Here is a 70,594-nt window from a genome sequence, read left to right as displayed (position 1 = left end):
TCCACCTTTGAATTTAGGATACTTGACTGTGAATTTTGCCTGTCCATTGACATCTACTTTGCTGTCCCTATTGGTGTTATAATTAAAGTGAAGAGCAGATAGAATAGTCCTGGGAATAGAATGTAAAAATGCCATTACATATAATTACTTAGTACATAAACATGCTAACTGTACTTTTAGCACAAACATTTAAATTAAATTGTCCTGTTTCTAACCTGCTAAGCATGCCCAAATATGAAAATGCCAGCATTTTGGGTGCAAACTGGTTAATTACTGAGTGGTATCCTTCCAAAGAACTGGTCTGTGCAACTGGTGAGGCTTGTTTGATGGCTTTTACAAGTGAGGTTTTACTCAGAGCATCACATAGTTTCCAGTATGCTTCAGAACCTGACATAAAGATAATTATTTAATTTTTGCTGTTGGTAATTACTTTAAGCCATTAAGGCAGTGTATTAAAGACAAGTAATACCTTTAGTTAGCCATAAGCGTGGAGTATTGATCACACCATGTGCACACTTGTTGAATACCTTATTCGGAATGTCCTTATGAACATTTATGATATGATACAGAAAGGAATTAAATTTGGCAATAATAACATCACCATGCTTAGGTGTTGTTGATGTCACTGCCCAGTAAAAATGGCGTACACAGGCTTTTCTCCATCTCCCAATGGTTTCACAGCCTTTTTCCTTACTCAGTCGTATCAAAATCTTTTGTATTTCTAGTACAACAAGAAAAAATTATATGTATTAGAAATATATTTAAATATTGATATAATAAGTTAATATGTATCAATTTGCATGACCCTTACAAAATCTTGGATGTAGTGGTCCATATCCTCAAGATGTCCTTTTGTTTTATAATTAGTATACCAATTGTTGTTCTATTCTCTTGAGAAACATATGTAAGCTTTGTCAGACTTACTTTTGCCAATGTGCCACAGATCATAAAAATGGTCTATTATTGGTTTTCCAAGGGCTTTGCATTTCTTTGGGCATTCAACCCTCATCCACTTAGCAATTGACTTATGCCTATCAGATATGAAGGTCTTAATTATCATATCAGTGGCCAGCAAGAATGTTAATGCCTTTTGATGTCCTTGAAACTCTATTTTGGAGGAGCTTCCACATTGGTTTGCCTAATAAAAAGCAAAAGACGTAGTACAAATCATTGTTATTGATAAAGTATATATGTAATTTCTTTAAATGTGTTCTGTTATATGCACCTGCAAAAGTACAATGTGAACAATAAGGCCAATGGTGCAGCAAAATATGGTATATGTGCCATATTTTGCTGAATGGCCCATGCTGTCGTGCCTTCCGTCTCCAGCAATAACTACTTCCTTGTCTTTCAGTGTTGATAGAATTTTGGCTTGATAAGTCCTCCAAAACTTGACTATGGCAGGAACTAGGAGATGCCTCTGGTGGTAGTAGTAGGAAGGGTAGTGATATGTTAGAAGTCCCATGTGCTGAAATACCAGCAAAACTTTGTTGATTGATGCTCCAGCACACAGAATGGCGAAACGTAACAAAATATTTCCTGCTGGAAATTTTCCAAGGAGGGTTGGTTGACTGTTCCAGATGTGGTCATTCTTGCACTTTGAGCAGCTAGACGTAATCGAAATCATAGTACCAATCTGTGAAACAGTAACTTTTGGATTGGGAAAGAAGCACATGTGGCAGGTCTGGAACAAAAGTAAGAGTCTTGAAAGAAAAACTATCCCCTTTGGTTCATCTCTTATGTTTTTTCCTTCATGATCTATCCTGCATAGTTTAAAAAAAGCCAGAGTTAGACAATGTTCGTAATAACTGTTTTGATTGTTTTCTGTGTTCAAATACCTTTTTTTGCTGTGTACTCCCTATATGACAGTCATCAGTGGATGATGCTTCAAGCTCTTCTGCTTCTGTGGGATGCCAGAGGGGATCTTCATACTGCGTATCAGGGGTTTCCGGTTTTTCCTCTTCATCATCTTCATCTTCATCTTCATCATCATCATCATCATCATCATAGCTGGTGTACTCTGAAACAAGATCAACTGGACTGGAATCTTGAAAGTCTAGTTTCTCAGTTTGGATTGATTTGTCTTGCTTATTTTCTATAAATTATGAGAGAATAAAATAAAGGAGATTAAGTTTATGATTCACTTGCTGAAATGCAGAAATGAGAATGTGCATAAGAATAGATACCAGTAAGATTGCTGAAAGTCTTCACCCATTCCTCTTGATTACTTGACAGTTTGGCTTTTAATGTGCGTATTTGTCTCTGAAGTTGCTTTTTTTTCTTTTCTTAACCATTCACATCCTTGACATGGGTTTGTTGGTAACCTGTTTGATGAGATCTATAAGAAATGACACCAACAAATTAAAGCACCTAGATAAACTGATAGACATTTAATGTAGCAGTTTTTACTTTTAAAATATACTTTTAAAATAACAGAGACAATTAAACCCTGAGTCACTTTACTCACACATGTTTCAAGTTCAGGCTGATAAGTATTTCCTTTTTCTGATGATCCTTCAAGGGGAATTGACATGGGTGTTTCCTATAAGTCCATAAAAAGCCAAATTATAAATTTAATTTTAATCTTGCAATACCAGGTCAATACTCAGGAGCTGAGAAACACGGAGTGACTTTACTCACACAACTTGTATCCTGTTCAGGCTGACAATCTTCCCTTTCTTTTGGAACTTCAATGCCCAGTGACATAGCTGATGTTTCCTTTAAGTCCAAACATTACCACAAAAATGGAGGAAAGAAAAAAGAAAGAAAAGAAAAAAATAGAAATAATTTTAGTTTTGCTTGTATTCTATCAGGTCAGTACTCAGGAGCTGAGAAACACTGAAATAAAATACAGTACTCACACAAAATGTTGCAAAAAGTGATGCAAAATATATATATATATATATATATATATATATATATATATATATATATATATATATATATATATAGAATGATTGATTATGAAGGAATGGACAAATTTTTCTTGTGTTTTAATTCATGAAATACTTCTCATAGAAGTTCAAAAATATACTAACACATGATGGAAAGCCACAGTCAGCTGTTGAAGTGTCAATGGACAATGTTGCCATTTCATGATCAGACCTAGCACCAGGATCAACATCAACATCAGTGTCATCTGAAACTTGACTTGAGCTCTAAAAACAATCCTGCATTACATTTTTGGTTTTCAAAATTAGTTATGGAGGAGCACTGTGAGCTCTATGAAAATAATATTTGTATAACTTGCTTACCAAGCTGTCTCTTGACATCGATTGCTCCTTGTTCTCCTCCATTATTTCTTTCAAAATCTTAAGGCCAAAACAATTTTATTATTCTTTGTGAATTTTAAATTAAATAATTATACATTCTTTAAATATATACATATTTTTAGAATTCTTTGTAGACAGCACATGTACTCAGAACATTTACTATCTTTTAAAGAGCGCGAATCATGTTCGTAAATTTGCGGGAAAATCGAAACTCTCACCTTGCGTCGTGAACGAGGGTCCATCGGTTTTTCCCCTCTTTTCCAAATGCTAGGAACAGATCCCGGTAATAACCAACGCCGATAACCTTCAAGATGCATTTTTCTTTCAAAACAATTCGTTTCGAAATGATCTGAGCAAATATTAAACCTTCCTGTTGGGTTGAAATTCGCGCGATGGATCCTGACGAAGCGCAGCCATTGATCACGCAGAGACCTCACTAATGGACTTGAATGCAAAGAAATTCCTTTGGGTTGCTTAGCGGTGTTGCTGCAATGTTGCACCACACACCGACTTCCCGTGATTATATTCTAAACGATAAAAATTGAATAAAAACTCGGATATAAACTTTGACATTCGCTGTGTTTATATACGATGAAGTAGCCATGTGAAGATTTGTGTTGAGTAACTGACGTCATATCCGCTGATACATTAGTTACCATGCCTCTCTCTGCCAGGAACATTCTAAATTAATGGCGGCGAAAGAAGAAGTACTTATTTTGTCGCATTAATCAACTTTATTGCTCAAATATGACAAAAAACAGTAACTTTATGTATTCAATACATCTTAAAGTTTCAGAAAATGTAAAAATATCAAAGTTCGTAAATTCCATCGTAATGGCACTTTAAATAAGTCTTCCATGAGCAATGAAGTGGAATATTCATCATGTAGCATACACCGAGGACCTGCTTCCATACTTCTTCTATTTTTACAGTATCTTTGGTATCGTCATAGAACAGATTCCAGGATTCTTCTTCGGTCAACATCAAGCAATCGTGATGTCTTTGGCTCGGATGGTTTACTTCACAGCAATAACACTGTCTCTTCCCCTCGACATAGATAGGTTCCACGCATTCATCGGCATAGACCAAATGGAATATGTTGGAAATCAAAAAGTACAGTTGATCCCTCTCAAAGATATCGACTTCATCCACGCGAATACTTGCCATCATGCTTGCTTACTTGTTTGGTTGAGTTAAAAATTCAAATTCCCCGCGCTCTATAAATCGAATCCCCAAACAAAAGACTTGTTCAAACGGGTCTAACAATAGGCCTATGACGTCAATTGGTCGTCATGGTAACCTAAGACAATACCTGCCCACCATTTTATGCTAATGTTTTGATGAATAATTAATGTGCTCACCCTTGCTCACCCAAAAAATCCGGCCCGTGCGGTGCGGCCTATACTACTCTTACAGTAGTCAGTTCTAGGTTTAGGAATATTAACCTTGTTGTCGGATTCTCTAAATTGATAAGGAGTATTTTTCATGGTGAATAAATCTCGTAAGTAGCTGGGCGTGAGACCATTCAAGAGACTTGTACATCATGACAGCTTTTTGTTTGCTCCTTCTAATATGTAATTTATTTAATTCGAGTCTTTGGAGCAATAATTCTGAACTAGTATCATAGCCCGAGCAAGTGATAGCTCTGACTGCACGATTTTGTAGTTTTTGCAAATTATCACTAAATTGCTGAGATAGTCCATCCCAAACAGAACTACAACAATCAAAGTGTGGCTCAATTAAAGCCTTGTATATTGTTAATGCAGTGTGTTGACTAATAAACAGTCTGACTCGCTTGAGTGCGCCAAATCCCGAGGAAATCTTTTTTGAGATTTCACTAATATGGATTTTCCATGACAAGGTGTCGTCTATGTACACCCCAGGAGATTTAGTTTTATCAACCTTTTTTATTTGTTTATTATCTACTCGTAAGGTGATGGTACTATCTCTTTGATTTTGTAGCTTTTGGAGTGAGCCAATAATCATGAATTCGGTTTTAGCAATATTTAAGCTTAACTTATTAGCTCTAAGCCAGATACTGATATTTTAAAGTTCTAAATTAATTTGAGTTTGAAGATTATTCATTGTTGAGGCTGCATAGCTAATATTTGTGTCATCAGCGTACATTCTAGGTACACCTTGTGTTAGACAATTCGGTAAATCATTTATGTATATCAAAAAAAGCAGAGGACCAAGTATTGATCCTTGAGGAATTCCGCAAGTTAAAGGTCGAGGACCAGACAGCTGATGATTTGTGTAGCAATGCTGTGTTCTATCACTTAGATACGATTTAAACCAACATAATCCTCTTTCTTCAACTCCATAGCATTCCAGCTTCCGGATGACAATTTCGTGATTGATAGTATAGCTTTCTTGAGATCAATAAATACCACGCCATTTAGAAAGCCTTTGTCTATGTTGACACACCAGCTATTAGCAGCCTCAAGTAGAGCTGTTAATGTGCTATGTAATGAACATAAACCGGATTGACATTTTGTTAACAAGTTATTGATATTAAGATATGCATACAATAGATCATATAAATTTTTTTCAAATATCTTAGCAACTACGGGGATGACAGATATTAGGCGATAATTATTCCTCGGGTTGGCCGTATGGAGCAACATTAGGGTATACTGAGATTCACTCGTTGGTTCTTTTATTGAATCACGTAAAGCTACAAATCAGTTATTAAAACTAATTATTAAAGAATCATACGAGCTATAGTTCGCTAAAATATAGGGCTATTACATAATGTACTGCGAATCATGCGTTAGGATAGTGCAAACAACGATCACAAGTTCGTACAAAGTACAATCAAGTCTCGAGGACAATTTGAATCATAGTTACATAATGCTTAAGGTATTACTAGTTTAGAATCCATCTAAAGGAAATCAAGCTTAACGTACCTACTTTCTCCAGATCATTGCCAGTAGCCGATGTTACATGTTTGGGCGTATTTAAGAAAGAGGTCAGAGTACAAGAGTCATTCGGGCTATATGAACTACTAATTATGCTGACAGCTAATCATCGTTTTATCAAACGTTACTATTTGGTTACACTTAACAATCCATCAATGTTTTGAACGTCTTGCAATTGTTTGATAGTATTCTCACTTCAAAACATTATATAAAGTTTATTTCATCATTGCGCATATTACGCATGTTATAAAAAAGTTTATTTCATCGTAAAGATTAGTTTATATTTTTTTAGCCTTGTAAATTTAGTCACGTTTTTTTGTCATTCTGGCCCGCCACATTCTACCAATTAATGCTGAAGAACAACTTTTGAATCCCTGTTGAACATTGATTATATGTGATTTGCAGGAAATGGAATAAGTGCCAAAAGAAGAGATCTATCTGAAAAAACAGTATATTTGCGCTCTTTCCGAAGATATGTTTGGGCGATGCCATGCCTATGGCTTTTTACTGGGCACAAGACGATAGCAGTAAATACAATGCCACTGCTTTGGGTTCGAGCATGAACTTGGTGTCCAAATTTGTTAGAGTCCTGCAAGACGTCTGTACCAATGAGATCGAAAAATACGCCCCATTCCTTCCGTTTGGTGGACCAGGCTGTGTGGTTCAGTGCGACGAGAGTAAATTCAACCATAAGCGAAAGGTAAGCTCTAAAACAGTGAAAGCATCTGGATGGGCTCCGGTATGTTTTTAGTATTTTCCACGTACTTATGTGTAAAAGATCCAAGTAGCTAATCGTAAATTGTCTATATATATTACAAACTATTAAATTATTAGATTCGCTCGTGAATAAAAACGATATCAAACTTTACGCTCCGCCTAAAAGGTGGTGGAAATAGATATAACAAATATTCTTTTCACTAATGTTTCAAATAATGTTATTTCCATATCACACTGCCCTGCTCCATTTTTATGTATAGGTGTTTTTCGTTTTCATGTTAACTCTCTATATTACAGTAATTTCTTAACCCGTATCATATTCATTTCTTTTCTTTTTTTAGTATAACAGGGGTCGTCTCACAAAGGATTCGTGGGTCTTTGGTGTGATAACCACCGAATACCAACCAGTCGGAGGCTACTACCAGGTGGTTGAACGACGAAACCGCGAATGCTTGTTGCCCATATTACAGAGGTGTTTAAAGCCTGGAAGCGTGGTACTTACCGAAGTAAAGTAAACATTCAATAGAGTGTATATCGCAGTTTCACATGTGCAAAGCGTAGTTGCTGTTCTAGTGGTACTTGTTTCCAAGAATAAAAAGTATAGATACCAGCTAGCAACATAAATGTTTTGAAGGATCCTGCGAGGATAATTAAGTTTTTCCACTCACGCTTAAAATAATTATCGCTTAAATTCTCAGATGTTTTTGCAATTTCTAAACTAGCAGTATTTCTACTTAGTCCGGCCGCTTCATACAGCTCGTAAGATATACGATTCACTTCAATAATTATGCATAATGTAAGAGTTAAAAACCGAATAGCTTTAACTCAATGAATATTTTTACTTTGTAGAAAGTGAGCCATGTTCTGGAAAAATAATTAATTGTAACACAATGGTATCTTTACTTAAATTGATGAATAAAGAAAAAGTAATACTCAAAAATACTGTCGCGAATTAATGGTACCGTTTTACCATGGATAAACTTAATTCCATAACGTGCAACGCCTGGACATTTCAATTTACAAAAAAACTTATAATACAAAATTACTCGAATCTGAGTGGACATGAGGAGTACATTAAGAGAGAATTTTTTTCAATAATGAGCAATAATGGCAAAAAGCGCCAATAACTAGACTTTCGTATGAATTTTGGTCCCAATTTTCGTTTTGGGTTAACACTCAAAACCTTTTTTTACAGTTAGAAACTGATGTACTATGATAAAATGCTTGTTTGAAGCGGTACAATAATACAATACAATACAACCTCTATTTACTCATAGGGAAAAGAATAATACATAAAAACATTTAGTACTAGAAATCTATTTACAATCATGCAGGATATATATATACATTTACAAAGAAAAAAATAGATGCTAGAATTAGTGTTTGAGCCTGATGGTTAAATTAACCATAAGTTTTCTAGTTAACCCCCAGCCATTCTATGTCATTTAAAATCAGGTATAAGGAAAGAATGATAAATAAAGGAAAGAATATATATCACATCTAACATTAATTTCATAATAACGGTATTTTCAATTGTACAAAGATGTTTTGTTGCATTTGTGTTGGAATGTTGCTTTGTCAGGCTTTTTTTTATAGAAAATATATGGGAAATAAGCAAATTGAGAAACGTTCACTTAATCAACAATTTAGATGCCACACGTTAATACTACACGTGTTTTATAATAAATCTATAAAGTTATATTATTTTCACTCATTAATTTAATGATAGAACCACTAATATAAGAGCTCTTATTTCCATACAATCTGAGGTTCAAGCCTGTATCGTTTGAATCATTAGCTAAGCTATACAGATTATCTGGATGTGTTCTGTCATGTGTCATGAAACTTTTGATGACAATATCGTCAACTAAGTCGGCGAGTGTCTGGTGCTTGAATACGTGCTTCAAACACCTCTCTTATTGACACATTGAGGCCCTTCAGACTTGCCATCCCAATATTCCCTCCCCTACCAAAAGTTTTTGGCAATTTCCTCGCCACTGCTTCTGCCTCTTTTAAAATTCTATCGATTTCCCCCTCCTTCACTAAGGAATCGATAAATTCTTTTATCCTTCCAGTTCCAGTCTCGTTTTCTCGTCTGTGAATAAAGCACAAGACATATTATCCATGGAATTCCAAATGATAGCAGTTCAAAGGGGGTGGAATCTGGATTTGATTGAACTTCACCTACTTTTTATTTACAGCACTCGTCTTGTTGCTCTCATTCTAAGAATATGATAAATTTATGCTAGTTAACTTTGGAACTTATTACCGCCTTATTACTTATGTATTATTTATAGCTTGACAATAATAACAATAACAACAATAATAATAATAATAATAAAATAATAATAATAGTAATAATTTGTTTTATAAAGCGCATTTCCAGTACTGCTATAGGCGCAAAAATTATGTGACGGCTGCGGAGGAGCTTACATGCCATTTAACTACGTACCTTCATTTTCTGGTATTTTACAACCGTAGCCACCACATGAATGTCGACACTTTTCAAATTGTTTATATCGATTGTCCTTCCCATTGTCTCTCCCTCTTCGATGACGTCACGTATGTTATCGTAGACATTACTTTCTACAGAAAAACTGAAGAAAGTAATGAAAGTTAGAAACAAGGTTTATTTCTTGGTTGTTTCATAAGTTATTAGTGCATGATATATTTTATTGACCCCAGGAAAAATTATTAAACCAATGTAACAACCGCACTTTTACTGATTTGTTTTTCATTGGCTTGGTTGTAATTGCTGAGAAAACTTACGTCAATAATACATCCATGGGTTGCTTGGATGAAAAAAGCTCGAGGTGGACCTCTAAATTTGAATTTAGGAGGAGCATCAACCTCCAGACTTGGCCCATCTTCTCAAATAATGGACTCCGCAGTGAAACGCATTGAGAGCGTCCCACATGCAGAGCCAAGTTGTCAATGGTCCGCTGACTAAAAGACCGAAAAAAATGTATTTTTAGATGAATAATTCTGAATATCAATTATTATGAGGCCAGTTATTTAGAGGCAGGGGAAAGCGTTCATTTTGAAAAGTCTATATAACTCGCTCAATCCTTGACCAATTCGCTTCTATCAGATAGAAAATGGTTGAAAATGATATAGACGACTGCATTGCATCTTTATTATGTTTCCGATTTAATCTACGTGTATCGATATCCCCATACGTTCTCTTATACTATGTTACAGATACAGAGCCTTGGGCGACCTGTGCTGAATTATGAAAATTTACTCGCGTTGAAGCCGTAACCTCAGTGGTGTGAAGAAAATAGTAAACGAAATTACAAATTAATTACCTTAAACTTCATTTGGTACAATAACTCTTCGTGCGCCTTGACCAGCAAGAGGTTGTGGTGGGCCAAAGAAATTTTAGTGTGCACCTCCATTTCCTTGGAGTTACCATGGAGGGTGCACAGTGGTACGTTACAAGGACGAATTCGTTCCTCTCAACACATTAAATGTTCCATAGCCGCACTCCTAAAATAGTAGTTAAGTTAAAAGAAGAACTTCTCAGTGATTTTAGATTCCATAAAATTTCACTCTCAATCACGCATTTCTCCATCCTGCAGAGTAAACTGCCAAAATTTCTAGCTAGTAGAGTCTCCCTCGTTGGTTCACATATAATGTTCCGGGGAAGTTCAACGATAATAATTTTAATAAATAAACATGTATAGTATTGACCTTTATATTCGATACTTTGTACCAAGATGTTTTAAAATACATAATTTTTCCTTGGACTTACGCCGTGCTCACATGTATGTCAATCGCCGCAGCTAAGACTTTAAACAGTTCTAACTGAACTGATCATGATTACTGGTTCAGAGTAAAGGGAGATCTACTCACATTTTTATTCTATGTTTGTCTTGTGCTTTTCTGAAATATGGACAAATATTTTCCATATTGAAGAATTATGCGGTTTCTCTACTGTGAGGACTTGCAGCTACAAAAGACTATTTTCAGCTTTCCCACGGGTAAAGGTTTGACGCAAGACCATCAGAACAAAGGGTTTTTGTTAGAAGTATTTCGACACTTCCCTCTCTTGGTGTGAAGTCACTTTAATTTCGGTTATTTAGTTGTTTTTGTAAATGATACATCGGTCCAGCGATAAGTACATCTCCTCATTTCCCAAATTAAAGCACTGGCTAATTTTTTTTTCTCGGCCGTGTTCTATGTCACTGACGGATGGCTTTTCAATATTTCATTTGGAAATTTGATGATCATAAGTTCCCGGATGTCATAAGTTTTTTCTCAACGCCTTCATGAAAGCTACTCCCAACGAAAATAAACAGGAAGTTCTGGAATGTGTCAATGTATTAAAGCAGAGGTGTACCGCCTAGTTCACTATCGTATAGCCACCAACAAGCATCGACGGTTTTAGCTCAGATGACAATGATGCAGGGGATTTTTCGCCGCCTAAAAAGCCATAGGAAAAACGGTAATGAAATGGATAGTTGTAACGAAAAAGAAATTTGTCTATGTGGGAGGAAATGAAGTTGAGCGGAGAAGCAAGGTACATAGGCATTAACATATTATGGACAGCCGAGATGTTGATGGACCAGCTTCGAGCTGTTTTTCCTTACCTTCAAAGCAAAGAACGTAAGTCACTGTGAATTCAATTCTTCATTTCCAAAACTACTTTTAGTTGATAGTAAAAACTTCGTGAATATTAATACTTATTTTTTCCTCTTCCATTAGAATCAGAGTTTTCAGAACAACCTTGCGCGGGAATATTTTTACAAGGCTATCAGAATATCTCCCAAACGCCAAGGAGCTGCTACAATTGTTTAAAGGGAAAAAATCGCCAAGGATTTAACTTTACATGAAAAATAGCAAAGGTATGATCAATATATTTATGAATATTTGTGATGTAAAGAAAACCTTGAAAACCGCACTATTACATATCATTCTAGACTGATATCTAACACCGCAATCAGTTAAGGTTAATTTGTAATTCCAGTTCCAAAACAAGGAATGGAAGTAGGTTATCAAGGTGAGCAGGCTGAATTATTCGTCACACTCAGTTTGTTATAGGGGATTCTTAACGTTTGGCACGGTTACAGCTCTTTTATAGTTCATTTGTGCTTTCAGTAATTAGATGTTACATACTCCACTGTATACTACCATTAAAGTAGGATTATATTTTTTAAATTACTTTACAATTTTATATATCTAGAAACTATATATAACTACTGTAGCTATAACTAGAATTTTTTAAATATTTGAACAATAATGAAATCCGGTTAAAAAATCTTGCGCGTTCATCATTTAAAGAAAATAACGAAAGATTTTACATTTCTTGAAATAGTATGAACATGGATAACTTTAATTTTATATATGGTGCCTTGAATTCCATCTTTTAACTGTTTTTATTAGAAACTGAAGTGGGGCTCCTGTGGAAACGAAAACGAGGTTCAATTTCAAGTGATAATTTCTTCTTCAGTAGTGATGAAAACCGTCTTATATGCAAAGGAACCATGATCACTCATACTTGTCTTTATTTATTTGCTAAAGCATTTTATTTCAATTTTTATTGCCCTCCACTTTCATTTATATATATATATATTCTTGTTTATATACATTTATGATAAGTGTTGATATTAAGTATTTCATTTTTTAGTTATTTCTGAATCGTTTCTCTTAATGACAAGCTGATATATACATAGATGTTTATAATAAATGCAGGGTTAGCCCCTTCAGATATAAGCTGGTACCAGAGGGGCCCTGTTTTACATAACGCATAATCATAACAAATGATAATCACAAAATAATAAAATGACAATAGAAATTAAAAAATTATAAAATTATGGTCATATACATAAGAATATTTAACAATTATTTAGAGGTCGAGGTTATTATTATCGATGGAGGTGATTATCATGTAATAATCTGAGTTTCTCGACCAATCAGTGTGAAAGATTTTTTTAAATAATCACCTGATAATTATTATAATGTATTTATTTGCAGCAGGTTCATCATCAAACTCTATGAGTTCCCAAAGCCAGACATCAAGGAACAAAAATAAAACATCATCCTGTATGTATACATTTTAATTTTTTTATTAATATTTTTTTATATACATATTTTTTTAATATCAAGGCTTTTTTGCTCCCTCTTTCTGAATGAAATGAGAAAAAATGAGCCTTTGTTATAGCTAATTATACTATCTATTTTCAACTTTGCAGCTGGAAAAAGTACCAAAAAAGTTGCAAAAGAAACTAATAGCACCGCATCTGTAAGGAGTGCTATCTTTAAAGAGATAAACAGACAGTATTAAAATTATAATGAACCAGTTATACATGTATCTCTCTTGTTTGTCTTTCTCTTGTTTGTCTTAATTTTTGGTTTACGAGACTACATTTGCGTTCTTTTGCAGGCACACCATTAAAGTCTTTTCCTGGCCTAGGAAAATTAGCAGCCAAAACAACTTTAACATGTATGTACTAGGTGTTTTCCAAAACAAAACAAAAACTTTTACTGGGGCTCTTTTTCCGTTTTGGATCCATTAGAAAGATAATGATTTATACATATATCATAGTTTAATAACTATTGTATTGTAATAATGTAGATGACAGTGATTTGGAAGAATTAGATGATGGAGATAATGATAACATTGGTATGCGAGTCCAATACTCTAAGAACTTAATTTTTTTAGTTGTACCAGCTATATATTTTTGAAATCATTTGTTATTCAGATAACAAGTGCATCTCAAGGATTAATTTCTTTTATCCTTTTTATAGGTTTATCAGACAGTAGTGAAGAAGGCCCCGAACTTGGTGGTATGGTTTATCTTCTTATCTCTTCATTGTGTGCTTTCTAGTTTGGACCAAATCATTGGTCATAGGATGAGCATTACCAACACTGCAGGCCCAATAAAGAAATAAAAATTTGCAAAAAAATAAAAAAGTTTGTAACATTTACATTTGTACAGTACATCATTGATTTTAATGATATATTATATTTTGTGTACCATTTTCAGGTTCATCTTCACCATCAAGAAGCTAGATGAATCAACTTCATGTAAGTTAAATAAAGTTACATCTTTTTTGCTAACAGACTTCTAATCAACTATGCAGAGTATATGTTATATTACTTTTTTCTTATTTTTATTTCTCTTTAATTAGCAGCTGCAAACAGTCCCGCAGCACAATTACCATCGCCATCATGTAAGTAATGGTATAAGGCTTAGTTACATTAGACTTGCAATAACAAGTTCCATGGTTACTTTAAGATGGATATTTCAAATTGTTGTGGGATTGATAGACTTCAGTTACAAGAAAGGAAATTAATATCGGCCATAAAACTAGCAAAATATCATTCTAAACATAGCAACAACAGTGATATCTAGATCAGAAGGTCACCAGCTTAGTAGAGACCAGCTACATACCTGTGCAGGGTTCCCACGGTCAGGGAAAAGTCAGGGAATTCTGAATTTTTTTCAAGCTCAGGGAATTGTCAGGGAATTTGGAATTTATCAAAAAGTCAGGGAAAAGTCAGGGAATTTTTGTCATCATTCTCAAATTCTTCTTGGCGATAATATTGTAATTTCACTCCCAAACGAAACTTCCCAAATGTTCCCGGTTTTCCGATGTATATTTTTATTTATTTGGATTTCCTGTGGTAAAAAATGAAGAGGTGAGTTAGATACCAGTTGTGGATTTCCTGTGGTGAAACTGGGTACGAGTTTTAGTCGGCCATCGTGGAATGCTAGCGAAGGTAGTGTTGGAATGCTATTGGAATACTATGCATTTTAACTATTTTTATGGATTTATTTTCAATCATTTTTAGCAAAACTTTTAATTATATATATTCAAAGTGTTTTTAATAAATAAAAGTTAGTTTTTATAGTTTTTTCTAGCATTGGCTAATAGTTTTCATCATTTTAGACCAATTGCAATATCCCCCGGGGGGTTACAGAGAGTAATAAATTTAAAAAAAAATTTTTTTAAGCTGATTTCTTGAACGCTAGCTTGCTGACAACATGAACAACTGGCTGCCAACTATGAAGCCCTTGCTTTCTATGCTCACCGCACATCCTGCCTCGCCTAGTTATTTAATCATGATAAACACATGTCTATCACTCACTAAATACACAACACTCGTTGGGGTTACTCGGGTCATTTATTGTGCGAGACCAATTGCAATATCCCCCAATCCCAAGACCCCCCAATGAGTATGTGTAGTTAGTGAGTAATAGCTGTGCCCATCATGTTTGCTACTTGTAGCTTGTATTTTAAAGAGCTATCTAAATACCGTTCATATGCGTTTGAGAGCCAATCTCCCTGTAGTTTTATGTAATGCGCAGGGACACCACATTGTAATGCAAAGGTTGCCCCTCCTCTACGGAAGGAGTGTCCTGAGTATAACTGGCTATCGAGTCCGCCATGAGCGATAATTGTCTTAAGCCTTTGAGTAAATGTTGCGTAAGTTAGTGGTTTGAGTTGGCCATTTTGTTTGTAAATGAAAGCAGGTATATTGTTTTGTAGTGAGACACTGTCTCTGATACCAGCTAGTTCGAAAGCGTTGATAATCGCAGCACGCGGACAAAGTGTTGAGCCATCGATTCTTGGAACGGGCACAAGTAGGATTCTATTTCGATATTGAATGGTCTTAGACCAACGTACAATCAGCATCAAGCCCCATTCATATATGCGGATATCACCAGCCCGTAAATGTTTTTGTGGATCGAAGGCGTTCCCAGAAAGAATCAGCAGGTTAGATTTTCGAAAAAATGAAAAGAAGGCGACAAGGCATGCCGCCCAGAAAGTCGCATCCATTGAGTTGCCTATGTCCAGATGGCCATAGAGTTGTTTTAAAATAGTCGGCGTGATGGGCAGCTTTTGCTGGGCCGGGTTACTCTTAAGACGCTTTATACCTCGCATTAACAATTCTTTTTGGTACTTAAATAGCGGTTCTTGTAATGGGTTAGGGAAACCGTATTGTAGATGCAGTATTCTTATCACATTGAGATAACAAGGAATACTAGTTGGTGATAAAGTTCTGGTAAGAAATACAATGTAGCGAAGCAAGTGAAGGGCCTTGCATGGAACAGGCGCGTAACCAAAGTACACACAGAAACGGATGTAGCATCGTAGTTGTGACTTGTAGGTCGCCGCGGTTGATTGAGCGAACGCATGGCCACGGAACTTTCTTAATTCGAGGTCAAGTTGCTGCTCCTGAGCATGAATTGGACCTGCGGGGGTAGACAGGCAAATGCATTACGCGAGAAATGTGATTTACTTGGTGCTTTTGATTGTTGTTGCAGTAATAATAAACGTTTGGTGAACAGTTCGCACTGAGAAGGCACGTGTATGCGTGATATTGCGTCGGCCATGGTGTTTGAAGTTGTTGATATGTAACGGGCAGTTATTCGAAAATTGTGCGTAGCCGAGAGCCAGAAAACTTTCCGCAGCCATCGCATGACTGTTTGATCGCGTGACGTGCCTTTGTTGATTACGCTAATCGTGGTTGTGTTATCAGAATACACAACTATCCATTTGTTTCTGAGGTTATCTTTCCATCTTTCTAGCGCAGCTAATACTGTGAATGTTTCTTGCAAATTGATGTGTGCCGCGGATAACTCGGGATGGTCCTTGTTCCAGTTAATGTAAAACCAATCACCACCAAAGAAACCTCCGCCACCGATTGGGCATGCGTCAGTGGAGAACTCTTCTTTCTGTACTGGTTCAGATTCAACGAAAAATATTTTCCCGTTAAAAACGCCAAGGAATTTCGACCACCATGCCAAGTCGGCTCTTAGGTGGAGGTTGGGTCGGATGTGGTGATGTGGGCGTCGCATTTTATTTACTGTGTCAATTATTCGCCGCAAGAATGTTCGACCGCCAAACACTACTCGCGCCGCAAAATTGAGTTTGCCAACAAGGGACTGTAAGTCCCGTTTCGTGACTGATCGCTTCGCCATAGTTTCGCTTAATAAAATTCTTAGTTCGCATAGTTTGCGTTCGGGCAACGTTAGTTGCCTATGCACAGTGTCAATTTCTATTCCGAGAAAAGTCAGGTTTTGACAAGGGCTAACAGCCTTGTCCCAGTTTATTTGTAGTCCAAGTTCTCCTAGCAAAGTTATGAGTCCCTGATATGCTGTCTGACATTCATATTCAGTGTCGCTTATTATTAGAAAGTCATCAAGATAGGCAAGTACATTGTGACATCCCCTGTTTTTCATCATTCGCGTTATTGCTTGAGTGAGCCTATGGAAGACTTCAGGGCTCTTTGCTGCTCCAAACGGCAGTTTGCAGTCGTAAAGATATGTTAGATGATCGTCACCATGAAAACGCCATGCTAATCCTGTCGCGTTGTAGTTCGATGGATGGATAGGCACGTGGCGATAAGCACTTTTGAGGTCAATCTTAGCGAGATAAGCATTAGATTTGATGAGCGACACTGCTTTGTCAATGGTCACGTATGAGAAATGTTGTGAGTCACTGTATGTATTTACCCCGCCGTCTACGGGTCTACTGCAGTCATGTATTAAACATAGTTTGTCACTGTCAGGCTTAGGTACTGCCCCTAAGGCACTCACAATTGTAGGTTTTGTTTTTGTGATAATGTAGTTTCCTAGTCGTATCTCGTCTCGAATCGTTTGTTCAACTTTGTCGCGTACGTCATGTGCGGTCGCGGATTTGTAGTTCGTGACCTCTGCCGGTCGTAGTATGCTGTCCTGTGCTACGATTCGGAAACCGTTAGAAATACCGTCAAGTAAGAAGTCTTGGTCACAGTCGTTTGTCAGGTTTTCTTTCCATGCTTCTACGTTTAGAGGACACGGGTGTAGTTCTGTCGTGTCGAGTCATGCGTTATGTTTCGGTGACGGATGTTGGTGTTGCAGATGAGGTTGATTGCAGTTAGCCACGAGACAAGTGTGTTGAAAGCGGCATTTAGGCCAATGACAGCCCGACAGGGAGTTAAATTGGCGGCAAACAGGTTGCGGTTGGCTATTAATAGTTGGGCGTGAATTAGAGGCTGTGTGTTTTGTTAGATTAGAAGTATTAGGTTGATTAACAGCGTGTCGCTTTATTAAAAAGCGAGTATGAAGATGTTGCGAATCGCTGCCCCATCGAAACCCATACATGTGCTGCAACTTGCGATACTCGTTATCATAAAGCAAAACAGAGGCAAGTGTGTGTGATTCGAGCAGTTCCGCTATTTTAACATTATAGGCCAAGTAGTCCGAGATTTGACTTGTTCCCGTGAGCTTCCCTTTTTGGGCAAGTTCGTGCATTATTCTTGCGTTTGCTGCGACCCACATTGAGAGGGAAATACTTTCTAATTTAGGCTTGCCCAATTTCGCAGCGCGAAACACGATTTTAGCGCCAAACGGTCCACCGAGGTCCTGCTCTTCCTCGCCTGAGTCATACGATGTATTTGACACAAAGTCAGGAATTAACAAAGGCTTCTCACCTCCTTTCTTTTGCTGTTGGCCAAGGAAGACCTGTGGGTTGTTATCCACACGTTGAATAGGATCGTTGCTTTGCAGGCTTTGTTCTGTTACTCCCAGCGTAAAAAGAGGGTCGTCCAGTGTTCCAACACCTTCGATTTTCTTGAGGAGTTCCTCAAGACCGCCGTCCTGCGCCAATGATTTTGTTGTCACTGGTTTCTCCTCGTTCTTTACGGCACTTATTATAGGTGTTAGGTCATTGATGGCCTTCGTGATGAGTTTAGCTTGTCCCATCGTCAGCTTTAACGCTTTTATATCATCTGTAGCTAGGAGCTTTAAAGCCTCCTCGTTGTCTAAGTCGTTCTTTTCTAATTGCGCCACAGTGGCCTCTTTGAGACCTGACTTCTCGGCCCAGGATGCGAAATCGAAAGACATTATTTAAAAAAAATTTTTAAGCTGATTTCTTGAACGCTAGCTTGCTGACAACATGAACAACTGGCTGCCAACTATGAAGCCCTTGCTTTCTATGCTCACCGCACATCCTGCCTCGCCTAGTTATTTAATCATGATAAACACATGTCTATCACTCACTTAATACACATTTGACTTGTTAAAGAGTTAAATTCACATCAGGATTTTGTTTAACTTCATTTACAAGTACGCTTGATTTTTCTTTTTCGTTAATTTGTAGATGAGTAATGCAAAGCGAACAGTATTTAATAAGCTATGGCTTCAAGACCCAATATTTGCATGGGTTGCACAAGTGAAAGAATCAACTAAAGCAAGGTGTAAAATATGCTCTGTTACGTTTGAGCTTGGAAATATGGGAAAACAAGCATTGATTAGTCATGCTAAAGGAAAGAAACACATTTGGAGAGTGGGTGTGTCAGCCCAACAAAACTATCTTAACTCTTTTGTCAATGTTCAAAACCAAGAATCTAGTAAAATGGCCTCTTCTACAGTAGAAAGTACAATGACTGTACCGCGTCCTCCCCCTGATCTTCCTGAAGGTGCTGGTGCGTTTGATTCTTCCTCTAAAGGCACAATTAAAAGCTTTGTTATCAAGGATGAAACACTAAGAGCAGAGGTACTTTGGGCCATGAAAGTCCTCATGTCTCACTATTCCTGTAACAGTAGTGCAGGCACTGACAAGTTGTTTTCTAATATGTTCCCAGACAATCTCATTGCCAAACAATTCCAATGTGGAGCAACAAAGTGTACATACTTAATTTGCTTTGGCATTACCCCATATTTTCATGATGAATTAATGCAAAAACTTCAAGAACAAGGAACAATGTATGTTATCTCATTTGATGAATCATTAAACAAAGTGATCCAGAAGGAGCAAATGGATCTGATTGTTCGCTTCTGGGACATTAAAAAGAATAGAGTTGTATCCAGATACATTGATTCCCAGTTCCTTGGTCATACAAGAGCTGTGGATTTACTTGAAAACTTCAAGTTAGCTCTACAAAAGCTAAACCCTGTCAACCTTGTCCAGGTATCCATGGACGGGCCAAACGTTAATTGGAAATTTTTTGAGGACCTATTAGAAGATAGAGAACAGACTGATCCAGATCTTCCGAAGCTTATTAATATTGCTGCCTGTGGGTTACATGTGGTACATGAGGCATTTAAGTATGGTGCTACAGCCACAGGTTGGAGACTTGATAAAATCCTTAGATCTCTCTGGTATACATTTTCCGATTCACCAGCTAAAAGAGAAGATTATGAAGCTCTATCTGGGAGTTCTACGTGGCCACTAAGATTCTATGGAACAAGGTGGCTGGAAGATTTGCCAGTGGCAGAACTAGCAGTGCTTATCTGGCCAGATATCACGAAATATGTTACAGAAGTGACAAAACTACCAAAGAGCAACATGCCTACAAGCCAGTCCTTCAAAAATCTGCAATAATTCATTCAAGATCCACTTATTGTTGCAAAGCTTCAGTTCTTTATTTGCATTGCAAGAATCCTTGAGCCTTTTTTGAAGAAATTTCAAACTGACCAGCCCATGGTTCCTTTCCTAGCACAAGAGTTGCAAACCATCCTCGAGGCAATCCTTACCAAGTTTGTAAACAAATCTGTCCTGGAAGGTGCAACAACATGTGCTAAGCTGGCTAACATTGATGTCATGAAGAAAGACAACCTTCTGCCAGCCAAGAAGGTAGGTATAGGATTTGCTGCAAAGATGTCAATGCAAAAGATGGAGAGTACTAAGGAAGCCACTCCTTTACAAATCTTGGAATTTCAGAGCAATTGCCTCATCTTTCTGCAGCAATTATCTAGAAAGCTAATGGAAAGATCCCCTTTGAAGTACAAAATGGCTAGGAATCTGGTGTCCCTAAACCCCATGTACGTAGCATCAAGCCCAGAATCTGCTACAACCCGCTTCTCAAATGTTCTGCAGCAGCTGATATCACACAAAATGAAATCTACACATTTTTTTGATTCTGTCCTACAGCAGTACAAGGCATTTAAAGCTGATGTTAGGAGGTATCATAAAGATGACTTCAGGTCCTATGACCCATCGGACAAAGGTCTTGATGTCTTCCTAGCTGAATACTTTCATCAGAAGCCACAGTATGCAGACCTATGGTTAACAATGAAGATGCTGCTCATCATGTCCCATGGTCAATCATGTGTTGAGAGAGGATTCTCAGACAACAAAGACATCATGAGCAACAATATGCACCAAGATACATTGGTTGGCCTTCGCAGAGCTTACAGTGGCATCAGAAGTCTAGAATGTCCTATTGAAGAATGTATCACAAAAGAGCTTCTCACTTCTTGCAAACATGCTCATGGTAGATACAAGTCATGTTTGGCAGTTAAGAAATTATCAGTAGAAATTAGCCAAAAAGAAGGCTTGAAAAGAAAAATTGAAGAAGACATAAGACAAGCAAGAAAGAAAAAGCAGAGGCTTGAAACTACAGCTAATGCTCTTGTTAAGGAAGCAGATGAACTTGCTGCAGATGCAGAAAAGAGGAATGACCTCGGTGTTCTTGTGAAGTCCAATGCCCTACAAGCGAAATCAAGGGAAAAGAGAAAAGAAATGGAAAAGGAAGAGCACAATATCGATCATCTCCAGAAGGAACTGAAAACAGTTTAGAAAGGAAATCATCGAAATCATGAGACTGAATGCCTACAAAAGAAACCAAAAACACAATATAAGAACTGAGATATTTTTCGTTGCTGTTGCTATTGTCCATGTACATTATTTGTTTGTAATTTTAAAAGATTTTTTACCTTACATGGATTAATTAATTATTAATTAAAAGCACTAAATAGAAGTTTGCCACTTGGTCATGGAAAAATTACTTTTCGTCAGGGAAAAGTCAAGGAATTTTAATTTTTGATATGAGTGGGAACCCTGCTGTGCAATAGTTAACTTTACCCTTCAAGAATCAGAAGCAGCAACCTAAACAAGTTTTAAATGCTCATCTTATTGATATCAATATAAGCCAGCAACCGGCAGATTCTGCCACCTACTCAGCCAATTCCGTTCCCGCCTATTTCAATTTCATAACCGCCCACCAACAATTTTATTGACAACCCTGCATCTGCAAGCACCTTTTGCAACAAATAAGCTTAAAATTAAAAGCTTTATAATATGTACTGTTCGTAGGAAGTTTTTATGAAAAATTCGACTGATTTTCCGGAACAATAGATATTTACCTTATTTCTGACCTTTTGGTCTCTTTTACTGAACATTTAGAGTATTTTTAATAACATATTCAATTCAGCCCTTTCGTATGTTTTCTTAATAGAAGTCCCAGTTCTCTTAAATAAAGAGTCACCATTCATTGATTTATATCTTTTTAATTGCTTTGATTAGTTCCTAACCAGGTGCAATTCGTTCATGATCGTGATGAAGGATTGGATGGTAAGTGGGTGATCATGATTCATGCTTTAATAGGCCACAATGTGTTAAGGTTCACTATGTCAGTGTTTATGCTGCATGCCATGTTAGATGACAGAAATTGAGAATCCTTTGTTATACCAAGTACTTAAAAATATTTGTTTTGCAGCAAAAAGCTTGCATGTGCATAGTAGTGATGTAAATATATTAACTGTGGACAAATTTAATTTGCTCTCTTGCTTAAAATTTTTGATGAAAGACTAACTCTCACTTGAAAGTCAGGAAATTTGGCAAAAAGTGAAATTGATACGTGCTCTATGACAGAAGGAGCCATCTTGAAACCAAAATTCTAAATATTACAAATATAGTCATCCAAAGTCCTAATTCTCCATAATCTGTTTTAAAATGTTCCGACTCTGTTTAAGTACAGCTGTAGTTATTTTTTTTAAGTATTACAATTAAAAGATTTTAAACACCAGTTTTTATTTTGTCATTCCAGTTTATTAATTTTTTTATTCTGCTTCGTTACTTCAGTTGGTGAAATAAAAGAAAGTAACATATTCAGTCATATAAATGAGTCAGGTATATGTACACCATATCAATTCTATTTTGAAAGCAATAGTTTTTAATTGTTTTCCTTTACTATTGCTGAGGCTTTGTTATATTTTTCCTCTTCCCTCTTCATTTTTTCCTTCATCCAGCTTCAGCATTGAAGAAACTAAATGAAGTCAGTGGGCTTGTCGTCCTTCCTGTGGATGATCTGGATGATGTAATTATAGGTTTTTTCCTCCATAGTTATATAATGTATGTCACCCAAGTGTATAAATAATGCTATTTATCATGTTCAGGCATGTCTCCAAGCCTTCCATCTACAGAGGCCAATGTTGTTTGTGATTGCTGAGGAGAATGATCTCCACAAATTCGTACTACTCGGTACTACATATAGTGTTCTGAGGGCACAATTATTTTGATATGAGCATGATATATGATTGGTGACAATGTCGAATGGATGGGCTGGGAAAAAAAAGTTCATTCAGTCAAAACTTCCCATTTAGACATCACTGAAATATATTTTAACAAAGACAAATTTTTGGAGCCGTTTTAAAAAAACTTGCACAGCATGTTTTTCCAGATATATGTTATTGTTCTTATTATGCTTGTGGATATAAAATCCATACATACATTTTTATTACAATTTTTAAATAACATAATTTACATGTGTTACAAAACTACTATCTGATTACATGAACATTTGCGTCACACACTCTAATGTTTACATAAAGACTTAGTCACGAAATGCCGTACTAGTTTTGTGTCTCACACATGCATAAATCTTGACCCGCATTTAGCTATGCTAGTCTAGGCGGGCCAGATTACTCAAGCATGTTAAGGCTTGGTATTTTACCGGTTTGTGGACAGTACATTTAGTAACAAACAACTATCACTACTAGATCACTCAGTAATTCTGCAGAAGAAATGGAGGCAGACTTTCCGCTCGTTGTTTTCATTCAGGAAGGCTCCAATGAAAGTGAAGAACGTAAGAAAAGATAACTAGCTAAAACCTAGTGTGATATGCGTCGGTGTTTCTAATGAAACAGTAATGATAAAAAGGTAAATTATATAACGTGAAAAGATGAAAAAACTTACTTTTTTGGTTTTTTCAATTTTTCACGGTGTGTAATTCAACTTTTTATCATTACTACAATGTAAAGCAGTGGAATTGTGCAGTGGGAAAAAGTTGGGGTATATAAACCATGGCCATTAATTTATATGAAATTAAACTAGTGTTTCATAGCCTATTTATAAAATGAATTTCTTTTCAACCTGGATCATAATGCAGTTTACAGAAAGTTCTCCATGAAAGGAAAAGGGAAGTTAATTCTTTGCTTCCCTTTGAATGAACATAAAATGGAAATGAAACTGATACAAACTGGTAATTTTGCATGGCGATTATAATTATTATACATAATTTTTGTATAATATAAATATTTATAAAATATATTTGACTTCATTTATAATAGGATAATTTTCTATGGTACAATACAGTTAAATAATACAACAGTAATGGAATGGTCCCTTTTTTGTGGAAGGGTTTAATTTGAATATACACAAAGATTTGGAAAGGCAATGGAGGAATTGCAATACTCTAGACGCAAACCCCAACGGAAGTAAGCATTTTTTTTCTAAAAACATTTATATATTCAACTCCCCCCCCCTCCCCCCTAAATTTAAGAACATGAGAGATCTTGAATATGGACTATCGAAGGGCAAGTTTGCTTGAGTGAAGACTAGGTTGTACGAACATTTAGTTTTTTTCAGCTAACAATAAAGCATACATTTCAATATTATTAATGTTATTATTATTAATGTTTTTGTTGTTGTAATTTTACAATAATAATTTTATTGCGATGTTCATAGCAAAAAGAAAAAAAGTAAACTATTGGTAGATGTGAGTATTACAAAAACACAATTTATTTTAAAATTTACTTTTTTGCATGGTTCTTAAATAGAACTAGCCATCCCACATTTTTCATTGTGTTTGCATATTGGTCGGCCTACAATTATTCTAACAAACTGGAAATTATTCGGAAAGTTGGCCAGGTACAAACACTGTCTAATTAATATACTAGATGGCTTAGTTTATAGAAGAACATGTACCTGAATACTCCTTGAATTTTACTTTGATACCTCAGCACTAATCCAGTAAACAATTTTGTTAGAGGTCAAACTTGATAGATTGATTAGAAACTTTAATAGGCATATTAATTATATTACGTTATTATTCTTATTCAACAGCCGTATTATGTTCCTGACAGTGAAGAGGAATAGGTAAGTGCTTTTGTACTTATGCAGTTTCAGGGTTGAGTTTTCTTTACTTTTTTAATCACTTGGTGAGGATGGCATCATCTTTGAATGCTTGAACCTCAAGGTGTGAGCATAAGTTAAGGGCATCCTTTGGGACTGGAAAATGGCCGTTGAAGTATGGCACCCTGAGGGACTGGCATGTCTGCAGCATGCCTGGACCGAAGGGTGTCAAGCACATAGCCATGTTTGTACCCGGAGGTGCTGGGCTGGACTGGAGGGTGTTGAGCACAATGCTGGGTTTGCACCCGGAGGTACTGGCATGTCTGCAGCATGCCTGGACCAGAGGGTGTCAAGCACAACGCTGAGTTTGCATCCGGAGGGACTGGCCTGGACTGGTGGGTGTCAAACACAACGGTTAGTTTTGCACGCAGAAGGACTGGCATGTCTGTAGCATGTCTTGGCGTGGATATTGTAGAATAGTACAATTTGATGGGGATTTTTAAATGGGGTTCTGTGAATGTTTTATTTCTTGAATATTTTCATTTTATTTTTCAAATAATTATTTATTTATATCTTTTTTTATATAGTAAAGAATACGGCCTCTGTTGCTGCTCATTTTATTCTTTCCCATTTCAGGTGGTTTTCAGCGAAAACAATCCCAATGATTATGATAAAGGAGATGACTCGACCTTACTGCTTTGTGATGGTAAAATATATCTATTCATAATTATTAACTACAATTAGTAATTGCCTGCTCTGCTGGTTCTTTTCTTATTGTACTTATTATGTATATCTTTATATCTGTATATATATGAAGGAAAAAAAGAAAACTAAATTATAATTACTACTTATTTACGAGAAATACGGGATAACTGAGAATTAGAGGCCCATTCAGGGCATCCGTCTGGTTTGGGCCTTGTAGAGGGATTTCCTTTTTCTCGCGGAGAAATTCGTCCTCGCACGAGTTGTGGAAGAGTGGAAATATGATATTTGTGTAAAGACTGCTTTTCCGTTTCAACTCCACACTCTCCCATGGCAGTGGCCGAACGACATAGACTCTTCTTTGATTGCCATTTTCATCTTCCTCTTCTCCACTTTCCTCGCTGGACATATAATCAATAGTCAGCACTTCAGCCACTTTGGCTTTTGTTGCCTCGCTCCAGTTTGGCTTTTTGTCTAAACTTTTAACACGTCTTTCCAGTTTCTGTGAAACAAAGTAAGAAAAAAGGTAAATACCTCATTTAATTTTTTAAAAACAGGTGACTAAGATAATAAAAACGAAGAGGTGGTGTGTTAAATGACCTGGGAAATCAGGATGTGACAGAAAAGTGTCGTTAATGCATAACTGGTTGGAGCGTTGGATTCATTTGAACTTACAACATTAGAAGAATATTTTTGAAATAACTGTTGTGCAAAGGTTTTTATACGTGTAGTATTTATTCAATCTATTTTTAAAAAATCCTCGAAATGCACTCGTTTGTTTCGATTATTGTTGTCAGTAAGTACGTGTTTGACTTTTGCGTGACGTCATATTCCTTCGCGTAATTGCTCGTAATTAGGTGTTAACAGCACAGGCATGTAATAGGAGCGCGCCAATAGTTCACTTAGCCATCATTTATGTCCAGAATACCCAAATAGTCTTTAAGCCTGTACTCGAGAAGTTGTCAGGCTGGGAAATCCAGAACTCGGCAATCAAATAAAAATGGTCTGGTTTTATTTACCTCTCTTTTTCTGTTTTGCTTCCTGCAAGTTGTGATGTGGGCTTGGTTCGTTCCCTCTTCACTACGCTTTGCGTAGGCGCGCTTTGATCTCATTTATGTCTTGTATGCAGCCACAAACCAAATGTGAAAAGGAGTTATAAGAACATTGCTCACTACTGACTGAAATACAAAAATTAGATATCTGGTTTATGTAATCGGAAAGCAAAGTATTCAAAATGATTGACACCTTATTAATAATATTTTTAGATGTCGGTTTTTGCCCTATATTCATTATCAGGTTACCTTTGAGTTGAATAGCGCTCCAAGGACATGAACCATTATACTCGTGCTTTAATTCATCGTCTATGTGGTTAAATATTCGAATATTATGAGGCGACTCATTATTGCGATAAAGAAAGATAAAATTACATAAATGTCAAATGTGCATCAAAAATTCATGCATAACGGGGTTTAATTATGTGAAATTGAAATAATGCTTCAGACGAATACCTTTCTTGGATTTTAAGCGTGTAGTTTTCTTGATCTCCATCGGCCAGGGCTTTGGCTTTTCTTCGTATTTCATTCTATGAGAGAAAGAAGAAGCATCGAATAAAACCTTTAAACCTCGTTTAAGGTCACACGATCCGTAGGCACTTTTAGGCGGGAAGAAATGGAACCGGTGAACAATTAAACGAGTTTAAACAAAACTACAAATCATATCGAAATTATCTAAAACTCGTTTCATCAAAATGAAATACCAGTGTAATAATCAGCTCAGTAACATTCAGTTTGAGATGACTAATTAAAATATTTAATTTAGGCGGGACTTTATGTTACTTAGACTAAGAGCTCACAAAACCCTTGTGATAAATAGAAGATATTCGTTCGAAGTATTTACTTACACTACACATGCGAGGTACGCGGATTATTCCTGCACTTATTTGCCTCACTCGCCTGCCATGTCCACCTTCAGCATTCTTTTTTGCTATTAGCCCATCGATCTTTTCAGTCATTATTCTGAAGGCGGCTTGATCTTTAGAGTGTATTTGCTGGACCTGTCCCCTTAATGCTCTATTTTCTTCTATGACGTTATCTAGAAGAACCGCATAATGGTTTCTATTTCTAAAGCTGTAATACAAGCAAGGTATTTTACTCGTAGGTTTGCCATTTGTGTATGGGATATGTACAGCCGAGAAACCGTACTCGATGATCGTGGATTACTATGGTATTGAGGGTGAATCTGTTTCTATTTCTAAAGCTGTAATAAGAAATTTAATTGGTGATCCAAAAAAGTGGGCTGACGTATTGTGGCTTTGTGCAAAAGCAGTTAAAGATATCCACGACAATGGATATTTGCATTGTGACTTAAAGGGGGATAATATTGTTTTAATTGGTGTGGGAGGTCAATTTCTTCCCATTATTATAGATTTTGGCAAAATGAAGAGGCTGTGTGATGTGAAACTGAAAAGGCTCACTGCAGAAGAACAAGATTACTACAAAAAATACCACAAGCATATTGCACCTGAGGTTGTTAGGGGTACGCATACCCCATCATTTGCAAGCGATATATATGCTTTTGGGTTGATCCTGTCACTGGTGTGCCATTTCAATAGTTATGAAAAATTAGAATTCTAGCTTTTAAATGTATCAATGGAAACCCTAACAAACATCCTAAAATCGAAGATATTATTTCTGATCTTGACGATCTTGTCACATGCGAATGACATTTATGGGACAAAATGTCTGACAAAAGGTGCCACAATGTAGTGGGTCTGTTCGCTGCTATCTCCTAGTTGAAAAGTAGCATAGGAAAACCTAGAGTAAAGTTTTTGAATAGGCATAAACCTAGACGGACCACCTGGGAAAGTGTTCTGTGTACTCGCAACATAAAATGGATTAAAACTTGCAAAGGTTGTATCTTGGCATGGAAAATACCAAGTGACGCATGCAAATAAATACTTCTTGTACACACCATCTTTCAAAAGGGAATGTGAAAAGTAGTAGTCCACCATCCCAAATTAAAGACATGATATTACCATCATCTAGTGGCCAAGAGGTAATGATTCCTGTTGAACGCCTGCCTTGTAATTCACACCAGGCAAAGTCGATGCTGAAGTGTCAAGAAATCTGGACGTTATCAGTTTTCTCATCAGTTGCAATTCCACTGATATGTTGTTGGTAACAATGTTTGCAAGTATTCCGTTATATCTCTCAAAGCTGAAAAACCAAAAGCTGTTAATGGGTCCATAATCGGCAAATACGTCTTTCAAATGGCAATGAAGGTGCATGTTAGGTCACAGTGCGAAATTACAGATTTCCAAAATCGGAAATATTGTCGGAAATTCGATAGTTTGGAATTTCCGTCAAATTTACGGGTACGGAAATCCACTTTTCTGAAAGCCAGTCCTCCTTCACATTTCCGTTAAGCGTTTAAGGCAAATAACGCCGTATACACACTGCTACATGTTTCCGTTCCATTTAAGGCACACGGAAATTGAATAAACTTCTGAACACTTAGAAAAAATGTAACAGTTAAATGTAAATATAAAATATGCATGGATCGATATCGTGCAAGAAAATGCAGAAGGTATACGAAGGATCTATGTAAGATCTAATCAGCTAAAGTGAAAATCATAAAATATTTTGAATAACTGAATCATACTAGGCAGAAACTAAAACGGCTTGCCAAAAAGCCATGCAGAAATAGGCAGTATTTGGTGAACAGCAGCGCTGTTTCGTCCTATTTGAGTTTAAGTCTTTTTAGCTTTGTTTATGCGAACTAAAACTTAAAACACATTATTTTGTGTCATTGCCATTTAATTAAGTTTTTCTTTATATTAGATTTCGAGGAAAGGGTTATATTTTTGCAAGAGAAAATACAAATTTTGACAGATATAATTTGCAGCTATTTCAAAAACATGTTCAGTGGTGTAGGATTTGAAGTTCGGTGCAATATTTATCAAATGCTAGGTCTTCACCTTTATTCGAAAAAGAAGAACAAATGAAGTGATAGTATATACCATAAAAAAGCATCAGAGGTTCTATTTCTTTAATTTTGATTTGATTTACTGAACATTGAAAAATAATTTCCCACTAAATTAGTTCCCGAAAAAGCGAAGCAAGCGGCTTATAACAATCCGCTCTTGCACCTTTGGATTAACGTAAATCAAGTATGTTTAAAATTAAACAAAGTGTTCTGAGGCATGGATCAGTTTGTGAAAGAAAGAAAGAAATAAAGAAAGAAAGAAAGACGGAAGGAAGGAAGGAAGGAAGGAGGGAAGGAAGGAAGGAAGGAAGTAGTGGATGAATAATAAATTAATGAATAAAACATTTATTTTGTATTTTTTTGAATAATTTCTATTACTGAAACATGTGTCTAATCAGGGGTGAGACAACGATTACATGTTGGTTTTCGCTTCTGTGTTCTCCGTAGACAAACCTTGAGCTTATTCTCTGAACTGGAATGAATGTTGCTGGCCCTGGTTCCTCAAAATGTTTTGCTTCCCAAGAAAGAATTAAAAGAGCCAGATGTTTTATACTTATCTATTCCTAAATGGCCAAGATTAAAACCATTTGGATACAATTACCATGCTGTTGAACAAAATTCTAAGGAATGGCTGGACTTAAGAATTGGAAACGTTACTTGTAGCTCAATTGGTAATCTAATTGGTCTTTCAGGAGAAAAAGAGCACCTCCACATACTAACATGTATTACCAACAACATTGATCCATGCAAAGTAAAACCAAAAAAATTCCAGAGTTTTGCTAGGGGACATAAATTTGAAAATGAGGCCAGAGAGGCTTTTGAAACATCCACTGGTGTGCCTGTTAGTACCTGTGGCTACTTTAGTCATCCCGATGATAACAAATATGGTGGAAGCCCTGATGGCATCGGACCAGCATATTTGCTAGAGATCAAAACAAGAGTTGCAGGAAGCAAGAGTCCACTAACAGCAATCACTGCAGATCATTTATTGCAAACCAATTTCCAAATGGCTATTACAGGGGCAGCTGTAACATTTCTACAATCATATCTACCTGAAGAAAAGTATTCTAATGTATTTCTAATTGAAAGAAATAATCTTCTTCTAGATGTAGTGAAAATGGTGATTGATCACATGATAGATAACACTACAATTACATATTGGGCTCACGAGGAGAATAATCTTTTGAAGAAAGTAGGTGAACAAAACCTTAACAAAGTTCCCACATTTGCATCCCTAAAACCACTGAGGGCTTGGATCAGGAAAGAAGCAGCAAAAGTTAAAAGAGTACATTTTACATAACCCAAATCCATTATTGGTATATATACTGTATATCATACAGGGTTTGCTAGTTTCTCATGTCAAAATAATACACAAATTCATGTTGTAGTTTAACAAAAGGAAGAAACATAAAATATATTCACTTTTTTTTTGTAAGTTTAAATTCATATCCTGAAGTTAATCTTATTAATAACTTTGAAAATTATTATTAATAATGATCATTCATAATAACTTAAACACAAACAAAGAACAGAAACTTGATATAGTATCAGACCAAAATGCAATGGCAAAAATAAACCATATTTACATTTGTTTAAGTACTCAAAATATTAGTTTACTCTGATTCCTGCTCACAAAGCAATACAATAATTATTATTTAATCTATAGAGCTGGTCACCTCTAATGACCTACTGTAATGAATATAAGTAATAGATTATATTTCTTTGCATTCATTGATATTAAAATCATTCATATTATTCATATTGTATTTATTTATTCACTTGTCATCTTTTGGACCAACTGGTGCTTTTGTAACATTAACAACATGTGCCAGTGCAATCCAGCAAGTGCCTAGGAGGTCCACTCTCCCTGCAGGCCAGCACGTGTTCAATATGGACCAATCACGGATACGACCAATTGCATTTTCATTATATATCCTGAGGGTGGCAATGTCAAAGTTTAAGTTTACCTCATTTTCATCATATTGTTCATTGAACTTCATTGGTGGCCTGTTATGGTGAAGGCCCTTATCATGGCACAGATCAGTGATTGCAAAACCTTTGTCTGTCATGACAATTTTTCCTTTTGGACATAAATCTAGTACTTCAATTTGCTCTGTGATATGTGCATCAGAGATTGTTCCAGGATATGCATCAGAGCACTTGCAGAGTGAACCATGTGGATATATCCAAACAGAGACTTTTCCCGTTGTGTGATTCTTGTAATGAGAAAATGTTATATTATTGATTTCATAGTTTTCAAATTGACTTACCCATGTCTCAGTATTGTCACCAAGATTGCCACATTCTGAATACCCAGCATCAACAAATTTATTCGGCAGAAAAGCTTCAATAAAACCAGGCAATGGCTTTAGATTTATGCTTTCAAAAACGCAACGTATTAAAACCATCCATGCAACGAACACTCTTGACATTGTAGATGCACTTGCTCCAACTAGCTTTGCCATAACTCCAAGGTTAACACTGTGTCTTGCTATCGTCAAAGCCACAATAAGTTCAGTTTTCTCATCAAGAAGCTTGTTATTAAAATCTTTATTCTTGTCTTTATGGATACAATCAGGGTAAATCAATAAGTGAGTGAATGGTTCAAGACAAGCGAAAACACAATCAAATTCATTTGTAGTTAAGCCACATAGGTAGAAAAATTCCTTAGCATTCTGAATTAAACATTTGTAAGAAAATGTTTTCTTGCTGAGTTCAAACTTCATTTCTTTAAGTTTCTTTTCAAAGATACTTGTCTGTGATTGAAGTTTATCTTGTAACGCATCGATTTCCTTTTCCAGTCTCTTTAGTTCAGACAATTGTGTGCCCAATTGTGAAATCAAATGTTGATTTTCTAATCTAAGCTGATTTTTAAGCTGATCACGCTCTGCCTTTACTTTTACGACTTCTTTCTCCAAATTCCTATATGATTTTCTTCTCTTCTTCTTTATAGGTTGTATTGTTGATCGATCTGTAGGCGCTTTTCGTTTCAAACTAATCCGGCTGTCTTGCTTTCTCGTTCTTTCGGCACATACCAATTTTTTCTTTATTTCGGTGTTTTCTGGTCGCTTTTCACTGGCCTTTTTGAATTTTTTCACTTGTTCCTCACTGCAGGTGATGTCTGGGACATGATCTTTCGACAATCGTTTACCTCCTTTCCAATGTGCTGAACAGATTACTTGTTTGTTCCAGTTTACATTGTCATTCTTCAGGACTTTCGCATATTTACGTCTTAGCTCGAAATCTGTAGGTAAATTATAGTAATGCACTCCTTTGGTTCGCCAGCTATTGTGGCACAAAGCACTAGCACAATTCCAATGCCAAACCATGAAGTTGATGAGCTAAAACTTCAACAAAAATAGAACTAAAAAAAGATCAGAAGAAGAGTATGAAAACTTCACTGTCCGCCATTTTGTTTCTTGCGTCCGGATTTTTCTGAGCTAGATCCCAGACTCTCTCGGCTTGAAATCCGGCAATGAGGCCATGATCTTTCCTGAAGAATCAAGACGTGTGTTAAATCTTGAACCTAGTCTTTTGTCGAATACTGTAACTGACTTATACTTTCTAAAGGCTCGGTTCACTCGCTGACGGTCAATATTCACTGTTGGATAAAGTTTCCTATACATTTCTTTTAGGTTGAATAAGTCGTCGTTGTCAAACGAAGAGATCACGAAGCTATTTGGCAATGCTACGTCACTAAAATCTGTCCACACATCTGTAAGGCTTTCTATTGATCCTCGTATTGCGATTTGAAATTTAGAAAGTCTATTTTGATTAATTTCCTCCTGAATATTATCCACTATAACATCCCTCAGAAGAGCTTTGCAAAATGGAAAGAAAACTTCGCTGTACTCTTTCGGCAATGTATACTGCAAGTCTGCAGCGCTGCTCATGCAAATAAACTTCCTCATTAACTGTGATTCAATGAACCTGTTATTGGTGTGAAAGTTGCCTAACAATCCGTTATAACGCTCAAAGCTGAAACACCAAAAACCAAACACACTTCCATAGTTTTCAACACATTTCTTTAAATGCATATGTAGATGAATATTCGGAGTAACGGCTTCTCTTCCATAAAGATTTTCAAATTTTATTGCAAAGTCTAGTAGTTTTCTATCAGCTAAAAAGAGATCAGTTTTCGAAATAGAGGTCTTGCACAGTAGCCGACAGGCGATTACAAAAGTTTGTAAACAGTTCAAATGTTCTTCTGGGAGAATTCCTTCGAGACAATACAAAGAATAATAAAGAATCCAGTTTTGCCACTGAGAAGCTGTAAAACCACCATAGTTTGTTGTAATTTTATGTGGTAATCTACCAAGATCAGAAGTGGAATTAATGTTTTGTATACGTCGCTCGATTTCAATAATATTCTCTCTTGAAAAAAGCTTGTTATTGCTCCAGAGTTTAAAAAGGTGCTTAGCAGTACCCAGAAATAAATTGTGCATCGGATCAATCACACACATTGTGATACTACCGTAATACGGAAGTCGTAACAATTCGGTGTATCTTGTTCCAAGTTCTTTTTCCATTCGTTTCTGTGCAGTCTTATTTTTACATCTAGTGGTTTTAAGAGCATCTCGTCTATGCTGCTCATCTGTTCTTTTTGGCCAGTTGTCCCGATCTGTGAACCCGCTGTAATCCTTCTTTTCTCCAAAACCCCCAGGAAAGGTTTTTAGGCAATGACTACATCCTTTGTGTGCAGCGTGTGCTAGAAATCCGCATAATTTTCTAGCAGCAGGAATATCAGATGCACAACAGAGAAGAGCAGCTCTTATCTTTATTCCACCTTCTGGTGCACCATGGGCATTGACTTTTACACCTTTCCATAAAGCTAATAAATCGTCCACCTTACGACCTTACGATTCCATCAGCTTTCCGTTGACTGAAATTGAGGATTTCGCACTGTGGGTGTAACAGCACAATGCCCATAGAGCTTCTCAAATTCCTTGCACAATTTGAGTAAGAGTCCATCCCCCTTGATAACATCTGTTTGTGATGAAACAGGACTACATATATATCGGCATGCCAAGACGAATGTTTGCCAACATTTTAAATGCATTTCGTCTATGATATCTTTTAGAGCAAAAATAGAATACAACAAGATCCAGTTTTTCCATTGCTCTGCTGTATAGGATCCAAAGTTTGCAGATATCCGTTTTGGTAGCCTTCCAATGTTTGGTGGGACTTCCACTGATTCGATTCTTTTTTCTATTTTTGCCAAATTTGTCTTTGATAAATGTCCTTCGTTGATCCATGTCTTTAAAAAATTTTTTGCAGCACCAAGGAACAGACTATGCATTGGATCTATGGCACAGAAACGGATTGCATCAAATGTCAGGAAAAGATGAGAAACTTCACTTGTTTCATCGCTTGAGTTTATTCCTTGATTAAAAGTTCTTTCTTGTACAATGCACGCGCTCTATCTGTGCTCAACTGTACTAAACAATTACTCAAATTACTAATGAACGTGATGTATTTATATTTCATATCTTGTTACATTCCAAAGTTCATGACATCAAAATACTCCAGATCTAGCAAACAAGAGTAATACGTCACTTCAAACGTTTTTGATAGGTCTTTTGCTTGGGCTTTGGTTTTACATTTGCTTATCTTTTTTGCTATTTTTCTGTGAGCCGAATTAGTTCTTTTCTCCAAATCTTCGCGATCAAAACCCGAGTAGTCTCGTTTTTCTCCAAAGTTTCCAGGAATTTTTTTTAAGCATCTGGAACATCCCAACTCAGCGCTGTGGTTTTTTTTAGACCACATAGCTTGCGTGATGCTGGTATGTCGGAAGACGTGCAAAGGACAGCTGCTTTAAATTTCAATGGAATACTACTTAGGCTGTTTTTTAAGTAAATGCCCTTCCATAAAGCTTTGAGTTCTGAAATAGCAGGTTTAAACAGGAGGGAATTTTGCATGCGCATGCACGCATCCGCTGATGCATAACAAGGTGATTGCAGGCTACAGAGGTGGCCACTGACCCGTGACGTATGGTTTGAGCCTTGTTTGAACCATGGCGAGGTCATTTAAATTGATATTTTTGGTGGTTACATTATTTGTAAACGAATTTTATTGCTCTCACTAAACGTGTTCAGTATGTAAGCACTACGAGAACAAAGCAAAGTCAGCCACAAGTTTTAAAAGTGATTTCAAGCAGTGTTTTGGAATTGAAACAGCTAGCGAGCAACTGTTCTACGTTTAGAAGGGCGGTCGCCGAATTTCGAGAAAGCGGAAAAACTTTCCTCCACGTAAGTAGATTTTTTTGTTTTCTTTCATAAATTTACTAAAAGTAGAGCCTGCATATGTTTGGTACAAAGTATGATCACTGAGTACGCACTTTGTTGCAGCTCGCTCAACAAAGGGAAAGGGGAAACCGAGAAAAAAGCCTATGACAGGTGCGGGTGCGGGTGTGGCTCCTTCGACAATTTCAACCAGCACTCAAACTGGAGCTGTAGCAAACACTTTGGATATAAATGTAATGGGTGGCAAGTTAAAGACACGTGTTTTGGCCAGATCCTCCGTGGCCCTGGCGGCGAAACCATTCTCCCTCCTGGACTTTTTGAAGAAGTTTCACAACACATGAAAGGACTATCACAACGTAAGTCATATTTATTTCAGTTCTTCATTCAAAATGCTGACCATTGACATATTCTATTTCAGGTTGCGACCTCCAGACAGAACTACAGCTATTGCGAACAAGACTATTTAATGAATTCACTGTGTCCAATAAACGGTTTTTATGCATACATTACTTGCAAAAAGTTTAATCTTTTTGGTATGAGCCGATTTTTTGCGGCATGAAAACACTGTTATCGTACAATATAATTATTGCAAGCTAAGGGTGGAGATAGCGTATGGATTTTGAGAAATTTGAAGGAAAAAAAACATTTCTCTCTAACATAATATATGCAAGAAAATAATGTGCACACAACATTAGCGGATAACTAATGAAATAAATACCAGATTTATAAAATATATTTCTCCCTTGGAGTTGAACAGCAATATCATGAGGAGCTTCATGGTACTTTGAAAATTGTCCGCGGGAGATGTTCAAAATCTTGAATTGTCATGACTACGGAGTTAATCCAATAAAACAATCCTTCAGTTGTTATAGTTAATCCCCTTAATCCCATTAGTAGGTCACATCGATGATTTCTAACTATGACATACACTTATGACTTTCTAATAAAACAAAAGTTTCTGGAGTTGTTTTTCAAACATTGCTGTCTCGCAAAAGGCCGCTCTGATAACTTTATGCCTTTTTATTTGTACCACGCCACTTCTCTAACTTTACAATTCAGAGCATTGCCGAACCTTTGAACTGAATCGATAAAACCATAGTAAGTTGTTGTATTTTTTACTGCATTAACCTATCTGATTCTGCTGTTACGAAGAAAAACTGTGTAAGGAACTTTATTTCGTACGTATTCATCCTTCTTAATATTTATGCGCATATTAATGAGCAGCATGAGAACGAGGCTATTCCCACTTCGGAAATTCAAGATGGCGGCCGAACACTGTTGTGTACCTGAATGCTCCGGGGATAAAAGGAGAAACCCGGAGCTTTCCTTTCATCAAATCCCCCCAGAACCTAATAGGAGAAAAAAATGGATTGTAAAAATAAGAAGAGACCCCGGTCCGGACTTTAAGGTAATTTTAAAACGTGTTTTTCGTTGTTTGTTTTGGTTCTTGGCGAGTGTTGCCTTTGTCAATAATATAGTTCAATGACCATCTTAATATGTTTAGATTTGTTTGTCAATTATTTTTCTCCTTTCTTTATTACAGATAACTTCTAAGACTTATGTGTGCTCTAGGCACTTTCAGAAGTCTGATTTTAGATTAACCTTTAATAGGAAACTTTTAAAATCGGAAGCAGTGCCTAGCATCTTTCCTTGGACAGCTCCTCCGCCACAACGTCGTCCAATTATTAAAGTTGACCTTCCAAAGCCTTCCTCTGACACTGTTACTCACAATACTGATTTCCATACATGTGAAAATGATGATCCAACTAGTGATAGGTAATTTTTGATATATTTTTTAATTAAAGTGTAAGCTTATCTATTTGTTGTTTTGAACAAGTTCAAGAAGACTTATTTTTACATGTCTTGTGATGTGTTGTTTTTATTTGTATCTTAAGCCATGCTGTAGAAGAAGAAGACCAAGTAAATCAGATAGATAAACTAGAACAGACAGTTAAAGAGAAAGAAGCTAACATTAAAGAATTGGAGCAAAAGCTGGCAATGGAAAAATTTGGCATAGAAAGATTTGGTAAAGATAACAAAAGTATACAGCACTATACTGGATTTCCCAGTCATAAGTATTTCTATATTTTTTACAATTTTATCAAGCCATCTGCATCTAAAATGAGAAGTCCATATTATGTCCAGGCCTCAAATTATCTAAGTAGAGCAGGTAGACCAAGGACTCTAAAACTTATTGATGAATTGTTTATGTTTTTATGTAGGCTAAGGTGTGGTCTGACCGAGTATGACCTTAGTGTAAGATTTCATGCTTCACTTCCCACTATAAGTAGACTAATTATTGCCTGGGTCAACTTCTTATATTTTGTTTTGGGAAGCATTCCCATTTGGTTATCTAAGCAAGAAATTGAAAAAAGAAGGCCTGCATGCTTTAAAGACGAGTATGCCAATACCAAAGTCATTTTAGATTGCACTGAGATTAAAACTCAGTCACCTTCTTCCCTTGTATTAAAGTCACAGCTTTATTCCTCATATAAATCAACCAACACCTTCAAAGCCCTTGTGGGAATTGCCCCTCATGGAGCAGTTACATTCATATCTAGTTTATACACTGGTTCAATATCTGATGTTGCTATTACTAAATTAAGTGGTATTTTAGATTTGTTAGAGCCAGGAGATGATGTCATGGCTGATAAAGGTTTTACGATCAAAGCTGCTCTAGCTGAAAAACGTGTTACTCTAAACATCCCACCTTTTTTGAGTTCGAAAGGTCAGTTTAGTCCAACTGAAATAGAGGAGACAGAAGATATTGCTAAGCTTAGAGTGCATGTAGAAAGGGCCATTAAGAGAATTAGGGAGGATTCATTTTGGGCAAAAACTGTCCCACTTTCTATGGCAGGATCAGTAAATCAATTCTGGACTGTTTCATGTATTTTAAGTAACTTTAGGGGGCCCCTTATTGCATAGTTATGTGATTTACCTATCCCATGCCATATATGGGAAACAGTGTTGGAGAAAAATGCTGAAATAATGAAGTTAAATGATGATAAATTGCTTGTCCCAAACCATGAAATGGATTTGACCTCTTTGCTAGTAAATGGTACTAACAATACCATGTCTGCTTAGAACTAGTTCATAGGATTAGAACAAGCATAATACTGCATAATTTCAAAATAAAATTTATATCATTTGTTTAGAATAAAACTACATGTTTCACACAAATGTATTATGAAGAGTTGTATCCATATGCAATAATAAACTAAGTTTGAACTGTTCAAATTGAATCTTTGTCACTGTAATGTTTACATAGAAATTACATATAATTCAATGTTCTTTGTCCAGTGCCTTTTCCACAGATATGAACAATTTAATGTTTGGTTCTTCAGTCTAGATGTAGTATTCAAAGTAAAAGGCATCAGCCTTGTCTTTGACTGTTTGCCACATGTCAGCATCAAACTGGATTGTTTCCAAATGCTCATCATTGTTTGACCATATAAAAAAGTCACACCATTCCATGCCAGTGACAGCCAATTGCATGAGAACCTGGTAGTAGTATGCATGATTCCTCTTTAGACAAATCTGCCCTTGTTGATTCTGGACATAGTCAACCTCTAATACTGAGCTCTTCACAGTACATTTTATTTCCAAAAGACCAAAATAAGGGTTTTTTTGAGGGTCATAAACTATTCTGTCAGGACTTGCAGCCAGCCAGGGACACCAAAAATTAACAACAATACCACAAGGCAAGACACTGACATTCCCTTGTTTGATATGATTGGCATATCTTTCAGCTGCAAGGGGCTCATTCACTGTTCCCAGTCTCATGGCTTCTGTCTGTACAGTTTTCTTCTTTAAATTCTCTACAAGTTTGACTGGATCAGCTCGTTGCCTGCTATATATTCTTCCTATCTTACTTGCAGTGATTCTGGTTCTTCTTAGTTTATGCCACAAAGGTGATGTGCTTTGTAGCCTTGTTTGTTTCTCAAATTTTATCAATGTTTGTAAAGAAAGTTTTACATCTTCAAATTTGATTAGCTTTTCTTCTGTCAGGACAGCATTGTAGTTGTTTTTCATGACATTTCTTACTGGTAAATCAGGGACATCATAGGGACTAACAATATTATAAATGTAGGTGGAAGAGAGCTTTTGCTGGTAGCTCACTGGTGAACCTTTGGGGAAATTTCCATATCTTGTAGCAATAGCTTGGTGTGGTAGGCATGACTCCTTTAGACCTGGTATGATCTGGCACTCAGGAATCTCCTCTTCGAGACTTTCTAGCAAAGCTTGTGTGGAAGGGAATTCCTCTCGGTTTACTGGCAGATAAAGTGTGCTCTTCACTGACTTGGGAGGAGAATCATCATCTGTCTTTGAATGGTATCCATGGACCACCAAACATTGCACTTCTGCTGGTTCAATTTGCTGGCCTCTGGGTTTATGCCAGGTTTGTGGAAGTGATGTTTTAGCTATATCTTCAGGGATTGCTTTAAGTCCCAGCATCTTGTACTTAGCTATCTGATACAAAAGACCACACACATGTCCACATCTTTCTCCACTTCCAATTGGACATGTACAGCTGGCACTTTTAATTGACACTGAGGGTGTTTTACTGATTGTTACCTAAAAGGTTCAATTAGAAAAATTACAACAATGCATTATTAGCTTTCATTGTATGGCAAATTAATTTACAAAGTTTAATTTACAAGCTAAACTTTATACATCAGCTTGCTATGCATAGTTTTGTCCTTTTTATCAAATTAAAGATAGATAAACATTAATTGCCAGTTCAATTTAGCTCACCGTTATATAGTAGGGATTTTCTCTTTTCTTTTGTGACTTGAAGCACCTAGCTTTACATGTAGTAGATGTTGGTTCTGATAGTCCAGCAGATATGTGCAGATTTTTAGTGAATTGTGCGTTTTGTGATAAAAGCATGAAATTTGGCACAAAGTTAGGGCTTACCCTAACAAACATTTTTGAGGGTAAGGCCATCCCATAATTTTTTTTTAAGGCATTGACACCAAGAAAATGTTTTACAAAAAACTAAGTTTGGGCTTCCTGTGGTGAATAAACCAATAAATATTTTATTTGTAAAAATCGTAATTTTTTAGAACGATGTAATTAGCAGTTGCTGTAAACTTCCAAAAAGGCAGTTTTTGCTGGCTTCTGAACACGAAAAAATATTTCTAATTTGTAAAATAACCATCGGGATTCTGTTTTCACGAAGTGGGCTTCCTGTGTATTCAAAATGGCGTCCATTCTGGCATCTTTGATATTTCTGTAAGTAGATCCTCCATTTTAAGCCAATAAATGGCACGATGTCAAAAGTTTATAAACTTGTGGAGTCTGAAGTAATTTTAGTGGATAGTTCTAGTTCGCAAAACTGGGAAATTGACTGGACAAAGTGCATCATATGCCAAGAAGAATCAAATGAATCCCTTCGTTGTCCAACTGGAAGTTCAAATACCTCTATTGCTGGAGCAGGATACAAGAGTCTTGCCGAGAATCTTCGGAATTTTAACAAGATTGGTGCCTTACCAAAGTCATTAAAGGTATTTAGACTACTAAATCAAGGTCAAGACATTGAAATATCATTAAGAAATAATGAAGCGAAGTGGCATGATTCGTGCCGACTGAAATATAATAAAACAAAACTTAATCGTGCATTGAAAAGAAAAGCACCTGAAGAGGAAAGTTCGAGCATCCCTGCAAAATTAACCCGTAAGAGCAAAGAAACAGTTTCTTCTCCAAACGTCAACCTGTGTTTCTTTTGTGACAAACCTGAAGCCAATGAGGGTTCTACACTACACAGCATTTCAACATTTGAAATTGATACACGTGTTAGACAGTGTGCCTACCAACTTCAGGACCAGAAACTTCTAGTTAAGCTAAGTGGTGGAGACCTTATTGCCCAAGAAGCAAAGTATCATCTATCATGCCTTGTTTCACTCTATAACAAAGCACGTGATTTAAAGAGAGATGAGGAAGAAGAAGACTCGGACGCTGTTAATCATGGACTTGCATTTGCAGGGCTTGTATCATATATTGAAGAAAGTCGTCTGGACGACGCTATAGCACCCGTATTCAAGTTATCCGATCTAATTAGCATGTACAAGGCAAGATTAGAGCAGCTTGGAACAATCACAACAGGGCGTATTCATTCCACTAGACTAAAAGAGAGAATACTGAGTTATTTCCCTGACTTACATTCCATCAAGCAAGGACGAGAAGTTCTACTTGTGTTTAATGAAGATGTTGGGAATGCCTTAGGAAAAGCATGTGAATATGATGCCGACAACGATGCCGTCTGTCTTGCCAGAGCTGCAACAATTGTCAGAAAGGAAATGTTTAAATCAAAGAATAGTTTCAATGGGTCTTTTGACACTGAGTGCCAAGAGAATTCTGTTCCGCCTTCACTCTTGGCATTGGTTTCGATGGTAATGAATGGGACAAACATAAAAACACTCACAAATGATACACCAAAGGTCCAGTCCGCTCTGACGATTTCACAGTTATTGATGTACAACAGTTCAATAAGACGCAGGAAGAAAGACAAGGACAAATCAGTAAACAGCACCTCAGTTAATGTCAAACACAGCCAGGAACGTGAAACTCCCCTTCCCATCTACCTTGGTTTAATGGTGCATACAAAGACACGCAAACGCGAGCTCGTAGACACTCTGTTCCGTCTTGGGCTGAGTGTTTCATATGACAGTACTCGAACTATCCACTGACCTCGGCAATGAAGTTATTCGCTTTTATGAATCAGAGAAGGCTGTATGCCCGCCAAAACTCAGAGGAAAACTGTTCACAACCGCCGCAGTGGACAATATAGACCACAATCCGAGCTCTACAAGTTCCCACGACTCATTCCACGGCACCGGAATATCGTTGTTCCAACATGCAGACAACAACTTCTCTGGGATTTTACGAGACATTCCAGTTTCTTCAGACTCTAGTTCTAAAAGTAAGAAGATTGGTAACCTTCCTGAATCGTACATGACCGTAGAACCTGTTGTTTTAAGACACAATGATGCTGCAATACCTAAGCTTGATGGTTCTAATAAATCTGATTGTCATCTTATCAATCCTGCTTTGCAAAAGGAATACAGGTATATATTATTTATTATGATTTAAATAATCAATATTTTAAAATGATGCTAAAGGCGTAACTGTCTTTTAATTGGTAATATCCACAGCTGGTTGGAAGAGGTTAGAGCACTGATGTCTAGAGGCACGTTTGAAGGCGACGAAAAACTTTCCTGGGCTGCATATCATTCCAACTATCAGCCAAGTGATGAAAATGACAAACAAATAATTTCTTCCCTTCTTCCCCTCTTTTACGATGAAGCGAAGTCAATAGCTATGATCCGCCATTCTATGGATGTTGTGAGAGCAGCATTGCAAGTCTTGAATCCTGAACAAGCACCAGTTGTTGCCTTTGACCAGCCATTATATGCGATAGCGAAAAGCATCCAGTGGAATTGGCCAACAAGTCACGGAGAAGACCAGTTTGTTGTTATGATGGGTGGACTTCACATCGAAATGGCGGCTTTAAAGATGCTTGGTGATCTTCTTGAAGGAAGTGGGTGGACAGGCGCATTAGTAAACGCAGATGTTGCATCTCCTGGTAAAGCGGATTCTTTTCTGAAGGCTTCTCATGTGACACGTACCAGACGTGCACACCAGGTTAGTTTAAAAATAAGGAAGACAGAGAAAACGAATAAAAACAAATGAATTTTTAATAATTCATCATGTTTTTAAACATGAAAAAATAAAAATTACTGAATAATTATGTAGAGTATAATGTGAAAATAATATCTTATATATAGGTTACGTGTAGCAGTCTCTACCTACTCCTTCATAAGACATACATAGAGTATAGAAACAGTGTGAGAAGCGAAGAAGAGACCGCCTTGTCTTTGGATGAATGGTGCGACAGGCAAGCTAAAGCATTCCCACAATTTCAGTTCTGGTACATCATTTTGCAGTTGGAGCTTCACGTAATGATATTTGTAAGATCAATTAGGGAAGCAAATTTCATGCTTTACATTGATGCTCTCACCAAATTAGTTCCTTGGTTCTTCTCCTTGGATCATACCAACTACGCAAGATGGATACCCGTCCATTTGAGAGATATGGTGGCACTACACAAAACTCACCCCAATGTCTTTAATGAGTTCATCAAGGGAAATTTCACAGTGAAGAAGACCCCCAACAGATTTTCCACCATAGCAATAGACCATGCCCACGAACAAAACAATGCGTGTGTAAAAGGAGACGGTGGAGCTGTAGGCTTAACGGAAAACCCAATGGCATTAAGGCGGTGGATGGTTTCTGGTCCTGAAATTGCCCGCGTTATTTCAGGTGATACAAATATTTGTGACAGTTTTCTTTATGGCATGAAATTGCCCTTTTTCAGCTTGCAACATGCTCTTGCGCTCTGTAATATCTGTTGATCATTATTATTTAGTGTGCACCCAAAATAATATCTTCTTGCATTGTATTATTTGTAGAATTTGAGGTTGCTATGTACACAGGACAGAAAAAGGTTGCCGATAACCACCATCACGAAGAATCAAAGCATGTACAAATTGCATTTCAGCGTGACGTAAAATCCTTAACCACAGTCATAAAGGAAATGGGAAGTCCATTCACTGAAAATAGTGACGATCTTCTTGCACTAGACAGTCGAGATATTGCAGATTCAGCAGTAGTCAACACTGTACGTCAAATCGAAAGTATCGGAAAAGAACAGTACAACAGCTACGTTACCGAACGGCTTGTAGACAGATCAAAGCCTATTACAGAGCCTATAAAGAGGAATAAGCTTCAGCTCTTCAGAACACCAACTGTAGCAAAGAAATCCAAAGCTCAACAGAAAGTTGGCTCTCTGAAAAATGACTGCTCTCTATTTTCAAGGCTGTACATCTCCTGCCAGATCCGTAATGGCGATCTAGATGAGTTTTTTAAACACGAAAACCAGGGACAACCACCATCCTTATCACAATCTGATGGCACAATGAGGTCGGGAACAAAGTCTGACCTAGTACACTGCTTAGAACATCTTATACCTCAAAACGCAAATGTCATGGCCAGTCCTGCCGTGGAAGTTATCATCGTCGATGGGGCAGCAATTGTGAACATGCTAAAGCCTGGAGCTGCAAAAACCTTCCAAGATTATGCAACACAAGTCATTTTGCCATACATAGAAGCTCAACTGATGAATGCTAAACGACTAGATATCGTGTGGGACGTATATCTCCCTGACAGTCTAAAAGCTGAAGCAAGATCCAAAAGAGGAAAGGGGATCAGAAGACGTGTTGAGCCATCGAGTGCTATTCCTGGAAAGTGGAACGAGTTTCTACGAATTGAAGAAAATAAGAAAGAGTTGTTTGGCTTCTTGGCGAATCAAACGATGTCGATCGACAGCGATAAGGAAATAATAAGTACAGTGGAAAGTGAAGTGTTATGTAATCATCAAAGAGATGAATCTGTACTTTCCCCATGCACGCACGAGGAAGCGGACACAAGAATGATGCTTCACTTGAAAGATGCTGTGATGCAAGGCTATAAGAAAGTCACGATTCGAACAGTTGACACAGACGTCGTTGTACTTGCAGTTACGTCTGCTTCTCGACTGGAAGGCAATGAGATATGGATTGCATTTGGTACAGGTAAAACCTTCAGGTATATACCAGCACATACCCTTGCGCAAATACTTGGCCCTGATAGAAGTAAAGCCTTACCTGTATTCCATGCAATGACTGGGTGTGACACGGTGTCTTTCTTTGCTGGCAAAGGGAAGAAGACAGCATGGGATACATGGAACAACTTCAATGAAGTAACACCTGCCTTTTGCGCGTTAGCCTCTGCACCATCAACAATTGGGGAATGGTTGGCCCCATTGGAGCGATTTGTTATACTGCTCTACGACCGCACTAGTAGCCAGACCTGCATCAACCAAGCTCGCAAACACCTTTTCTGCCAGAAAGCTAGGGGTATAGATTGTCTACCACCGACACGAGCAGCACTGGTTCAGCACATTAAACGAGCCACCTACCAGGCTGGACATTGCTGGTCCCAGATGGACATCGCGGTAACTGAACTTCCTTCACCGGAAGACTGGGGATGGATTAAACAAGAAGCTGGATGGGCTACTTTCTGGACGGATATTCCTGAGGCCACAAAAGTGTGTCGGGAACTGCTACGCTGTGGTTGTAAGAAGGGATGTACTGGAAGGTGCAAGTGTGTTAAAGCAGAATTGCCGTGCACAGCTCTCTGCGCCTGCGATGGACGTTGCTTTCAGGAATAAATTAAATATCAAGGTACTTTAACGATTTCCTAAGCTGAAAACTCTTCATTTATAGTTATTTTACATCACGTGCTTGAAATGAGAGTTTTCGTACCTTTTTACCGATATTTTAAAAGGCATAATATAATTATACAGGGAGCCCAAATTATGATTTTGGTGAATTTTCAAAAAGATCTGTAAATTCTGTAAAAGAAAAATTATGGGATGGCCCTACCCTCAAAAATGTTTGTTAGGGTAAGCACTAACTTTGTACCAAGTTTCATGCTTTTATCACAAAACGCACAATCTTCGCACGTATCTGCTGGACTATGAGGAGCATACTACAAATAAAAGGAAACAATTTTCATGTTCTGTTTTGTAATTCAAATATACCACGTTTCATGCATAATAGATATTCAAAATAGCTATTGGAAATCCTCTACTTTATTTACTTACGAGATAATCCAAAAATGAAACTTTCGCTGTAGTATTTGAAACCTTTAGTTATGTATTTTTTTCCTGACGATTTGCTATGACTTGAGATGTATTCCTCCACTAAACTAAAAGTAAAACTAGGGACTAAACCAAGGTCACGGTTAAAAAAATTGCTTGCCATTTCTATAACAGTATTCAAGGAATCTATAAAACTAAAAATATTTGTGACAAAAAATAGTACTGTAGAAAAAACGGCCACTTCACTGAAAGGACTGTAAAAATGGCCGCCATCTTGAATCTCTGAAGCGGGAATAGCCTCGTTTTCATGCTGCTCATTAAATATGCGCATAAATATTAAGAAGGGTGAATAGTTTTTCCGCAAACAAGCTTCTAACTTAGTAAGCCGCCTTTGCGGCCGAGCGCGGACTGTGGAAGAGTCTGTAACCTTGAAGAGGTGGGATCCCTTTGTCATTCTTTCAATATGGTGGATATGTACATGTACATGTAATCTTTTTGGAATTTTCCAATGGATGATCAAATAGATCTTCAGTACTTTCGTCACAAGTTAATAGTTAATTTAACCCTTCAGTATAAATATGATGTTTTGGCGCTTAAATTTAATTTTACGATGGAGGACGAGGCAGAGCACCGGTTTAAGTTGACTCGTGTGTTCGGTCCTTCGCTGGACTCCTTGAAAGTTTGGTACGCTGTTCCAAACAGCTTGATGCCAAATGGCAGAAAAGAAAAATTTTTGAACAGCGACATTGCCAAGTTTTTTCCTGGTGAGATCTTGGAAGTGTCGATCGGAGAGTTGGAGACTCAAGACGTGAAGAAGGCTCCCATTTATACATTTGGGTCGAAGAAGAAAGACATAGTGGTAGTTGCTACCTCATTTGGCCTGCTTGCGACAAGCCTACGATCAAAAATCGAAAAGAACAGTTTTATAAAATCAAATGTTTTTTTAGAGCTCAAAAATCATATTAACTCTTTCGTTAGCAATGATAATATTATGGCGGGAAAAAATGGCGCCAAAAACATTAGGGTAGATACCCCACCAGAAACCCCTCATGGCAGTGGAACGGTACATGCTCTCCTTCCAGAGACTGATTCACTAAAAAAGTTGGAGGTTAGTTCGTTAGGACCGCGACTTCTGGCAAAAAAAGGTAGTGAAATTGCAAGAGCGTTATGCGATGATGTGAAAAATCGATTGGGTGAAGATAACCTCGGCGCCGTACTTGGCTACAGTTTTTCTTTTGGAGACGAGAACGATAAAAATTTTGTTCAGGAAAGTCTTTCCATTGCCTTGTCTATCGTTGCCAAGAAGTGTGGCTTCAGGAAAGCCTTTAAAGAAATGCTCAGCCAGCCAGTGTATAGTGCCTTTATAGACACTATGAAAGTCCCTGATTGGGTTCAACTGCTTGTCAAGCTCAGTATCAAGATGCCTGACCAATCTTGGCAAACGATGCTGAACCTCTTAAACCTTGGTAGAAGTGGGGTAAGGAATGATTTGACTTTTGCTTATAATGTGCTATCAATTACAATATTGCTAATAGTATAATGTAACTGTTCACATTCTAATCCTTTTTAATGAAGAATAATATTTGTGATATTCGATATAGTCACGAATGTTGAGACAAGCATAATCAGACAAGTGTAAACAAAAACTTAGGTACCCTGCGAGCAGAGTCTCTTAAATTAAAAGAGACTCTGCTCGCAGGGAAAAACTTAGGTACATTCACAAAAAAAAAACCCAAAGATGTGTGGGGCATTACAAGGGGGTTTGCAAGGCAAAACTGCCCCAAGGGCAAATAATGAAGATTGTTTCTAGTATTTTAGAAATCCCCCTGGTTGGCCTAGAGAAGGCCGCTGATAGGCGCATTAATCATATGAATTATTTTTGTAGAAAGCCACAGATGTAGGAATTTTGCTATCAAGCAATGCCATTAGAGCCAAGAAGTCCCTTGTGTTTGACATAACAAGGGAGATGTTTGACATATCCCAGCTGCCTGCAGATCTTAGAGGTTACAGTGTAAGCCTGCCAATGGTTTTGGTATGGGCTATTAGAGAGAGTAGGTTGCACCAGTGTGCACCAGAACACATGGAGTTCAACCTGAAACTTGATGGTAGACCACTTGGAGGTCAGTACTTTAAAAAAAATTTCAAACTTTAATTATTCTTATTGGTGTCACTCTACGTTTTTCCAAACTGAGTTTCAAAATTATAACTGATTGAGTATTAATCAATATCATTAAATACAGTGTTATGTGAAAAAGCATCTAAGTAACAGATGATAATGATTAATTCAACTCTTTACCTTTTTGTTATAATAGTTGCCTGTACAAAAATATTTAAGTTAAGGTACGCAAATATATTGTTATATTCCTTCTTTTTGCAGGACGTGATCAAATTTCAGTAGGCATTGTACCTATTAGCCTTGCTTCTGCTACGAAGGGGAGCCAGAGCTCTTTGTCTGTGCATCCACTTGCTATTGCAAATTGTAGAGAAGAGAGGTACGACTGAGTATTACATTAAGTAAGCTGTATTAAGACCTAAAAAACTTTTATTGAGTATTATATAATTTGGTCATTATATACAATGTAATATCAATGTTCAATAAACATTGGGGAAAAGTTTGTAACTCTTTGTTTTCAAAATTATTCCCAAATTAAATAAGAAAAGCATGAACTATACCAGAATCTTATACACACCAAGATAATAAACTCATCTTATTTCAACAGAGAAAAGATCAAGACATTGCTGTTAAGACTTAACAATGAAAAGAGAGAAATTAAGAACAATGGTCTTCTAGTGGATCTTTACAAAGTTAAATTCAAAGGTTCGAAAAAATACCTTTTCTCAAAAGGTTATAATAAATTATGTATTGTACATATAAACTTTTTAACAAATTAATTTATATAAAAAAAAAGTTTATAAAGCATTGAAAAGTTAAGTAAAATCTTTTGTTTCCTAAAGTAACCCTTGACCTAAAGGCACTCCTGATGTTAATGGTAGACCCAGAGGATGAAAGCTTTATACTTGGAGATAGAGGACTTGAGGTGCAATTTTGTGCTTTCTGTGAAGCTTTAAGGGTAAGTGTTACCTTCTCCAGTAACAGAAAAATAATCTAGTAATTACAAAGAACAAACACTGAAGCCAAGTAGCATATTGTGCCTTAATGTTTTAACACACACTTATAAGAAGTGGTTACAACATTCACAGCCATGTTGTATCAGATTTACGAACACAAGCTGCAGGAAAGTGATTGAAAATCTGATACAACACTTATGAGTTATATTGTGAGTTGTGATATTACTGAATTTGTATCTATATATAGGCATGCAAAGAACACTGGAATGGTGCTTATGATGAGGTCTGCCTCACATGTCTTGCATCAAAAGCTAACATTGGAAAGTAAGAAAATTATATTGATTCATAACTTTATTAAGCCAGGACTCGATAATAGTTCTCATATAGGTCTACTTATCACAGACTCAAGTGAATGTGAAAAGCATTGAACTGAAGGACAGCAGTTAAAAATTGTCTAGAATATTGGACTACCATTATGTTCAAATCATTTATTTATTGATTCATCCATTATTTGTTTGTGGTTTTTAGATGGACAGGTTTTCGTGACGATTTGACATTTCTGTTTGATGAAGAGTTGGCAAACATTCCACTCTGCTCTTTGCATTGTGAAATGCGAAATACTGAGCAGTTGCTGGGAAGTCTGGGGCTATTTGCCCACAGATGTGGTACTCTTGAAGAATGCAATGAAGCACTGGCAGACTATGGTCCTGAAGCATCCAGGGGAAAGGACCGAATAATGATTAAAAAAAAGGAAGGTCAAACGACTGCTGTTTCAAAAAGTAATGTAGTCGTAAAATCCTTTTCAGGTAAATCTAGTATTTTTTAAGTTGCTCATCCACACAAAATATTGAATAATAATTTTCAAAAGTGTATTTTCAATTTTTGATACAGGATCAACAGCCAAAGCATACCTTGATAATTATGAATATATTGTTTCTCAATCTTTGCCTGTGGAGAAGGTAGCACTACATTACAGTGAAGTCAGTGGCTCTGCAAAATATGTCATCCTCAAGTTTGTTTCATTTGCAGATTCAGTTGTGAAGGTAATTGAAAAGTCTTGTACTAAATACCATTAAATAAATTAATTTAATAACTTGTCATTAAGTCATCCTCATCAGATCATTATCATGATTACGATATTATATTATTAAATATAAGAAATTATGTTAATGCTTAATCTTATCTTTACCAGTATTTAGAAGAAATTGCTGAAAAGGGGACATTCAGAAGAGATTATGGTACCAGACAAGAGGAAATTCTGCTGAAGGAGAACATCGGTATGTGCCACATATTTAGATTGTGTTGTGTTGTATAAAACCAAACTATCCCAAACTTGTATCCTTTTTGTACTTTGCAGGTAACCAATTTCCCTTGATATTCTTAAGATCCAATAACATGATTGAAGACATCATAAGGTTTATTTTCTAATCAGAGATAACAATTTTGAATGAAAAAGGCTATTTTTTCTTTTTTGTAGCATTTGAAGCATTCATAGAAACAGAGATGCTTTCTTGGAAGGCATGGTTGAAAGATGTGGAAGATCGTTTTCTTGAGATGGAAAATAATGTGCCTTTAAGTTCACCTCCCAAAAAGAAGCTAAAGAAGAGACAGCAAAGGAAAACAGAAAACAAAGTGTCCTCAGTGGCTGAATTTGCTGCAGAATTACAAATTGACTGTTTCAAAAAGGTGACATACTCAAAAATAATTGTTTATTGAAATTGTCCCCAATTTATCTACTTGATTTCCTTGAAACTTAAAAAAATACTAGAATGCACACCATAAAACTGTTAAACTAAAGTAATTAATATGCATCGTCTAATTGCACTATTTTGTACAAACTAATACTATCATTGAAGCAGAACTGCAGTGCAAACAGCAATAGCAGCCTATCTAGCTTTCTTTGTGTTTTTTTGTTTTGTTCCTGCCTGTGAAAGCTTAGTTTGTCATTGACTAAAAATGGTTGATAACTATATTATTATTGCACTGAATTATAAGTTAGTAGTTGTTTCAGAGTTTCATAACCGTGCACTCTATTAAAGTCTTCCTTAGGAATTTCCTCTAGCTTCCCAAACATCCAAACTACTGTATGAACTTAAATACTCAACCCAATGTATGTACTAGAAGTAATTAGCTAATGGCTATATTACTTCGAATTAATATTTTAACACTTTCATTTGATTTCTCTTGAGGTCTTTGAAGGTTGGCAAATTATTGACCTTGTCATGAGGAAAAATGTGTATGAGGATGATGAAGATGAGAAGATAGATATTTTTGATGTTAAGGTATAAAGAGTATAAATTTTATTTAAACAATAGAAATTCATGACTCTGAAGAGTGCTGTAAATTCTGATTCAATTTCCGTAAACTTTAACTTGGATTTTCTCCGCAAAACCTAAATTTTTAACATTTTTAATGTGAATAAAATCATTTACTTAGACATTGCCAAACAAGTTCAAAACATTTAGGTCATGTTGTAAATCTCATACAACATGGCTGCTCATGTTGTAAATGTTACTGTTATTTCCCCCACAGTCTAAGTTATTATATAATTGCCCTTATCCTATGCAATGATAGGTCCACACTCACACATATGGTTATTTGATAAAGAAAAATTTAATAAGGACCTTCTATCTTATCTCATCTCAATATTTCAGTGCAACATTTGGGGGAGACAGCTGAGACACTTATTTGGAGTCTCTCTTGGTGCAGGGGACTACATCCATTACACAGTTGACCACAGCGCAATGTTACTTCGACAGCATCGGTCACTTGTCAACTATTCAAATCAAGGATTTGAAGCAGCACACAAAGTACACCGTGCTTTATATTCACGGGCCACGAACCATGACCAAGCTGGAGGGAGTCAATCAGGTATTTGTTTAACTTCTACATTGTTATCAATTTTTTTTAAATTATTATCATTACTTTTAATAGTAGTGGTGGTGTTGACGGTTAAGTACTTAATGGTCCTTATTGATTATGATCAAGAAAATAGTAATCTGAGTCTCAAAATCTTGTGAATTTTATTTTCTAGTAAACCAGATATTGACACGTGCTCGCAGAGAATATGCTGTCTTTACGATTACAGTTTGTTAAAGCTAAGGAGTGCATTGCTGGAGGTAACAATGATGGGCTTCAGCTGCCCATTAAATGATGACATAAATCTGTTTTCAAAACCTTTGTCCCACATGAAGTTTGTAATTGTTGAAATAGAAATTAATTAACAGCAGAATCTGAATTTCATGAATCTCGATTAAATGAGCAAACAAACAGTGCAATGATGCTGAAGTTATTTTTAGAAATGCTGAAGATCTTCTAAATGCCTTGAGCATCGTGTTCACATGGGTTTAATTATTTAATACAATTATTTTCAGATTATTCTTTTAGTTACAGTAATTCCTATCTCACTATTTACTATGTTCATAAGGGACAAAGTTTTTGAAGACAATGATTAATAATTATTAGACACAGAATGCTATAATTCAGTTATCGATAGTGAAATGTCAATTTTCAAATTAAATTTTATAGGAAAGACAAATTTTTACTATCGAGGATGTGGGTGGAGGAATAAGACTGCTGGTTGGTCAAAAGATGACCAAATCTGGATTCTAACAATGGATGAACTTTTTGAAAAAATATTTGGCAAAGATTACCTAGAATATAATTATGACAAGGACCATGGGACAAAGGTGGCTAGTGACCCCAGAGAAAGCTACAAATACTGTCACCCTGATTGGGAAGATGACCTTGAGGATTCTGCCAACTACAGCAGCGAGAAAGTTTGGAATAAAAAACCAAAGGCTAAGAAATCCCTCATATTCGAGATCGAGAAAACCTCATGCCCAAAGACAAGACAAGGCCCTCAAGCCTCCAGCCCAACGGGTAGTCCTCAAGCCTCCAGCTCAACGGCTAGTCCTCAAGCCTCAAGCCCAATGGCTAGTCCTCAAGCCTCAAGCCCTACGACTAGTCCTCAAGGTCCTCAAGCCTCCAGCCCAACGGGTAGTCCTCAAGCCTCCAGCCCAACGGGTAGTCCTCAAGGTCCTCAAGCCTCCAGCAGCCCAAAGGCTAGTCCTCAAGGTTCTACTAATACTACAGGTCAATGTAAAAATGACACATGTCCAGTTGTTGATCTTACTTACCCATGCAGTGCTAAACCATTACAGTCACATCCTCGTGCCGTTTGCTTGTCATTATCTTTAACACGCCAACAGTTTGCTGATATTGATATCCCTGAATTAATTACATCCTCTATAAGCAAAAAGGATGTCAAAGGAATCTATGGTGATTGCAAAGATCTAACCAATCCATTCAATCTGACCCAAAGACCTCCAGAATGTGCAGTTATTTGGGCTGAAGAAGTCGCGAGGAAAGCACGTAGAGGAAAGAGACCCACATCAGTTAAAATAGGAAGCACTGGAATGTTCACTTCTACTGACATTGAGGTCCTCCACAAGTACTGCCAAATTGCTAAAACTAGGCATATGATCAATGAAGAAAGGAATTGGTTGGAAAACGTGGATGATCTTTCTTGTCCTGAAATTGAAAGCATCAAGAAAATTTTATGGGAGAGGAACATGACAGCTACCATTTTGACTGTTGGTGCAAAGTCGATCGATGTGCAATCATTTGCAACACTAGTAAATGAAAGATATCTGGATAATTTCTTAATAAACTGTGTAATTCTGAGATACGTAAAAGATCAGGCTAACAAGCAAGTAATTTACCTTCCATCAGAAGCATTCACCTGGCTGAGTAGTAACAATGACAAATTTGTGCTAGATCAGGTAGTTAAGTCCATCACTGAAAGTACAATCCATCCAAATGATAGCGTACGCCTTGTGCTTGTTCCTGTTCACATGAATGAATGCCACTGGGGACTTGTGGTTGTTGATCTCATGAATGATAGACTTTTGTTTGATGATGGGATGAAATGGCAGCCTAGAAGAAGTCTTTTGCCAGAAGTACAGCAGCTTCTTGATTTCACATACAGGGTCAGACCTAATGACAAAAAGCTTTCTACAAAGTTTTGGAACCAGAAAACTAATTTTGAAAGATTTGGCATGCCTTTGCAGATGACAGGCACCACACAAGGCACTGGAAGTTGTGGTGTGGGAGTGATACTGTCCACAAGAGACTTTATCATGAGTACAGAAGTTTCAAAATTTAGCTGGACCTTTAACAACATTAGGAGTGAGCGCAAAAACCTTTGCCTTAAAATTGTTCATTGGAGTAAGACTTAGCTTAAATCCTTGACTGTGGGCTGTTATTCAGTGAGATTTTCTTTTGGGTTTAATCACTGATTTTGTCCCCCTTTATTTCAATTTCAGTGCCTTGAGACAGCAGAGTAGCTTGGCCTATCACAAGGCTGTTATTCTGTGAGAGTTTCTCTCCGGGTGTCTCATTGGGCATCTAGTTTGTATATAACTGATTGTATATAATATTGCTCATAAACATAATCACAATTCTTTTCTCCATATTTTAATTTCAGTATCAAGAGTAATCAAAAGCTAAATATGAATCTTCCCTATGAAGAGTCTCACAGTCAAATTTCCATTTCTTGAATTGTCATATAATGGCCACCATATTAATTCACATTCTCTTGTAAGTCTTCCTTTTCCTTCATCAATAATGATCTCTGTTTTCATGGTAACATTCTGTGCTAGCCTTCCCATTTTAGCGGCCTCTAAAGCCTCGCGTCCAAATAGTTCTTCTCTTTCTGCAATTTCCCTTGTACCATTAAATGATTTCGATAATTTCAATGGCACTCTATGTTGTTCATTGAAGGCCCTTTGAACATCTCCTAGAGAGTAGGTCTTGTAGGACACTTTTTGTACTCTTTCTTTCCACATGGGAGGCTTCATGTGTTTCACTTCTTTAACACTGTTTACTGTGGCACTTTGAATGTTGTGAAGCAAGTGCTCAAGATATGTAAGAGGTACACTTGTCATGGTAACTTGGTACCATTTGGCTGAAATAAAATGCATTGTAAGTAAAGAAAAATATGATGATGCAGTGCCAGTTTGGCTTCCTGTTGAAGAATATGGTCGGCTAGTACACTAAATAAAATAGTAATAAAATGAACACAGGAGAAAGTTTTTTAGTATAATACTGACAAAAAATATATACTGAGCACTTATTCTTTCAAAGCTAGAGATTCATTTTTTTAGGAAGGGGTGGTCGGGCTGGAGGAATCCAAGAGTGGTCATTAAATTTCTACTCGGTCAAAAGGGAGTGAAATATTTTATACTACAATAAAGAGGAACAGGAATTCTACAATTTTCAAGAGGAGGTTCATTTTTTATGCAGTCAAGAAAAGAGCACTAAAGATTTAACATTTGCTCTTCATAGGGATTCCTCCGTGATAATAAATACCTGACCTTAGCCGACATTAGTATTTAAATATTTTATCGACTAATGAAAATTGATCTCAAAGTTACTGACCAGGAGCTTTCGGGATATGCGCTGAATTTAATCCTTCCACTAAATCTCCTAACCATTCCAGGTAATGTTGATATCTTATGTTGTTTTTGATACGTTGTTGGCTTGGCAACAATGCCTCCTTATCATCAAGCCTAAATGATAACAGTAGTGGCAGATCTTCACCCGGGTGACGCTGTACGACATGCGTCTCTGCAGATCTTCTTGAACGGAATGATTTAGGGCAGAATGAACATCGGACAAGGAAAGTTGATGCCATCTTGAGACGTGGAGAATTTCTGTTTGGACAGTCACGAATAACACTTTACGGAAACAACAATAAGTGTTGAGAATATCGCCGAACTTGAAAATATATATGCCACGTAAATGTGGTTGAATTAGAAAAATTGTTAGGTTAACTTGGACAAGTCTTACTGAATTCTTTAAAGGTCAAAGTTCGGTTTTTATATACTTTTACCAAAGCAAAATAAGTTAGTTTAGGAGAAAATAATTAATCAAAGCTATTACATCCTGATTGAAAAATGTTTTCTCCCTTAACAAATCCAAAGCTCCCATTACTCTAGTAGCTGAAACGGATGTTGAGTCATTCGCCAACGTGCATCGGTCTAACTCTAGGCCATACTGTTTTGGATTTGAGTGAAAGACGACGATGAACCATAAAAATAGAAGAAAGGCAAAACGACAAAGATGGCTGCAGAGAAAGAGAGAAAAAGAGGCAGAGGAGAGAAGGAAAGATAGAGAGAGAAGAATTGAGGAAAGAGCAGAACAGTTGATAGCCATGCGAGCTAATGATTCCAAAGTTCTAGAGGAACAGGGAGAGGAGCCACATGCGCCAGAACCGCCGAAGAAGAAACTCCGACTTCCTACTAAAGACGTTGCAGTTAAAGAGATAAATTCCAACCACATTGTGCGTACCAAGAAGCATTTGGGCAGCGGCAGTTATGGTTCGTGTTTTCTGGCGTTTTACAGAGGCATAACTGTCGTGGTCAAGGAACTTCAAATCCACAGCAGCGATCAAGAAACGAAAGAAGACGCAAAAAAACGCACGCACAATGAGCTTCTGAATGAGGCGAACATCATCACTAAGCTTGGTGATCATCCAGGTCTGCCACTGCTGTTTGGTATTTGTAGCAAAAGCACTCCATACAGACTGGTGCTACAGTTCCATGGTAATGGATGTGATAGCCTCACACTCCTTCGAGCTCTGCACTCCAAACTGGTAGCGAAGAAACGAGAATGGGATGCGATCATGATTAAGACAGCCGAGGCTTTGCAACATATACACAGTGTTGGATTTCTACATAACGATCTAAAATCGAACAATGTGTTGTTGGACAAACGGGGTACCGTTCTCACACCGGTAATAATCGACTTTGGCAAAAGCCGACCAATTTCGAATCCAATGGGACCCAAGACCTCATCTCTTGAAGAACAAGTTAGATACAAGAAAAAGTATCCGCACATCGCTCCCGAAATCGTTGAGGGACGCGCGGGACAGTCCGTCGCGAGTGACATTTTTAGCTTCGCTAAAATCGTCGAGCAAATATATCTAAAATGTAAGTTTGAGGAGCTTCCTCATTTAGTCACACTATGTCTTTCGCCTTCCGTTGAAGCAAGGCCACGTTGCGCTGAGCTTTATTAAACCGATTTTGGGAAGGGTAGTTATTAATAGAGGCTGTATTTTACATTATTGCTACATGGGCGATGAATATAAGACTTTTATAAATGCGATTCACGGTGGTACCAAATAGGGCAAAAATGACGGAATTTGACTGAATGTATGAGCTTTTTAGAATTTAGTTTTTCCATCGTGTATATGACACGAAAATATTTCATCGTCCAAAATGTATAGTTTGTAAGTAATAATCAATATATCGTAATGAAATTAGTTTCAAAAGCATATTTCTATATCTATTCTACATTCAAACATATTTCACGTATTTGCAACTAAAACTGGAGACTTGTAAACAAAATGACGTCACCACTTGTGCTAAATTTTCTTGAATTTCTAGAGAAATATTTTTTTAATAACAAATTTAACCGTGATATTCTTATTAATGCCAATAAACTACACATTAAGATTAAAATTTTTCCGTTTCATATGCACTTTAAAAGCTTTTCTGAGTTGTCCATATCTAAGATATTCTAGCTCTCGTGACCGAACTAGAGAGTAAATCGTCGATGCAAACGGATTATTTTGCTTTCAACTTTGACGAAGGACTGATGCCCGAATTCATTAGAAAACTAAGCACGCAAATACTTTACTCGCTAATGTTCAGTCACAACAGAGGTCCTCTCTATTAACTATGGTCACAATAATGTTTTAAGTTACACCATGTAACAAAAAGCTGAGAAATAACTTTTCAAAATACTTCAAACACCATACGTTTAAAATAACATTCCTACACGAGTCGAGAACAATGTTTAGAATATTCAAAACTGTTCACAGAAAAATTGTAAACAAGCTAATTGCAAGGAGACTTTATAAACTTTGTGTTGCCATAATGTTTTGAATAAAAACATTGATAAGATTTAATCGCATTTGCTGACATTCAATACTCAAAAGGTTACGCTCGAAGTGTAAAAACCAACACCTACGCCCTAATTCATGAAACGCACTTTCTGTTTGACCCCTGCCGATGTTGGTCCTCTCAGGGAACGGACATCAGCAGGAGGCCTGTTTTTCAAAGTACTATGAAGCTCGTTATGCAAAGCCACATAAAAAAATGGCAAAAGAATTTTGATTAGCCTGATGCTTCTCGTAAAAGGAAGATATAGTTATAACATAGGCTTCAAACTCCCCCCAAAAACAATGTAAATACACCTTGAAGCCGATTTTTCTCTCTAAAATAACCTGTATTTTTCGAATGAAGAAGGATTTCTGGTTATAAAAAACCAACACAGGAGGTGGAGATAGCGTCTAGTTTTAGAGTGATTGCTACTCGAACATTTACTAAAATTTGAACATGTAAGTGATTTGATAAAGAATAAGGATACTTTTTGTATATAGTTAAGGGTTGACCAAGATATTATGATTATTAATAAACTCTTGCCATGTGTATCCATATCCATACGATGTACCTCTGGCACTGAATATTAATTGAGAGTATTTCACTTGTGTTGTATGGACAACGAAAGCAGCCATGACACTTTTGCAGTGTTTTCTTCGCGCTAAAAAGTCCATTCTGTAAAGAAAACTCATCTCTCTTTTCATCATATTAGTTGACCAGGTAAATTAGGGTAAAAATATTACATTAAATAGGTAAACAATGCAGTATTCTTGCTCATCTGGGTATGCACTCGTGTTCAGTCAAGCATTTCGGCGCGTGCGCGTGCAAAATTCCCTCCTGTTGCAGGTTTAAGAAACTCGTTAAGAGATTTGGCTTCATACTCCATATACGGAATAATGCCTACAAATATAACGTTCTCCCATTTAAATCTCTCGGCTCGTAGGAAGGTTTAGCAACACTAAGTATAGCACTCCAACTGAATAATCTTTTCGATGCTGCATGGGCAGAAAATAATCAAAATTTAACATTAAACCTTAGTTTCTAGGAGCTTTTAGGAAATCTTGTCCGTTGTGCTGTTGAAAATCATTCCACAGTTTTCCATCATAGATGTCAGCCATACAATCGCCATGCCTGCGTAATCTCCATTCTGTAACAGGTTTTCAAGAGAGTTTATGATGCTGTTATAGCAGTAGTAGTGATTGGGGTAGAACTTCACCGAATTGTCCTTAAAAGTTACCTTTCTAACTAATTGGCTATTGCACGTTCTCTGCCTTCCCCTTGAATAGAATGTGTTGGTGCAGTACTTTCTAACGAAATTTCCATTGATATTCTTCATACATTCATTGTAGCTGTAACACTGTACATTTTGGACAAAAGACATATTTAGTAAAGTTATCTCTGTATAAAGCGAGAAATTTCCTTGCCATATATAGAGAATATGGTGATTATTTCGTTAAGAATCTCATTTTAAATTTGGTCGTTGAGTATTTTAAGGAACTGAAGAAAAAACTGTAGTAACAAAGTGAGACCGTTGTCACTCAGATGGCTCAAACTCTGCCAAATCAACAAGACGTAAAGCATGTGATGAACAATAGAGTGCACGAAGTGGTGCTTCTTCCTTTTAGCAACAATGGCTGGTTCCTCAGTATCTGTATCGTACTCTTCGCTGACCTCTTCTGAGCTGTCAGTGTTTAATGTTGATTCACTTTTCTTTAAAATGTCAAGAACATGAATTATTTATAAAAGGAATGTAATTCCATGAAAGATAATTCGAACGAAGGAATTCGTTTCCATACTAAATATTTCAGTAAAAGAAACGGCAATGGAATATGCATGCAATTATGTATACAACAATGTCCAGTTAATAACAATGTATCTAGTATAAAGGAGAGGGCGTATGTAGCGAGGTCTCGATTATAGAGGAGGGGGGGGGGGATATTCCATTTTCCCGTCAAATCCGCAGGAATTTCGCATGAATTAATCTAATTTTTGGTGCCGAAAGCAAACTTTTGTGCCCCCTCCCACCCTATTCTAGTGTATCTAGGTCTGAACTTACCTCTTTATTTAATCTCAGTTGATAATGATCGTCATCAGATATTGGCTCTGGTTCCCTCTCGCCTATACATGTGGGAAATAGTAAGTAACAAGAAGTGACACTTGATATCGATTGACACAGATTTAGTTTAACATAGGTATTGGATGGTGTTATTGACTTTTGACCATCACACAAAACTCTGACACTAGGCCGGCAATATTTGAAATGACCTTATTTCATGGACATAGATTGCGACCAAAATAACATAAAAGTTAATAAATGCATACATAGATAAATAAATAAATACAAGAAGTCGGCAGCTAACCCAAAGAGGAAAGTATGAACATTGAAGTACCATGCGGGGTACATTATCAATTCGCTTTCAAGCACACATGTCCTACTTAAAACAAAATTTGCACGAACCAATTTGCATCATAATGTAGGTGGCTATACATTGGATGCATGTCATGATATCGTTTCATGAGGGAATTTATAAACCTTTGTATGATCATGGCCGATTCCAAAAAAGAACGAGTGTTAAGGACTTGAGATGAATATCTTAATAAAACCACAAGCGCAATATATAATACATACCTTGGAAGTTACTTGATGTCTCGTTCTGTGATTCAGATGACGATTCAGCATGTACATCTGGCACATCTCTCACATTAGATCCACGACGCAAAATGTTCAATGTCTCCTGTGCGTTGATTCCGATACTTTTTTATTACAATGAGTACAAAATAAATAACCCTGAGTGGGATTCAAATGAACTGAGCTCATGTTTGAATACTGAACGACCAACTAGCTTAATGTATACAACAATGTGAATCGAATGAATCCTCCTTTATTTAGTATCGGTTTATTTCGTGATTCCGTGATCTGTCATTATTGACGTGTCATTATTGACGTGACGTGATGATTTACTGAATTTAAGTAGATTAAGGTGACTGCCTACCTTTGGAAATTGATTTAAACTTTTTTTTAAACTTTTATTTCCGAATTGAAATTTAATGCTGATTCCAAATCTGGAAAGAAAAATAGGGTGTCCCTAGCTCGTTTTCGAGATAATCAGCATTTAATGGGAGCCTACGCACGAGCTTTCGGAGTAAAAAATGCGCCAACGGAAGTGATTAGAAAAAATTAAGATTCATAAGATAATAGTCATTTGCAGACTCTATGATTGCACGAATGAAGGCTAGTCAATCATTCTACAACACATGGATATTTTCGACAAAAATATGCTCTTAAAAATCTCATAAAGTCGAACAAAAATCCCTACAAAAATATATTTTTTCATGTGTTACTGATTTAAACTTTTTCTAAAATGTCGAAAATTTGAGGGTTTTGCCCTGTTGAAGCTCAAAACGCGTATGGTTCTTCAATAAAATCTTGTAGATTTTTCAGCGGTTTTTGAGTGCGCGCTCATCGTGGGCTCAATTCGAACGCTCAAAAGTAGGCAGCCACCTTAATCGCACATTACATTAGTAGATAAAGAAACTCTATTCTTTGGCTTCATAACACTATATCACTCAATCATTTAGAGACATTGCTAAACTATTATTCGTTTAATAGAGCGAATCCCTGAATAAAACGTTTGATGGCATAGCTAATATTTGGTTAAATTATTCAGTGCCGGATCAGTGATTTTTCATAGTTTAATAGGTTAGAAGCCGTAGATAACAAAAGTAATTCAATGAAAAATGTTTATAACACCCAAATCAATACACAAGGCATGTTAAAAATTGAAACATTTTCACACAATTACAAGATACGACATTCGATTTCTTATCGATACTTTTTGTACCTGCCTGTATTTTTATCCCTTCTAAAAAAAGAGCTTGGGTTGCCTATAGATAAACACCTTATCTTTGATAATATCTCTAATAAACAATTAAAGATCATTAAAGGGAATGAAAGTTTAATCACCTTTTAATACTTACAGCTTATGTCTCTGTTAAGGTACATGTCTCTTTAATACACCTTTAACTACATCTTTAATAAACAATTAAAGATTATTAAAGGGAATGAAAGTTTAATCACCTTTAATACTTACAACTTATATCCATGTAAAGTTGAATGTCTCTTTAATACACCTTTAACGCTCGAAAGGGCCTTCTGCAAGAACGAAAATTAGACTTAACACGTTGCATTGATATTTGTCATTCAACCGAATCAGCTAATAAGCGAGAACTTTGTGTCTGTGTGTAAGGTAGACAATGCAAAGGGGAGGACAAGCAATCCTAAGCCCCAGCGCAAGCCAAGAGCACCACAATATGGAGCCAAATGCAAGTTCTGCCTCATCGTGCATGCATTCCGCAAGGAGTTGTGCCCTGTGTGGGGAAAACGCTGCAGCGCGTGCGGTAAAAAATCACTGGAGAGGATCAAATGTATGCAAACACAAAGAGAGTCAACACGGTTGGGATAGAAGACTCTGAATCAGACTCGTACTTTGAACACTTACTAATCCATACTTGTGAGAGGAGATTCTTTAGGCAAGGAGTGATATTTGCCATCCTCCACATACTTACGATCTGACACTTAATAGATAAATTAAAGATATGTGTAATGACCGGGTGCTAATTGTAAAGGATATTCCTTGAAAAACAAATATGAAAGGCCATCAGGACCACATGAAGTTTTCTTCAAAGTTGAAAGATATTTAAAGGTGGTATCAGGATCTATCTGTGGAACCTTTACACCTTCCGGAGCATTAACAAAATTAGGAGCAATATAATCGGTATCAGTATTAATTTTCTGAAAGTACTTATTCACATATTCTAGAGAAAACAGTGAATCTAAGGCCCCTTTCACACTAGTGAGTTAGATCGCTTTGAGATCGATCCAAGTGAAAAGCGAACCGAGTTTGAACGCGCGCGTGCGAACTGAGATCGATCGAACGTGGTCCACTTCATGATGTGGTCTCGGCTCAATCCGAGATCGTTCTAAGCTGGAAAGTTCATGTGTGAACGTACAAAGCGATCCAAGAACGATGAATTTAACCGAGCATTCCTGGGGCGAGAACAGTGCGCCCGCCCGCATCCTCTTGGCGCCAAAAAATTAATTTTACGACAACCGTTCTTGCTCGTTGCGGGTGTTACAGGTCGAACAACAGACTAAAAACAAAAAAGCATCTGATTTTATTGGACAACATTCAAGCAGGTAATTAGTTATACTTAAAATAATTATTTGCAATTCAATCTTTGAATCATATATATCCTTATTTTTTTAAAAGTTTGTTTAATTTGCCCTGAAAGGTCTGTAGGTTTACTCGGAACTACCAGTCTAAGAGGTGACAGTTGGAGTGAGATGGAGACTTGATACATAGCCCTGATACATGCCTGGAGCGACAGGAAAATCCTGGGACAACTTGAAGAATGCCACAGAAACGAGGCTATTTATACTATGGAGTGGTATTGGTGTCAAAAACATCACTCTGTCTAATTGATGAAATGTTCCGACTAAACAGTATGTCACTGAGTTTTGATGTTATAGTTTGTTATTTTCATGAAACACTTCAACATCATGATTTAATATGTGAAAACGATGTCACTCGAGTAAACTTGCACTTTACCTATTTGTGTGTCGTCACATGAAAAACAATTGTGCTTATTACTACCGAAATCACTCAACTGTTAGCACCGCCAAAAAAACGATCGATCGCATTTTGAATTTCGGTTAACCCATGTGACCATTTGGAGCGCTCCAAGTGGTCACGTGACATTAGTTTCCCGCTAGATTTCAGTATGGAGTGCTATCAGATAAAAGTTTACTATGGGGATAACTTTCAAAAATGTGAGACATTTTTTACTCGCCTGCCGGTTTAACTTACTTAGACTTGTTATCCAGAGTTAAAGAAGTTACCAAATCATTCAATCACATAAGTTGCGACCAGATTCGGATTAGATATCTCGATGACGAGGGCTGTTATGTCAACTTCGAAGAAAACCTTATGAGCGAACTCTTCAGGTGTGCCCAGGACGTTCATGGGGCAAACTGGAAGAGAATTAATCCACAAGCAGAAGTCTGGCATTCACCCGCGCCCTTTAAGAGAAAAGACGAAGAAAACCAAAATCTGCCTGAGCCGAAGAAATTAGCGAAACGACAGCTTGCTAATACCACTACTTCCAAAAGTAATTTACAAAGCGAGCTTTATAGATCTCCTGTTGAAAATTTTATTCGTTCCAAGAAAGAAAACATCAAAAAACAAGAAGATGGAATTGCAGCGAAACATCAGGAAATTTCAGCACTTGAAGAATCCTTCTCATTCAAGCCATTAGATAATACGAGACCCGCTTGTACGAAATGTCACCTCAGAGCTGGTCATACACAGCGCAAATTGCGTTAGCGAAGCTTGTCCTTCGTCGCGTCTGTGTGGCGATTTGAAACGCAATCCAGAAGAAAAACGACAAATTAGGGACTTGAATACGGAACTTCAATTGCTCAAGTCAAAACTCAAAAGATCTAAAAGTGAACTAGAAAGCTTACAGGAAGGCCTTCAGTCCAGCAAGCGTACATTTTCCCAGCGAATACTTACACAGTTAATTAACAGCAACAAGGATAAGTACATTTCATATGTCAAGGGCCGAGAAATAATGAACTGGATGGCGATCAACACAGATTCCAAAAAGATCGAGAAGATTTGCAATGGTGTTGTTCCAGGGCCAAACGAGAATCTTCAAGAACTAATTCAGCAGCATGATAAGCAAGAGAAGCTCGGGTCATGTGTATCTAATAGTCCTACTAACAGATCAAGTATGGTTAAAGATTTATGGGCCAAGAAAGGAGTGACTTTTCCGGGAACTGGCCCTATATGTCCTTCAGCCCCACCTGTGGATTATGCCATTCCTGTACCTCAAACACCAGAAGAGGAGGACTACCAAATAAACTTAGCAATGCGTGAAAGCGAGAGAGAAAGTTCTTATCATTCATCTTTTATGCGCGCCGCAACACCGCCAATTCATTATTCGCACACTGCTACTAGTACGATTAGCACGCCCAGCAATGCAGATAATAAAGATTCATCTGAAGATTCTTTGAGTCTTTTAGCAGCAGCAGCTTCATTGCTGACCAATGATTCCCTGTACCCTGCAGACGAAGGAAATAACAAGTAAACCTGATTTTCCCTTCATACAAGGATAGTACATTTGCGTTCCAGTTTTATTAGTGAAATGTTACAATTATATTATTACAAATTAGAACTGTAAATCAATCCCTGTAGCGAGTTGCAAGATATTGGATAACTAAAAGTTTACAGTGTAGTTTCAGTATTGAAAGTGAATTGAAATAAAATCTTGAAGTTTGATGCACGAGTTATTTAAAATAGCTAGGATTTGCGCGTTCATGTGCCTTGCGCCCATCAAAGTTACAACGGTACCAAGACTAGAACTTACCGCAGCGACTATTTCCGTTCGTATTGGACAACTGTTGATGAGAGAGCTTGATGTGGAAAAAACTCTCATGACTTACCATACTGATTCCACTACAGTCCTTCGTTACATCATCAACGAACAAAAGAGGTTCAAGGTCTTTGTTGCTAACCGAATTCAAGAAATCAGAACTCATACCGATTCAAGACAATGGAAATACGTTCCTTCATCTGAGAATCCAGCCGACGATGCCTCTAGAGGACTCGACACCTCAACCCTAATCAACGGACAACGTTGGTTAAATGGTCCAGACTTTTTATGGAAAGATGAAGAGGAATGGCCAAGCCAGCCACCCATCGCTTGTGAAACCATACCCGAAGATGATATTGAGGTAAAGCACACTACCGTCAGTCACGCAACAAGGATAGACGATTCAGTCAACAGCATATGCAAGTTGTTCTCATACTTCTCAAGCTGGTACAAGTTAAAAAGGGTAGTGTTCGTGTTTCTGCGATTGAAGACCCTGCTAAGGAGGAGATGTGCGAAGAATACGGAGTGTAACAAGGAAGAAGAGATCAAGCAGGTCCCGAAACCTACCGTTGCTGACCTAGAGGATGCTGAAAGAGCTATCTTAAAGTTTGTACAACTCCAGTATTTTGGCAAGGAAATGGATGCACTTTCTCACGAGGTTAACAGCGACAGAGAGGTTGACACACGGAGCCGGGTAAAAGAAGGAAAGTCAAGCATACCAAAGTCAAGCAATATCAGACGACTCGATCCATTCATCAGCCAAGGTTTGTTACGTGTGGGTGGACGCCTTCATCGCGCCGACATTCCCGACGAAGTGAAGCACCCCATTATCCTGCCAAGGAAAAGCCATATAATAACCCTCATTATCCGTCAGGTACATGAACGATTGGGACATGCTGGAAGAGCACACGTACTATCCGAGTTAAGACAAAAGTACTGGATCATAGGTGGCAATTCCGCCACGCGACAGTTGATATTCAAGTGTGTAACGTGTCGTCGTATCCAAGCACCAGTGAATGAACAGAAGATGGCAGACCTTCCAAGTGCACGTGTTAATCCCGCACCACCGTTCACATATGTTGGTTTAGATTACTTTGGGCCATTCAACGTTAAAAGAAGGACGAAAGCATCACAAACGTTATGGCGCCATCTTCACCTGTTTAACCTGTAGAGCTGTACACACTGAATTGGCTTCTTCACTTGACACAGACTCATGCATCCAAGCTCTAAGACGCTTCATAGCCCGCAGAGGACCTGCAAGAGAGATCTATTCCGATAATGGAACTAACTTCGTTGGTGCAGATAAAGAGTTGCGTCAAGCCATCCAAGAAATCGACAACAAACAGATCCAAGAAAAGCTGCTCCAACAAGGTACCGATTGGAAGTTCAACCCACCTCATGCAAGCCACATGGGCGGAAGCTGGGAAAGACAGATCAGATCAATAAGAAAGATTCTTTCTGGTCTACTCAAAGAACATGGTGATCGCATGAACGATGAATGTCTTCACACCCTGTTATGCGAAGTTGAAGCTATCATTAAATCAAGACCTTTAACCTTGCTATCAAGTGAGCCAGATGACATGAACCCTTTGACACCAAATCAGCTCTTAACGATGAAAACAAACATAGTAGGATATCCACCTGGAGAATTCCAGCACAACGACATCTACCTTCGACGTCGCTGGCGCAGAATCCAATACTTGGCAAACTTATTCTAGTGCAGATGGAAGAAAGAATATCTCACCACGCTACAAGAACGACCAAAGTGGACTCAGAAGAGACGAAACCTACAAGTTGGAGATATAGTCCTTCTGAAAGAAGACAACGTTACAAGAAACAACTGGCCAATGGGCATCGTGCAAGATATAGAGATCGATTCAAAAGGGTACGTCAGGACCGCAAGAGTAAGAACTCAAGATTCAACATTGCGAAGACCGATTAACAAGTTGGTTCTTCTACTACCATCAGAAGGAAGAGATATAAACTTTACAAAGCAAAGTTTAGGAGCCTGGAAATGTTGCAGCAGAACTGAAAAAAACATTAATTATACACGAACAATGTTTATACAAACTTGAGCTCACTAAGTAACGTTATTATTTTCTCCCTTGAGTATTTTTTCTTTTCACTTTAATCCTTCTTTTGTTTAGTTTTACTAGTTAAGTTAGGTTTTTTGAATATTTTATTAGTCGTCGAGTATACCGTAGGAAACAGATGTAAGTAACCCTTTTCTCTTCTTTCTTAGCTTTTCCATTTTTTGTTTCTAGTACTGACACTTTATTTTTGTAATTTTCTAGTTTTTCTACCGCTATAATCGCTTTGAATCGAAACGAATAAATGTAACGTCAAAAACGAAAGCGCGTCAGCATGTGTTGAGCTTTGAGCTTTGTAGTGATAGTGTCTGTCCCCAATGAATGCAAACGCGCAAGAAGACTAGACACTTAAATGAAGAGATTTTTGTGTCAGACTGAAGCATTTACATCAAATTTATATAATAAATAGGATGAAAAGTGGCTAGCTAGCTTTAAATTTTATTTATATATGAAATTGAAATTCTATTTATTTCCAATGCCTTATTTATTAATTTGTTTATTTGACACAGATGCAATTACATCTACTTACAAGACAAGCAAAAAAGGGATAAAAGAGTAGAGCAGGGAGAAGCATACAAGAAGAAACAGAGAAAACTCCAGAGAATGGACAGGGTAAGCATTTTTTTCAAACCCAAAATAATTTGTTCCCTAATTCATTATTGCTAATGATTTTTATCTCACCTAACAGAAATTAAAGAGAAGAATGCAGTCACTCAACAACAATGAGAAACAAGGGGAAAAAGGAAAGGCTACACATATAAGCCTGATGAGATCAGATGATTCAGGGGATGATGACTCCATTTTAAGACGGCCTCTCCCTTGGAGAAATGAAGACCTTTCTGCATTTTTTAATGAACTTGATGACAGACATGCTAGCAGTTTAAATTCTGCTCAAAGAAGAATGCTGATCAAAAGCACTGATGTGAATCAGAGTAAGAGAGATTCAAATAATGTTCCTGAGTCACTAAGGTTCTAGGTAAATGATGATAGACAGAGTTAATGGTTTAACACTGCATACTGCATACAGCTAATTTGAAAAAGTTTTGATACTGCATACCAAGGCCAAAGGGCATTGCTGTTCTTTTTTGAAAATAAAATGAGTAATGATTTGATTTTCAGTGCATGTAGTATTCAGTATCCAACCTTTTATGAAATAGCTCTAGCTATAGATAAAATACGTTCAGTATATTTCTAACTTTAAGTGAATAGTTTAAGTGATGAAATATTTCTAAGTTTAATTTTCCAATTAATAGCTGTGGTGTCATTGGGTTATTACTTAAAAAGACATGATTAAAAAGGCAACTACCTTGTTAATGGAAACAGTATTAAGTGGATTCAGCTATTCACAAACACAGAATCAATACTGAAAGTATTTTTATGATGTCTGTAACAAATATCCATCTATTTTTTTTAAAATTCCTTGCAATTGCTACACTTATTTACACCTTACAATTGTCTTTCGGGTAAATGCAGCTTTTAAATGACTGTGAAATTGACAATAGTTTATGCCTACCTTGTCATGACCATGTTATCTAGACTTTTGATAAATTGTTTGTCAGTAACACCTTGGCCTTGTTTGTGCTGTCATCTTTTCCCAATCATACTAAAACTGCTCTATCTGCAAATGTTCTCATAACATAATACATGCTATATTTCTGCATGCAAAATATATTTCAGACGTGAATCGTATATAATCCACTAAAAAAATCATATGAAATAATTAATATGATGATTATAAAAAAATTTCTGACATTTTATGAAAGTTACATGTTTGTAGAGTACAAACACTAAAAGTATGCAACGTAAATACCACTAAATACTGATAAATCATGCTAATTCTATTGCTTTCTAATGTTTGGTTAACATTATTTAGTAGTAAATAGTGCAAAGTGTTGCGCACATTTAGTGTTTGTACTCTATTAATATTTTTTGACTGGTTGAAGTTATTTAGAAATGTGGAATCCCTCAGCTTCAAGGATCATTCTCTCAGTAATTTTACCTAAAAGATGTAAAATCTCTTATGATATTTATATATGTCAAGAGAAGAAAATTATTAGTTGAGAAAAGAAAGAAGCGGTCTGATGCAATATCTGACGAAGATGCAAGATCAATTGAGGAGTTTTACACGAGGTATGACTCAAGTAGAATGCGTCCTGGCCGTAAAGACTATGTAACAGTCAAATCAGAAGGAAAAGAACACAAGCAAAAGAGCCTACTTATCTACAACATCTCTGAAGTATACGAAATCTTTAAAACAGTAGCACCAGTAGCCTCCAAATTGTCTTCTTAAAGTTTGCATCCCTTAGAACACCAAATGTCCTTCCTATTACTCCTTGTGACCAGGAAATGTGTGTATGTAAATACCACGAAAATTTCAATTTGCTGCTTGATGGTGTAAAAGTTGTAATTTCTGAAGTCCCCAAAAAAACCCGAGGACATACTGC

General features: G+C 37.0%; 8 protein-coding genes and 2 pseudogenes across 8 annotated transcripts in view; 6 read left to right on the top strand and 4 right to left on the bottom strand.

Moving 5' to 3' along the window:
• Positions 1 to 1,715, bottom strand: part of LOC116306552 (uncharacterized) — a 2,408-nt gene extending 693 nt beyond the window's left edge. The window contains exons 1-5 of the mRNA XM_089035903.1: positions 1,226 to 1,715; positions 925 to 1,138; positions 470 to 721; positions 216 to 387; positions 1 to 109 (exon numbers count right to left, since the gene is read on the bottom strand). The exon at positions 1 to 109 is cut by the window's left edge and continues 40 nt beyond it. Coding sequence (XP_088892029.1) covers positions 1 to 109; positions 216 to 387; positions 470 to 721; positions 925 to 1,138; positions 1,226 to 1,675 — 1,197 coding nt within the window. The 5' untranslated portion in view covers positions 1,676 to 1,715. The remainder of the gene's footprint in view (positions 110 to 215; positions 388 to 469; positions 722 to 924; positions 1,139 to 1,225) is intronic.
• Positions 1,716 to 15,103: 13,388 nt separating this feature from the next.
• Positions 15,104 to 18,747, bottom strand: LOC116306546 (uncharacterized). The gene is made up of 3 exons (XM_089035902.1): positions 18,021 to 18,747; positions 16,161 to 17,711; positions 15,104 to 16,113 (listed from the first exon to the last, which is right to left on the bottom strand). Exons 1-3 carry the CDS (start codon positions 18,745 to 18,747, stop codon positions 15,104 to 15,106), a joined length of 3,288 nt encoding a protein of 1,095 aa, XP_088892028.1.
• Positions 18,748 to 19,160: 413 nt separating this feature from the next.
• Positions 19,161 to 21,424, top strand: LOC148908510 (uncharacterized; annotated as a pseudogene).
• Positions 21,425 to 25,580: 4,156 nt separating this feature from the next.
• LOC116306545 (uncharacterized) lies at positions 25,581 to 27,353 on the bottom strand. The gene is made up of 4 exons (XM_089036038.1): positions 27,190 to 27,353; positions 26,983 to 27,042; positions 26,701 to 26,859; positions 25,581 to 26,183 (listed from the first exon to the last, which is right to left on the bottom strand). Exons 3-4 carry the CDS (start codon positions 26,791 to 26,793, stop codon positions 25,824 to 25,826), a joined length of 453 nt encoding a protein of 150 aa, XP_088892164.1. The 5' UTR covers positions 26,794 to 26,859; positions 26,983 to 27,042; positions 27,190 to 27,353; the 3' UTR covers positions 25,581 to 25,823.
• A 4,087-nt stretch (positions 27,354 to 31,440) lies between these two features.
• Positions 31,441 to 33,008, bottom strand: LOC148908509 (uncharacterized). The gene has a single exon (XM_089035901.1). It carries the CDS (start codon positions 32,992 to 32,994, stop codon positions 31,441 to 31,443), a length of 1,554 nt encoding a protein of 517 aa, XP_088892027.1. The 5' UTR covers positions 32,995 to 33,008.
• Positions 33,009 to 37,163: 4,155 nt separating this feature from the next.
• LOC148908508 (uncharacterized) lies at positions 37,164 to 38,832 on the top strand. The gene is made up of 3 exons (XM_089035221.1): positions 37,164 to 37,315; positions 37,451 to 37,683; positions 37,803 to 38,832. The coding sequence occupies exons 1-3, from the start codon at positions 37,169 to 37,171 to the stop codon at positions 38,830 to 38,832; spliced, it is 1,410 nt and encodes a 469-aa protein (XP_088891347.1). The 5' UTR covers positions 37,164 to 37,168.
• An 8,387-nt stretch (positions 38,833 to 47,219) lies between these two features.
• On the top strand, positions 47,220 to 49,408 carry LOC148908507 (uncharacterized; the record flags this gene model as incomplete). The annotated part of the gene is made up of 4 exons (XM_089035218.1): positions 47,220 to 48,086; positions 48,495 to 48,729; positions 48,987 to 49,101; positions 49,330 to 49,408. Coding segments are annotated over exons 1-4 (1,296 nt in total), but the record flags the coding sequence as incomplete, so codon positions are not given.
• Positions 49,409 to 49,411: 3 nt separating this feature from the next.
• On the top strand, positions 49,412 to 54,918 carry LOC148908506 (uncharacterized; annotated as a pseudogene).
• A 1,847-nt stretch (positions 54,919 to 56,765) lies between these two features.
• On the top strand, positions 56,766 to 58,038 carry LOC148908505 (serine/threonine-protein kinase 3-like). Its single transcript, XM_089035217.1, has one exon. It carries the CDS (start codon positions 56,766 to 56,768, stop codon positions 57,756 to 57,758), a length of 993 nt encoding a protein of 330 aa, XP_088891343.1. The 3' UTR covers positions 57,759 to 58,038.
• A 7,966-nt stretch (positions 58,039 to 66,004) lies between these two features.
• Positions 66,005 to 69,126, top strand: LOC116299732 (uncharacterized). The gene is made up of 5 exons (XM_089035900.1): positions 66,005 to 67,142; positions 67,270 to 67,688; positions 67,779 to 67,945; positions 68,660 to 68,762; positions 68,839 to 69,126. The coding sequence occupies exons 1-5, from the start codon at positions 66,005 to 66,007 to the stop codon at positions 69,124 to 69,126; spliced, it is 2,115 nt and encodes a 704-aa protein (XP_088892026.1).
• Positions 69,127 to 70,594: the final 1,468 nt, after the last annotated feature.

Source organism: Actinia tenebrosa, unplaced genomic scaffold, assembly GCF_029948245.1.
Source record: "Actinia tenebrosa isolate PJP-AT-01 unplaced genomic scaffold, QUT_ActTen_1.0 PGA_scaffold3__52_contigs__length_22856419, whole genome shotgun sequence".
Taxonomy (NCBI): domain Eukaryota; kingdom Metazoa; phylum Cnidaria; class Anthozoa; order Actiniaria; family Actiniidae; genus Actinia; species Actinia tenebrosa.
This window is presented reverse-complemented; position numbering and strand designations above follow the sequence as displayed.

What these genes read in the sequence shown, in the direction of transcription:
- LOC116306546 (XM_089035902.1), bottom strand. Translation starts at nt 18,747, where the DNA reads ATGTCTTTCGATTTCGCATCCTGGGCCGAGAAGTCAGGTCTCAAAGAG. An exon ending in GCTTTATGATAACGAGTATC is followed by an intron (nt 17,712 to 18,020) that starts GCAAGTTGCAGC and finishes TCGACACGACAG; the next exon opens with AACTACACCCGTGTCCTCTA. An exon ending in ACAACAATCAAAAGCACCAA is followed by an intron (nt 16,114 to 16,160) that starts GTAAATCACATT and finishes CTACCCCCGCAG; the next exon opens with GTCCAATTCATGCTCAGGAG.
- LOC148908505 (XM_089035217.1), top strand. Translation starts at nt 56,766, where the DNA reads ATGAACCATAAAAATAGAAGAAAGGCAAAACGACAAAGATGGCTGCAG.
- LOC116299732 (XM_089035900.1), top strand. Translation starts at nt 66,005, where the DNA reads ATGTGCCTTGCGCCCATCAAAGTTACAACGGTACCAAGACTAGAACTT. An exon ending in TAACGATGAAAACAAACATA is followed by an intron (nt 67,689 to 67,778) that starts GTAGGATATCCA and finishes AACTTATTCTAG; the next exon opens with TGCAGATGGAAGAAAGAATA. An exon ending in ATAGAGATCGATTCAAAAGG is followed by an intron (nt 67,946 to 68,659) that starts GTACGTCAGGAC and finishes TATTTGACACAG; the next exon opens with ATGCAATTACATCTACTTAC.
- LOC148908508 (XM_089035221.1), top strand. Translation starts at nt 37,169, where the DNA reads ATGGCGGCCGAACACTGTTGTGTACCTGAATGCTCCGGGGATAAAAGG. An exon ending in ACCCCGGTCCGGACTTTAAG is followed by an intron (nt 37,316 to 37,450) that starts GTAATTTTAAAA and finishes TCTTTATTACAG; the next exon opens with ATAACTTCTAAGACTTATGT. An exon ending in GATGATCCAACTAGTGATAG is followed by an intron (nt 37,684 to 37,802) that starts GTAATTTTTGAT and finishes TTGTATCTTAAG; the next exon opens with CCATGCTGTAGAAGAAGAAG.
- LOC148908509 (XM_089035901.1), bottom strand. Translation starts at nt 32,994, where the DNA reads ATGGTTTGGCATTGGAATTGTGCTAGTGCTTTGTGCCACAATAGCTGG.
- LOC116306545 (XM_089036038.1), bottom strand. Translation starts at nt 26,793, where the DNA reads ATGAGATCAAAGCGCGCCTACGCAAAGCGTAGTGAAGAGGGAACGAAC. An exon ending in AGCAAAACAGAAAAAGAGAG is followed by an intron (nt 26,184 to 26,700) that starts GTAAATAAAACC and finishes TTTGTTTCACAG; the next exon opens with AAACTGGAAAGACGTGTTAA.